Genomic DNA, 72,089 nt, shown 5'->3' on the forward strand with positions numbered 1-72,089 from the left:
GTTTATTTGTTTCACCTCTTCCACAGCAGCAGAATATTTCCCTTTGAGGACTTTTTTCATCCGGGGAAACAAAAAAAGTCACTCAGTGGGAGATTGGGTGAATAGGGAGGATGGGGCACTGGGGTTATGCCGGTTTGGGTCAAAAACTGTTGAACACTCACTCAGCGTGGTATAGGCAGGTGGGCTCTTAAATCACCCATCATGAAATGGGCAAATGTGTTGAAAGAGTCTTCATAAAAAAAAAATCACTGAAGCCAAATGCAGCCTCTCACAACAACGCCAGCTGATGCACTGATACAGATGGGTTCCAAGGACACTCACCTAGTGGGGGAAGCCTAGACTACAAGGGGCCCACCCTCTAGAAGATAATTCTGGGTTTTGGGGGATCCCCTCTCATATATGAGTATATTCTGGAGGGTCCAGAATAAGTAACCCCAAGATGTCCCTCAGTGGTATGCAAATGACTGAGATAAAGGCAACTTTACCAGCAGGCTCAAGAGAAATGTCTGCCTCTTCCCCACAAGTGCCTAGAATAATTTGAATGGTGACTTTGCTTATAATAAGCCATTATCAGAGATAAATTCTGTTGACCTCTCTATATGGCAGGGAAAACTTATTTTTACTTCCCAAAATGACCCTTTGAAGCCTCCAAGGTGCATTACCTCATCCCTAGCTCAGGATGTCTTCACACACCTCAACCCTACTTTGTAGCTCCAAACTTCTGTGAAGGATAAAGCCACTGTTATTTGCTGTCATGGTACCATTTGCCACACCGGCTCTGCATTACCTCATCCCTAGCTCAGGATGTCTTCACACACCTCAACCCTACTTTGTAGCTCCAAACTTCTGTGAAGGATAAAGCCACTGTTATTTGCTGTCATGGTACCATTTGCCACATGGCCTTGTTAAACATGACGGCCATTTCCTTCTTCTGAACTTATGTTCCCAGGACTGGAAATTACTAGAAAACAAAAACAGAATCACTAACAGGCCCTCACAGTCACAAGCAAAAGATAACACTAGAGGAAACTGAAGTTACGCCAAAGCAACCAAAACCTGTGCTGGGACATCCCTAAAAGCCCAGGTGTCACACAACAGCAACCTCCCCCCTACATTTATAATATAAGTATAATCCAATAAAAACTCAAAGCCCCTACATTTCACTGCTGGTACATTTCTCCACACCTAGTCCATTTCCACTCTTGGAAAGTGAATAAGAACTGTTCTCTCTGTGTTTTCTTTCATAGCCCATGTCGTTGACTACCCTAACATTTTGTATATGAGGTCTCTGACTCTCTCATGTATGTGGGGTTCTCAAACATATGTATATAGTATTTGGTTATATTCTCTTGCTAATCTATCTCAAGTCTATTTAATTATTACACCTGCCAGAAGAACCTTGGGGATAGAATATATATTTTTTAATTTCCCCTGCCCCGACTGGTGTAGCTCAGTGGGTTGCACATCAAGCTGAAAACAGAAAGTTCACCTGTTTGATTCCTGGGCAGGTCACATGCCTGGGATGCAGGTTTGGTTCTGGGTTGTGGTGTGTATGAGAGGCAACCAATCCATGTTTCTCTCTTGCATCGATGTTTCTCTTCCTTTCTTTCTCCCCCCTTCTCCTCTCCCCCAAATAAATCAAGTCTAACTTCCCTTGTATTTGGTCATATGTGCATAGGGAAGGAAAAATCTTTTTTTGTTTACTCTCCTAGATTCAAAAGTCTGGGGTCCATGTTTCAAACTGATTTTTTAAAAAAGAAACAGGAGAGAGGCAATTTTAATCACATACATATGAATGAGAGTACACACACACACACACACACACACACAATGTTGCCCAAAGAAACAGCCAGATGGTTGAGGCTTCTATACTACCGTAGGCTAAACAAAGTAGAAGGAGTTTTGAGTTCTGGTCAGGGGAGGTAACTTAAGGTAAGGAGAGGAAGGAAACTCATGGCAAGCAAGTGTTGTTTTGTTATACAGATGAGAATCTCTCAGGTGAGAAGTGTGGACCCTAGAAGTAAGCTCTCTTCTTATATGGAGGCTTTATATGAACATTTCCTTTAGAAATGTATATTTTCTTTACGAAAGGGGAAATTTATACTCCTTTTTTGGCAGTGAGGGGAAAATAAAGAGCTCTTCCTGTGTCTGCCAGTTCTCATTGGCGTTACGTTCAAAATAATCCATGAACCCAAGAGACTTATTTTGGGACAGCATATTCTGGTAACCTTCGCATTTGTTGTGAGACTTGATCCCCACCAAATAGCAATTCTCTGAAAGCATGTGGGGCTTGAAGAATTATCCAAAGTCCCATATGCTCTGCCCACTTTAAAAATGTTATAAAATCATATTTTAAGCAGAAATATTTATCCATTTTCCTTTTGCTTTCATTTTATTAGGTTAATGAGAGGTGAAGGGTTCTGAAATGGAAGTACTTTAAAATTCTTTCTGGATATTTGAGTCTGCTCAACTGGGTTCTCACTATTTTGACTGGCATGGAATGCCGTACAAATTCAGAGATCAAAATGATCACATCTCAGCCAATTTTCTAATTATTTGCTTGAGGCCCTAGCAAGAAGCATGGTTATCTCCTCCTTGAATTATTCAAGAACCTTGAGAGGAGTGAGGGTACCTATCTCGCTTCAGCCAAAGTGGAAATCATTCCAGCCTCCACATTCTGCCTGTACTAGAGAGTACCTGTATTAATCACACCTTTTTATTTTCTACATTTCCAGTGCATTGAAATCCTTGGGCCTTGACTCTGGAGATACTGCCCTGCCCAGGGCTAGCCTAAAGATAGAAAAGACTTGCTTGGAGTGCTCCTTTCATATGTAAACTAACCAATCCAGAGCCACACCCAGACCCTTTCTCTATCAGGCTATCACACTCAAGGCAACTATTCCCCTGCACTAACTGCCCCACGGCCAGGTACCAGGCAACTAGAGATGGCTGCTGCTATACCGCTCAGTTTGCTAACCCTGCCTCACAAATTTCTTCCCACAGAAAGCACAATAAACCCCTTTACCCTGGTCCCCACTCCCACCCCACCCCACCCAGTTCCCTTTGTGCCCTTCCTCCACTGTGGTGTGAGTACCCAATCCTATTGGGAACTGTAACTATCTTTTCATTGGCAATCATCTCCAGATTTGTTGGCTTCAACATTCCTGAATGATAATAGAATTTGTAATTTAAAACCTTTCCAAGGTCTGATGAATCCAGAAGGCTCTAGCTTCTTGCTGCTAAGGAAATTGGTGCTGAAAACAGGTTTTATAAAGTTCCAGAAGCCATGTGAGTCCCCCAATACCATGATGTCAATATGTTCCAGATCTCAACCAAGATTGCAGGAAATCCTGGGGGCAGATTCCAGCTCAGCCAAGAATGCCGAGTACCTGGGCTCCCAAGAGGGCAGATGTTCAGCACTTTCAGTTCACATATACAGGTACCTCCTGAGGGCAAGTATACCTCCTGGGGGGAGGTTGAGGTCTGGCATCAGTTACACAGAGATTCATTATCTTGTCAGGAGGCTACCTTCAGATGTACAGATAAATCCAGTGATTTATTCCACTAAGGGAGTATTTTATGGGAGTTACTGGCACTTCTTTTGCTATAAAAACAGAACCATTCTCCCCCAAATCTACCCTGATTCCACAGAGGCATTTTATAACTTAGTAGAACATCCAAATTTACGAAAGAACAGCTTGTAGGTAATAAACTTTGTCCCTTTCCCATCACCGGCCTCCCATGGCTTCATTATGCAACTATTCCCATCCCCGAAAACTCCTCTTCCCCATCTCCCACCCACAGTGGCCAAAGCTCCCAAACTGACCTCTTCTCTGCTAGTCTTCTCCAAAGCCTCCAAAAGATGCCCCAGTATGGATTCCTCCATCAGCCTCATTCTCTTTCTCCTGTTCTCTGGCCCATTTGGGCTTCTCTAAAACCTCAAGGCTTAACTTTCAGAAATGCTTAAGAACCAGTGTCAGGCCCAGCACTTGAGTTTTAGTGGCGGCTTGGGCTGCTTTTGAACTGGCCAGAGAACACAGCCAATATTTGAACAAGCATGTTTCTAAGAGAAAAACTATTTCCCAAGTTCCAAACAAATGACATATGAGGAACATCAGAATACACCACACCAGAATGCGCCACTTTGGCATGTGTATTATTTCGAGCTGAAGACAACCAGGGCCCAGGAGACTCAGAAGCAGTTTAACTGCCTACAAGAACTGAGGCCAAGGGCCTGTACCAGGGAGAGAGCTATTAACAGAAATAATATTTATAATAGAAAGATGTAGTTGCATGGCATGAAACTTTTTTAAAAAGAGATTTATTCTAGAGAAAGGAAGGAAGGAAGAGAGATAAACATCAATGTGTGGTTGCCTCTCACGGGCCCTCTACTGGGGACCTGGCCCGCAACCCAGGCATGTGCCCTGACTGGGAATCAAACCAGCGACCTTTCATGCACAGGCCAGCGCTCAATCCACTAAGCCACTCCAGCCAGGGCTGAAACTTTTATTTACCAAATATCTGCTCTTCTCATCTTCTGGTAAATTATCTTCTTCCCCTACCACCTTCTCCTTAGCTCAAGATGGTATATGAACCTAAACTGTATGACTGCCAGAGAGTCTCCACTATTTATGAGGGTCCTGTAGGTACAAATTTTTTTTTCTCCTGATAATCTGTCTTATGTCAATTTAATTGTTAGACCAGCCAAATAATGTAGAAAGAAGAAGGGAAAGGTTTTGCACCCCTATGATGGGGGACCCAAGACTTGGAAAATTTTAGTTTAGGTAATGGCTAATAAGCTTAGTAACCAATGTATGTAAAAAGCTATTGTGTCAGGAACGGAAGGTGTGACCCACCTTGCCTCCAGGAGACCATAAGCAGTTCCACCTTTGTGCCTCAGAAGGTCTCAAGCAATCAAGATGGAATCTGAGCCATTGTACTCCAGCTGGAGACGCCCACCGCCCAGGACACCCAGGACACAGGCAAAGACCACTGCCCAGGGCAGAGATGAAAAAATGCTGCAACTTTTATCTGATTCTCTTTTTCCCTGAATTCCAAACCCCTTGCCTACACTTTTCTTCTCCTTACAAAAAGGGTCAGTTTAAAATGGAATTTAAGATGGTCTGTTAGGGTACAAACCAGCTGTCTTCTCAGATCTCCGACCATCTGAATAAAGCACCTGTAAAGATTCATTCCTCAACTCTGCTTATTGGTTGTGGTAGCAACAAGAAGCATGAATGCAGCTTTTCCAAGTTTCACCTGCACCTACAAATGACCTTTCAGAATATAAAGCTATTTGCAAACTAAGCAGCCTCCAGGTAGTGGCAAATGGGGTGCAATGAAGTAAACATTGCCTTAGGAGACTAGGATTCTAGTCCCAACTCTGCCACTCAGTTCTCCATGGAGACTCAGATAACTCATCAGTACAATGGGCATACCACCTTTCATGTCTTCCTTGACAGAAACTAGGAGAATGGATCTGGTTGTCTCTGGCAGTTCTAATCACAATGTAAAATTAAAGCTGAGCCCTAAGAGGTTCATTTCCTGCTGTGAAGAATTCCTGCACTGAATCATTTATGAAAAGTTTTGGGAACCGGGTGACTTTAAGGATCTTCCTTCCTAGAATAGTTTTTTAATTCAAGGATCACAGCAGAGAGGAGAATGGGGAGTGAGGTAGGAGGGGGAGGTTGGCTGTGTGGCCGGACCCAAGGTTCACAAAGGGGCCACAGATGACCAATTTATTTCTTGCTGCCATGTTACCTTTTTCTCAGATGAAGAGCCCTATTGCACCTCAATAGTCTCAGATTACCCATCTGCCTTCTTTCCAAAGAGCAGTCATTTGTCACCTGCAGGTTTGTATTAACATAAACTTTGCAGCCGGCTTTTCGTTCTAGGGAATAAGCTGCTCTGCAGAGCTGTTTAAGGCAATTGGGCATCCTGCTTTAGAAAGGCGGAATTAATTGGTGGCAGAAAGTAAACTGGCATTCTGCTCCAAGTACTTTTGAAGTGAAATAATCTCGAATGGTTTGTAACGGGTTCATTTGCACAACTTTGATTAGTTTAAAGGTTTCGGTGAGCGTTTAAAGTCCAGGGGCCTCAGTTCAGTGCAAACGCCCTGCCTGAGGCGTCACACATCAACACAAACGTGCGTCGTCCTCCTCTGGTATTTATTACAGACATTTAGGCAGCTGTTGATGGTTCCTTTAGGGGCATCAAACTATTAAATGCCAAGTCTTACTGTCACATTTCTGTTTTCATTTTGCTAAGTACCTCTAAACAGAAACTTTCTTGATGGACTTTCATCAGCCAGTTGGCAGCAAGACAGATTTCAAAGAGAAGTTTTTTTGAACAAATCACTGGGCTCAAGTCCACTCGGTGATGAGCCTTGGCAAAGCGTGGGAGGTGGGAGAGACAGTGACACAGTGAAAGAAGAGCCTGGGATGAATAAAGCCGGGTAAATAAAGTGGTGGTCAGAAGGGGTAGGTTCAAGTCTCTAATATGTGAAGATAAGGTGATAAGATGATTTATTATTCAAACAATAAATAAATAAAAGGAGGTGATAAATGAGGTAACAGACAAACTGAGACAAATTTAGGGAAATCAGGACATATGGTGACCACAGTACTTGGCTCCTTAGCAGCTCTGTGACTGTGAAAAGTCACTTTGAGACAGGATGGTGAGAAGCTAGGAAAATTCCTTGGCTAGTAGAATAGGGCAACTGAGCATAAAGTTGAACACAACTGTAATGGGGTCCTGAGCCAGGGATCCCCAAAGTCCCCATGGCCCATTGTTGGGGGGTGAGGGAGCAGATGATACAGCAGTTAAGCTACTCTGCATATCTATGCAAAGCTGGTAGCTAGATAATAGCTGTGCCACTGCCCCTGGGCAAAAGGTGTGTACATGATTTTCAGGATGTATGGTGACTTGTGACATTGCCAGGGTTTTGTGCAGCACCTCCTAGAGAGGCAGGGAGGTGGGTCACCCTAAGTCACTAAGTCACTCGGGTCCTGACTGAAGGTGGCAGCCAAGAGAATGTAAACACTATGGGAAACTGGCAAATGTAACTCATTGTGGGAGGAGCTGCATAGGAGGTCACACAGGAAGCTCTGGGTCAGGACTTAGGCTAAGGGTGGGTGGCCATGAGGAAGGAGGGCAATGATGTAGCAGCGGTGCTGGGGAAATTCGGCCATGCTACTGGTAGTGAGATAGGAGCCACGCGAACTGTAGGAGCTGGTCTGCCAGATGAGGAATGACATAGCAGCCACATGAGAGGGAGCTATGAGCAGGCAGCTATGCAGTCTGTAGTCGGGATTCAGTCACGCAGTCTGGGCTAGTAAGGAAACAGGCATACTGCTGCTTTGGGCCATGTGGACTGGCTAGTGAAGAACGGCATGCTATTGCTCTGATCGTGCCTGTTGTAGCTGACTCAGAAGCCACTGAGGACCCTGCCTTGCAAGATGCTAACCTGTTGCCTCGCAGACCTGGACTCTACCTGGACTCTTGGGACTTGGTGCCTTTCCTGGACTCCACCACCATCCAGCACAACATGGCACATGCCTTCCTAGACTACAACAGAGAGGTGATAACAATGTATTCCAGATTCTGAAAGAGAGAGCTGCTGTGAGACTGTGTGCGCAGCCAGAGTAAGCACAGATAAGGAGATAGGGAACTTTTGGGTTTTTGCTTTATATCCTTTTGGGGAGCAAGGGAAGTACTGGGTCTCATGGGAGAACAGGGCTCTGAGCTAAAGTGCTCCCAGTCCCCCCGAGGTTGGAATATTGTAAATAAAAACCTGTTTCTTCCAATACTAATTGCTGGGTCATACACCAAGGTGCCACATGGATGGGCCCTTGTCTGCTTGGTTACACAATGGTTGAGCAATTCACAGCCAGGCATAGATGGTCACCAGGGTGGAAGACCTGGCAGGTATAACCTTTCCTCTCCTGGCCTTCCTCCCTGAAGATAGTACATAGGCTTCAGTTGTATTTGAGCTCCAGGCTCAGAAAAGCAGCAGAACCAGGTGGGCAATGCCAGTACCCACTACAATGACTAAAGACCCCCTGCCCTGCCACTGACCAATCGGTGAAGATCATGACCCTGAAAGGCTAGACCTGGAGACATGATGAATATTCTACTGAAACCCTCCCAAGACCTCCCCTAAGATTCCCACCTGTGAGAAAGAAAGAAAAGCCTCCAGACAAAGGACCCAGGACACACGTGCTCTCCCTCTGGGGAGCAGCCGGAGCCATTTCCTTTCCTCCCCCGCCACCCCACTTCTTTCTTCACAGGCACGCATCTCCTAAACTCTAAGGCAATGGGCATCTGGCAGCCTGTCCCAGGCTAATCTCCTGAACCTGTCCCCAAAGCCCCCTTTTCTATGAATACCCAGCAAGCTAAGGCAGGTCAGCCAAGGCTCTCCTGTTGCTTCCTCTATGACAGGGGTGTCAAACTCATTTTCACCAGGGGCCACATCAGCCTCAAGGTTGACTTCAAAGGGCCAAAATAATTTTAGGACTGAATAAATGTAACTACTCCTTAACTGTTAAGGAGTTGAAACTACATTTAGCCCTTTGAAGGCAACCACGAGGCTGATGTAGCCCCTGGTGAAATGAATTTGACACCCCTACTCTATGCTAAGCCTTTCCTGGTTTCATTGTCCCCAGGTTTAATTAGTGTATCCTCATAGTCACCAGGACTTGTGTTGTGAAATCTTTCCTATAAGAAGTCAAGAACCCATGGACTACATTTAGTCCTAGGCAGACCCACTCAGGGCCAGGCCCCTGTCCAATAACAACTTGACTTTTCTGAGACTATTTCTTAGCTTCACAACAGGAAAAAACAATGTCCTGTAGGACTTTCGTGCTTATTTTTATGATGGAGAAAAGAGTTTCCCCTACCCTTCTAGGCTTTTCTGGCTGCTCTACTAATTAAATTGACATGACAGATTAAAAGGAAAATAAAATTTAATTACATACATGCAGGGACCGTATAGGAATATGAGACCCACAGGCACTCAGGCCATTAAGGCTCATATGCCCTTCGGAGTTTCACTTGAGGCTTAGATGCCATTCCTTGCCATTCAAGGGGAAGGGGTAGAAGTCTGGGACTTTAAAGGGGAAGAAGTGAACAAGATGACAGAACAAATATTTGATGAACAAATGTTTACCATGCCATGCAGAGACAATGGGACACAGAAAACGTTGAATAAAGTAGGCCATAGTAAGTTTCCCCACGTCTACCACACCTAGTTCATATTCTTCATAGTTATCTTTAGTGATAGTTCTCTTCCTCCATCAAGCCCTCCATGAAACCCCTTTTACACAGTTAAGGGGGGGAAAAAGGCTCTTCCTGAATCTTTCAGGCCTCAATTGTCTTCAGTTCAAAATAATCTGAGTCTGAAATGACACATTCTAGGTATGGGGGGGTGCTCTGCCCACAGGGACCCCAGGCCACCATGGATGAGAATAAGTCTACCAAGACATGATCTGCTTGGGGAAGAAAGGTAGTGATACAGGGTGCAGACAAGGAGGGGGGGGGGCCAGAAAAGATTTGGAATGGTGTCCAGAACTCAAAGTGTACAGGAATATTGGAGGAAATATTAAGATATCCTCCCTCCCCCCCCCCCCCCCCGCCCGCCACAAGGTGTCAGTTGGGGGAAGGGACGAATGGAGCAGGGCCATTGAGAGCTGTTTTGCATAGCAACAGTTTTGCAGCTAACCTCTGGAATGGTCATTTAACATATCTATAACCTTTAACTGGTTTCATAGATATGTTAAATAGCTGTGGCCAAGTTTTGGGCCAGGGAGAAGGGAGTGGCAGCTACCCAGGCTGGAACTGAGGCGGCTTCTCTGAGAGAGAGTGCCTGTGTGAGAGGCAGGTGGCTTTAGCAGAGTGAAGACCCCGTCTTGGCCAGGTGAGGGGGAGAGCCACCCTGTTTTGAAAAGATGTAGACCCCTGTAGCCATTAGGAGGGAGAGCCAAGCGGTTTCAGCAGAGTGCAGACCCCCTCTTAGCCAGGTGAAAGGGAAAACCACGCAGCTTTGCCAGAATGGAGATCCCTGCGGCCAGGTGAAGAAGAAAGACGCGCCTTTGGTGGAGTGAAGCTTTGGTAGAAGAGGCCCACGCAGCTTTGGCGTGCTCCCTTTGGCTGAGTGGCCTGGAAAGCAGGAGAGACTTTGACTGGAACTTGGTACAAAGAACTCTTGCCAGTGAAAGGTGCCGCATGACTTTGGATTAATTGGAGATCCTGCCTGGACAGGCAGGCGACACAGCTCACGTGCCAGCGACCTGAAAAACAGACGTGTGCTCTTTTCCTGATTTACGGTACCCGGAGTTGGGACAGTGGGAGAAGGGAGCGCTGTGTGTGTGTGTGTAGGTGTATACCCTTAAAGACTTTAATATTTTAAGGAAGGCATTAGGCCTGAATAGCATTAAATAAACATTTTGTTTCCTTTTCACAAATCTCTGGCATTGAGAGATGTCTTTCCAATTGGCGGCGGACAGAAGAGCCCTATAGATATTAGTATACTGTCCTTGGGAGGGGCCTCTGTTTTCTGCAGCAGTTTTTGGCATCCCTGGGTGGGCCAAGTATTGCCCCCCCTCGGACCCTTGTTCGGTAACAGTGGCTGATCTTTCAAAGGAGAAGGGCTAGGAGCCTGTTGCTCAATGGGCTTTTACTAGGCTTAATTTGCAGAGGAATACAGGGTGTACATATAAAGCTCATCAATCATTGTCAGGCAGTAATGATCAAGCAATAGATAACATTCAAAGAACTCTGAGGGCTTATTCTAAGCCAGGGTGAGATAGCTAAAGGGCAGTAAAACTTTGGGGAACAAACTCACTTCCTGCTTGGACCCTTATCAGAAAACTGAGGACATTCTTAGCAAAACAGGTTTCACAAGATTTTACATATTCTTTCTTAGGCCTGATCCTCTAAGGAATCTGCCCTTTCCAGCACACAGCTGCACACCCCTCTGTCATTGTTTTAGGCTTAAATCAGGCAGCGGAAGTAAGGCAGCCAATAGATTAGGAGACTTTTTGCAGATGGAATGAGGACTCAGACTATGTCAAAACTGAGGGGCAAGGGTCCATCACCCCCTTTTCCTATAGCCTCCCAAGTCCTCCCCTGAGGGCCCCCTTATGATCATGACTGTCTTAAAGCTTGGGACAGTGAGACAAAGGAAGGGCTTAGGATAGAAGAAGCAACATCACAGCCACAGGAGTGAGCCAAGGTGGGGATGCTGCAACTCAGAAAGGTTAGCAAGAGGAGGGCCCTCAGAGCTCAGGAGGAAGTAAAAGGAGGCACCTGAGACAAAGAGAGGCATGCCCCGGAGTGCCCAAGGGAAAGCATGCTGGGCCATGCTGGACAATGGCTGGGCCATACATAAAAAATAGAACTTTCACCTGAGGTAGGTTAGTAAGATGCTAGGAGAATTCCTTGACAAGTGGAATGAAGAAAACTGAGACAGATAGTTAAAGGGCCTAGCAATTTACAGCCAGATAATAAATCACGAGGTCTTATTTCCCAATGACACTTAGGAGCAAATGGTTTACACATTTCAGGCCATTTGTGGTTTGGGGATTGGTCAGGCAGAACTGCCAAGGTCCCAGAGACATTCTTTGAAGGTAAAACTGACCAGAGAATAACCCTGACCCCTGTATACACTCACTTTGATACATCAGCATATTAAAGGACACACCTGGAAAGCCGATGCATACTCTATTGAGATCCTCACCTGAGACCTTCCCTAAAATTCCCACCTTTGGAAAACAGATAAAAGCCCTTAAGATAAAGGACCTATGAATGCTCTCTTGTACATGTCTGAGCTTCCCCCCCCCCCCCCCCCCCGCTTCTTTTCTCAGGTCTCTTTGCTTTTTTTCTCAACTCTAAAGGTCCCCATGAGACTTATAACCAGGGGAGCAGGAGGCAGCCGTAGCTCATCTAGGTCTAACCCCTTGAACCTGTCTCCAAAGGGCCTCTTTTTGCCTCCATATCTTGTTTCCTGAGTTCACACAGCCCAGCTGACTCCTGCCTCTGTGACTTTCTAAAGCATGGGTGTCAAACTCATTTTCACTGGGGCCACATCAGCCTCGCTGTTGCCTTCAAAGGGCTGAATGTAATTTCAGGACTGTATAAATGCAACTACTCCTTAACAGTAAAATGAGAGTTTGGGCTGCCGCTGGGTAGAAACAAGGTGCTGAGCCAGATAAAACAAGGCGGAGGCCGGATTTGGCCCGCAGGCCTTGTGTTTGCCACCTGTGCTCTAAAGGATCAAGGCAGCCTTGCCTAGGCTCGGTCCTCCTCCTGTTTCCAAAGGTCCCAGGCAGCTCCACCTAGGTACACTTCTGTTGCTATGACCTCGCATCTTCTATCTTAAGCCCTTTCTTTGTTTTACTGTCCCAGCTTTAATAAATGCAATCTCAAAATCACCTGAATTGACCACATGAAATCTTTCCTGCACGAAGTCAAGAACCCACACATTCCAGACTACCAAGGCAGCTCTCTTTTGGTCTTGGTCCCATGCTGATGACAAACCCACAACCTGCAGCAACCTCTCCAGGAAATCAAACCCATACCTATTATACATGGCCCGAGATGCCAGCCTGATGTAAGCTAGACTAGTAAGAAGCCAGTCTGCTATCTCTAGTGACAATCCAGGAAGCTAAACATAACCTCTGTAACAATCAGCCCAAAATCTCCACTACTTGATTAACAACTGAGAGCTTCTTTAATTTTTATCTATACTTTCCATTTAGGACCAATTAAAGAAAACCAAATATGCACTCCTAACCAATCACAGAAAGTTAGCCAGCCTGCAGCTTCCTCAAGCCTTCAATTAGAGCACACGAAGCTTTTTCCCCCCAACTAAAAAGCTTTCCCATTCCTCTGCCTGCCTTTGAGTCTCTGCCAAAGCACAAGTGACAAGGCTGACTTCTCAACTACAGCGAGCTCTGAGTAAATAGTGTTTGTTTTTCTTATTTGGATGGTCTTCATTTATTTCCACATCTGACATTTACATAGAAGGCCTTAGGTCATGTGATACTGAATAGGACGTTCTAAGTTTTCTTGGAATTGTCAATAAAGTTTGAAAGCTGAGAAAGATAGGTGCTAAATGAGTCAGGTTAGTAAGAAGCTAGGAAAATTCCCTGGCAAGTGAAATAGGGAAACTGAGACAAATAGTTAAACAAGTGGCCAAGCAATTAGTGGTCAACTAATAAATCACAAGATCCTATTTTCCCAAACTAAAGATACTTAGGAACAAATGGTTTACATCTCTCCACTCCAGCCAGAGAGTGAGTAGCTTAAGTCACCCAAATCAGGGACATAGATAACAGGGACCCAATTAGTGCCAGACAAACCCAAGAATGGATGAAGGCAGGTGAATAAATAACAAAAACCCCAATTAGAGCTGGACAAAACCAAGACAGAGGTGAAGCTGAGCAGAGACTTACCCAGAACCCCACTACATCCTTATTCTGATGCATCAGAATATTACAAGAACACACCTGGAAAGCTGATGAATATTCTGATTGAGAACTCCCCTAAAATTTTTGCCTGCAAAAAAAAAGATGAAAACCCTCAAGACAGAGGACCAGTCAGCATGCTTTCCCTTGGGCACTCCGGGGCATGCCTCTCTTTGTCTCAGGTGCCTCCTTTTACTTCCTCCTGAGCTCTGAGGGCCCTCCTCTTGCTAACCTTTCTGAGTTGCAGCATCCCCACCTTGGCTCACTCCTGTGGCTGTGATGTTGCTTCTTCTATCCTAAGCCCTTCCTTTGTCTCACTGTCCCAAGCTTTAATAAATATATTCTCAGAATCACCTGGACCCATGTCATGAGATCTTTCTTGCACAAAGTCAAGAACCCACACACTCCAAACCGTGCCAGGGCAGAACAGCCTTGACCCAGTCCCTTTGTGGAGACACTAAGTACATGTGTAGCCCACTACAAATGGAACCAACAGGTCCTGTCACACTATGTCATCAATCCCTACAGACTAAATCAGAGTAGAAATATTCCCAGAAGAGTAGAATTACCCTGGAGGAAGGGTGCTGAGGCTTCTCAAGCAAGGATATTTGCATTGCCTGTGATGCAAATGACTCCATAAGAACTAGCAGAACTCTCACCTTCTCACTGGTATCCTGGGTAAGCAGCTGCCTACTGGTGAGAGGCCCCCAGCCCAGAAGGAGCTGAAAGTGGTCAGAAAAGGGTATGCTGGAAGAAGTCATCTCACCTTGGGTGCACGCTCATTCAGAACAAACACTACATTTTCCATCCCCCCTTTTCCCTAGATGGGCTAAGTTCTGGTGAATGAGATGAGCAGCATATGCATACTACATAGATCCTACAGGGCCTTTTTCCCTGGAGAGGTTTTTGTTTTCCCTCTTTAATCCCTCCTCTGCCTTCTCCATTCCTAGTGGAGGCAGAAGAAGAGTGGGGAGGAGTGAGAGTAGACTGTGTCCCCTTCCAAAGTACAGGTCCCTTCCTTATACCCAAGCAGGGGAGGAGGGACAGAGAAGTGAGTTGGGTATGAAATTGAAATTTCTCATTAGACTGCTCTAGGCTAGACCAGGAAGCTTTGGGAGCTTTCAAAATATCGTTAAGAGACAGAAAATAGGTGTTCCATGGATATTAGCTGAATGACACTGAGCTATTTAGTATAACCAGATTTTCACAGGCTCCATTTTCTTAATATGAGGGTACATTTGTATGTAGTGCATAACAGTTATAGACTGGGGATGGGGGAACCCCAAACTATGGCAAACATCTACCAAAAAGGTCACCAGCATTTTGATACATCATTTTACCTTTCTTCTTTTTTCCCCCTTAATACATCATTTTAAACTTCAGTATCCTAGACTCCTGGCTTCTTCATTATTGTTGGATCCAAAGAAAGGTCATCAATTAATGACTGATGGATCAATGAATACATGATTTTAAATGAAAACTATTTTTCATTTTGTTATCAAGCAGGCAGCTTCTATCCTCAAACTTTTCCCTATATTTTTGAAAATTTAAAATATAATTTCTGTATATATGCCCAGCACAATGGAAGTTTGGAAATGGATTATAGCCTTCTAAGTATTAATAAAGTAGGAAATGAATTTGTTTTACATAATTTGGACCTGAGTTTAAAAGTAAAGGTGGTTTAAGCAATCTCTCATTTTGTGATAGGCGCTGACACCTGCTGGCTATATTTGATGTTTAATGCTTGAGAAGTTTTCACCAAGAAAAACACAAATGTTCCCAGTTCTTGGAGGCTGATGTTTGAAGGGGGAAGTGGGAGGAAATCCTGGCTCCGGAGTGTGGAAGTGGAGCCACTGGTAAACAGAGAACCAAGGAGCTGAGGCAGTATAAGAAGAAGCTAGGAAAATTCCTTGGCAAGTGGAATGGGGAAACTGAGACAGAGAGCTGAACAAACTGGCTAAGTAATTTATAGCCAGATACAAAAGGTCACCAGAGCAAAAAGCCTAGCAATGAACAAAACTGGCACAGGACCTTGTCCCCAGGGTGACCTTTCCACCCCTGGCATATCACTGACCTTTCAGTTTAGACTGCCCCTCTGACCTTTCATGCTGCTGGTCATGCAGTTTAGACACCCCTGACCTTTTCCTTGGTTGTATTTCCACTCCAGGCCCAGAAAGGCAGGGAAACAAAGCTGGTGACACCAGGCCCAGCTGCAGTAACTGATGACCCCTGCCTTGGCACTGACTAATTAGAGGAGACCAAGACCCTGAAAGGATACACATGGAAAAGGTGATGAATATTCTATTAAGATCCTTCCCTAGGATTTTCTCCAAATGCCCAGGCTTTAAAACCCTTGAGACAAAGGACTCAGTCCACACTCTCCCTCTGGGAGCCTACCAGTGCTTTTGCTTTTCCCCTCGTCTTCCCCCACAGGCCTTCATCTCCTAAACTCTAAAGGATCTCATGAGGCTTGCAACCAAGGGAGCAATGAGCAACAGCAGCTTATCCCAGGCTAACCCCCTGACCTTGTCCGCAAGACCCCCTTTTCTCTGACTTCTCAGTGAGCCAAAGCAGTCCCACTTAGTCTCTCTCCTATTGCGTCTTCTACCCTAAGCCTTTCTTATTTCACTGTCTTCCAGTTTTAACAAGTGTAATTTCAGAATCACCTGGACTCCTGTTGTGAAATCTTTCCTGCACAAGGTCAAGAACACACTCATTACAGTCCAGACTAAGGCAGACCCACTCTGGGCCCCAGTCCCCCTGTCCAGTAACAGAACCACCCTCCAAGCCACCAAACGTAAGTGCTCCTGTATTATTTTCTGGGCATGTCTATGGCACCTGATCATCAACATTATTATTGCTGACCTGTTTTGGATGCTTACTCTATGCTACCGGGCTAAGTGCTTTTTAAGTGAACAGACCCGGGAGTCAGACTACCTTGGTCCCAATACTGGCTCTGCCATTTACAAGTTCTGTGACTTTGCAAATTACTTAATCTCTCCTTGTCTCTAAAATAGAGATAACAATGTCTACCACATAGATTTCTTGTGTGGTTTTAAAGAGTTTACACATGTAAAGTGCTTAAAAAAACAAAACAAAACCTGGTACATCCTAAGTGCTGTACAAACATTAGTTGGCACTGTACTTTGTCTTTACAATAACACTCTGAAATAGTTATTTTTAAAGTTAGGAAACTGAGTTTATGAGTTGGAAATGCTTTCTGCTTCAGACAGCAAAAAACCTGACTAATAATGGCTTAAAATCTGCCCCCTACCTGGCCCCTAGCCCTCTCTCTCAGAACAAGCAGCCCAGACATAAGTGGCTACTGGCTCATGTTGCCAGGGCCAGTGTCTTGGAAATTACTAAGATCTTTCCCTCATGGTCACAAGATAACTGCTTCAGTTCTAGGCATCATGTTTGTTCAATAAGAAGAATGGAGATAGTCAAAGAAGTGGGGGCCACTGGCTTCATCTGTCCTTTTATCAGAAAAGCAGAAACCATCCCAGAAACTCCCTCCTTAACTTTTACTTATGACCCATTGGCCAGAACTGTCAGTTTGATGGGGGACTCAAGTGCTGGAAAAATTTTAGTTTCAGATAATAGCTAGTAAGCTTAGTTATCAATGTATATAAAAAACTATTGTTTCATGAACTGAATGTATGACCACCTTGATTCCAGGAGACCACAAGCAGTTCCACCTTTGTGCTTCAGGAGGACTCAAGCAATCAAGATGGAATTTGAGCCATTGTACCCCGGGGTGAGATGCCCACCGCACAGGACACAGATGAAAGAATGCTATAGCTTTTATCTGATTAACTTTTTCCCTGAATTCCAAACCCCTTACCTACACTTTTCTTCTCCTTCTAAAAAAAGTCAGTTTAAAATGGAATCTAAGATGCTCTTTTAGGGTACAAACTCACCGCCTTCTCAGATTACCAGTCAGCTAACTAAACTGCCAGGAAAAATTCAATCCCTGTCTCTGCTTATTGGGTCTGGTAGATGATAGACAGCACTAACAACAGCCTTTCCAGTTTCAACTTGGCCACTCCTGGTTGGAGAGAAGTGTGGGAAAGGGGCTTTTTAGCCTTTCTTGACTGTACAGAAGGTAGCAAGGGAGGAATTGGGAATGTGAATGAAAAAGGGGTTCTGTAATAAACTCACAAGTCCCGTGACAGAATGTAACCTACCAGGGTGATCAGATCATAAATTCCTATCCGGGCAGGTCATGGTGGGTGGTCATGTCCCAGGCATATAACATTTTAGTAAAAGGTCTATCTTAGCCTTAAGCAAACCCTACCCATTTAACATACCTTTGAAACGTCAGAGTAATCCTCTTTTTTCAGACCCTCCAGGGAGCACATAATCTTGTTAACTATCCTGTAATCCAATCCCTACCTTCTCTCTCCCACCTCCAAGTTCCTTAGTTCCCTCTTTATTGTCAAATGCATAAAAGAAGTTGCTGTTATTCTCCAGAGCATTTTAGATCTTGCTTCCTGGCAATTGTCATCAGTTTGGCTCAAAAAAGTTTTATAAAAATTCTCAGTTTGGACATTTCTTAGGATGACAGGAGTGACTGGTAAATCAGCCAGCAACCACATTTTAGAGAAGATAAATCACTTGATGAGGTCATACTGCTACCAAGTGATGGTGCCAGCATTCACATGCAGTCTGCCTGGCTTTTGGTGTCTTCAATACTGTAAACATAAGAATCGTCTAAACATGTAAGAATTTTTATGAGTTTACTTGAGCCAAATTGATGACAATTGCCAGGAAACAAAATCTAAATGGATTGAAAAACTGCTCCTGAAAATGGCAGTTTTCCACCTTATTTTGTACATTAGAATCAAAGGAGAAGATTTAAGGGGGTTACATGAAATCCACTGGTGATAGACTAGGGAGGCTAGAGAAAGCAAAGCAAAACAAATAGTGAAATACACACTTCTTTTACATTAGTGGGTTTGAGATAGTTAACAATGAGGGTTCTGTGGTCTCTTGCCCTGGTGGGAGATTGTGCCCTTCAGGGGTCTGGAAAAAGGAAATTACCCTGACATTCCAAAGTTATGTTACCCTAGATGCAAAATGACAAAAGACTGGCTCCGCTGAGGTCAAGACTGACCTTTGTCAAGGAAGATACTAGTCTAGGACATGCCTACCTGCCATAGCTCACCTTTAGTTAGGTAGTGTTAATTCCATACCATCCAACGTGGCTACTTTAGGTCTCTAGTTTTGTAAGGCCTACCATGCAGGCCTCTGCACAGGCTTGTCAAGTTAGGCCCTTTTTTGTCCACAACATCCTGTTATATTAATACTGTGCTGGATAGTCTACATTTGCCCCTTCAGCCCCACCCCTGCAAGCTTCCTTATGATTCTTTAGTTCATGGGGGGATGGGGGGAACCCTTTAGACTGAGAACTATGAAATGCATTAATAAAAAACACAAATTGGTTATTATAGCCAGTATGTTCACATGAGTTACTGACAGTTAATGTTGGATTCATGCATGATAATATTGACAAAATCTAATATTTTGATTAAGGCAAAAGTCCTCCCCTACCTTATCCCCCCCCCCAAAAGCAAGAATGATCATTATAGAAGCGGTAAGGGTCAGCAATGTTCTCTATGGCAAATACAAATCCTGTAGGTCAAACTCCAAGAATTTTCTTGCTTGGCCTGTCTGATACATTTTAAAATGTGAGTACGGGGCATTCTTACTCTGGTTTTGTGATAGGCAGTTAGATAGACAAAAGCAGAGCAAGAACAATAGGCCAGGTACAGAAGGTCACCAGGGTGGAAAGCCCTGGGTGCCTAGCAATAGGCAAAACTGAGAAAACAAGGACCTCAACCCCAAGATAGGCTTTCTTCCCCAAGCTTATTGCTGATCAGGCAGTTTAGGCCCCCAGAACGATTCATATCACTGGTTTAGATTCCTCTGGCCTTCCATGTTGCTAGTCATGTACTTCGGACCCTCCCCTGACCTTCCGCCCCCCCCCCCCCCCCGGGTGTCACTAGTCATGCCGTAGACTCCTTTGGAGGAGAAACAAAGGACAAAAGAGTGACTTTGTACAACTCCCAAGTGAGCTCTTGCTCTACCATTCCCCTAAGCATTAACCTGTAGGGAAAACATGTAGGCCTTAGTTGTGTTTCTGCTCCAGGCCCAGAATAGCATCAAAACCAGACAAGTCATGCCATGACCCTTTACCCTGGTGCTGACCAATCAGTGGAGACCATGACCCTGAAAGGACACACCTGGGAAGCTGGTGAATGTTCTACTGAGATCTCCCCCTGGGACCTCTCTAAAATGCCCACCCTTAAAAGCCCATAGGACAGAGGATCCAGCACTCTTCCTCTTGGGAGCTTGCCCAACCCAGAGCCTCTCCTATCTCCCACCTTTTCCCCTCAGGCACGTTACCGTTACCTTTTCTACTCCTAAGCTCCAAGGGCTCTTTTGCCTCTATAACTTGTTTCCTGAAGCCATTTCTTCCACAGCTCACTTCTACCTCTGTGACTTTCTAAATAAACTTCCTCTTGTAGATTAATTAATTAACTGAATAAATAAAGTCTTGGCTCTGGATTCTTTCTTAGCCAGAACTCAAGTACAGAGGTTGCTGAACCAAGATCTGATCCGACTCCACCAATCTAACACCTGGGGCCATCTCTCCACCAAGAGTCAGAAGAATTTGGCAACACTGGGCCTAGAATCCTGCCTGGTAGCAAAATAAGGCTCCCTACTCCTCATTCTCATAGAGTCTGGCCCAGAGCGTTCACACCTGCAAGGCTTGCTCTTTGGCACTTTAGGGCCATCCTTAAGGATCCATCTAATAAAATGTCAAAGAAATGATTATTTTAAATATAAGTTTAATACATAGAAGAAGTATTTTAAAGTGAATAGATTATGCCTCTGTTATGAAAAGGGAGATTAAACTTAATCAAATAAATTTATGAGGTTGGTGAAATAATTTAAATCAATATCTGAGGGCCCTGGCCAGTAACTCAGTTGGTTAGAGCAATATCCCGATATACCAAGGTTGAGGATTTGATCCCCAGTCAGGGCACATACAAGAATCAACCAATGAATGCATAAATAAATGGAACAACAAATCAATGATTCTTTCCCTCCCTCTGTCCCTTCCATTCCCTGTAAAAAAAGTCAATAAAAATAAATTAATAAACTTATTAACTAAAAGAATAAATCAATATCTGAGGGGAAAAGATCTCACTACATATTCATTGGGCATTTGTCACACTCCCCTCCTCACCCAATCCAATCCCTATTCTGTTTTTCCATAGCACTTCTCACTATTTAACATATTACATGGCATTAGTTATTCATTATATTTACTATATGTTACATAGAATTATTCATTATAGCTTAACAAACATTGTTATATTTTAAATATAATTGGTTATAATAACTTATTTGTTTATATTTTTTATAACTTATTTTTTTCATCTCTTCTACTGGAATATAAGTTTGCCAGGGGTACAACTTTTCCACCTGTTTTCTTTATATTTGTATGTCTTTTGTTCATATCACTTAGCTTATGGTAAATTTAGTTTCATTACATGTTATTTCACTTAAAGTCCCAGTTTCCAAAAACCCATCAACAACACTTAGTGAAGATTACCATATTTGGCTTTTTCAGTCTCTCAGTCAATGGAGAAGAAAGCTGGAAAACACTATTGAGTAGGTAGTTAATTAATACTATGTGCACATAATGGGCGAGCACATGATCCAGACTAGCCAATTAGTATACTCCATCCTGCCAGTCATAGAATAAGTGCGTAGATAGATGGACACGTAATCTTACATGGCTCCTTGGAAGTTAGAGATATCGTGGCTATCTCACCACGATCAGCAAGGAATCTTTTTAGTCATGGTGTCAATACAGGTAGCAGTGATAAGAGGTAAAAAGTATATTGCTGTTGATAAGAGGTAAAAAGTATATTACTGTTGACTTCACTTGAGTGCCTTGTTACTGACATGCCTAAGTCAGCTATACTTCATAGACTGGCCAGTAATGTGAACCAATAAAACTCCAGCCCCAGTGTGGTCAGACTACTTTTTAAGTAACTCCCAATGAACTACCAGTAATCATACCTTTTATAGTCTCTTTCCTTGAATTTGGGCTGGCCCTCTGCCTTACTTTGACCAATAAACCATGATGAAGATGACATTGTGCAAGGTCTGGGTTTCATTGTGAGAGATCGTAATATCTGCCTATAATTCAGTTTCTTCAGCTATGCAAAGGCTGTAATTGACATTCAGTATTTATTTAATTCTCTTCCTCTCACTGGCTTAGTTTTAAGATTAAATGAAATAATACATGTACAATTACCTAATAATGCTAATGATTCCTACTGACTCTCAGTGACCACTCTTTTCCCATGTGCCTTGCTGAAATCTAGTAACACTGCCTTCAGCTTTGCCTTGATCTTCCAGCTTTGTAAATCATAAAAAGAGAAAGGATAAGATTAACTCTTGCTGAATCACAGAGACCACTGCTTTACCAAGTGGGTAAAAAAATTCATTAAATGGATCTTTCTAGAATTTTGCAATAGATAAAGGTGTAGAAAGCCAGTGAAACTTCATTTTGTTCATGTCTGCATTTGCTTCTCATTTATTTTCATTCTCTCCCATCTCCCCTCCCACCTCCTCCTCTCCTACCATCCCCAGACAAGATAAAGTTTCTCTGACATTGATCAGTGATTAGATTGGTTCTACTTTGTCCTAAAGGAGGAATATTTCACCTTGTTTTTCCCCTCAGCTGCCTGGGCATGGAGGGAGGGAAAAGAAATCCCAGATAGGTTTGAAGTTTAAAATGCAGAGGGGACCGGAGGTACTTTTCTCCAGTAGAGCCCAGGAGGGGCGAACAGCAGGAACCCTAACTAGATTTGAAGTTCTGAGATGCGGAGGGGGATCCTGGAGGCAAGACCTCAGACTGGAAATGGTCATGGTGTCCTAGGCAAATGGGCCCAATAGATGTTCACTGGAGTCCCCTACACCAAGCTAAGCATAAGGATAGTAGATGATTCCATTGAATGCATTCAGTGAATGGCAGCATGCACCCCATGGGTTTCTTGTGGGCCTGGCATAATGTGCAACACCAGGAGTCCCATGCTCCTCAGGTAGGTACCCTGTGAGCTGAGAGAACTCAAGATCTAAGGAGACATGACTCCACTGGCACCTGTGTGGATTAACAACTAAAGACAAAGTGAGAATGAGGACTTCCTAGATCAGGGGTGTCAAACTCATTTTCACCAGGGGCCACATCAGCCTCGCAGTTGCCTTCAAAGGACTGAATGTAATTTTAGGACTGTATAAATGTAACTACTCCTTCACTGGGGACAAGTTGCTCTGCGCTGCCACCAGGTAGAAGCAAGGTGCCAGACGGGCTAAAAGAAGGCGGAAGGCCAGATTCAGTCCGTGGGCCTTGTGTTTGCCACCTGTGTCCTAGATGATGCCAGCAAACAGAAATCAGGCATTTCACTTGTCTCCCCCTGACACCCTCTCCCATATTTAGCACTAGATCCTAGAACTTTGATGCAATGCTGGGGAAGAGGGGGATCTTTGATTGACTAAGATTAAATGGCTACCACTGAAATCAGAATGGGGGCTGATAACAGATTTCATTTCATTTATAGAATGCTAAGTGCTCATATTTTGCATACCTGAGTTTGTGCATGAAACATATTTTCTGCCTGGATTTTGGTAAAATCATTTGTAGAGGTACTGGGAGTATCTGGACCTGACCACTGCAGGTATCACGCAGTTTACACGTGTGCCAGATTAGGAAGGAGATCATGGCTAGCAAAGTGTCACCCACTGGTGATCAAGCAGTTCCACAACTCCAAGATGAAGTTCCCACCACTCCACCAGGTCCTGACTTGCCAAAATAAGCCACACTTCACCACCAAGAGGCTCAACACCTTTTAGATGCAGGGACCTCCGCATCCCCAGGTCTACCCAAGTAAACTCCTTGGGGGAAACATATATATATTCTCCACCTGGGGAACATGTAAAGCAGAGTTGAAAGATGGATAAGGACTAGGAATTTATCCAATGTAGAAAGAGAGGAAGGGAGTTCCGGGCAAAGAGAAGAGTATGTGTCCTCTTGTTTCCAGAGAACTATGTAGTTCATTCTGAATAAAGTCCCATCCAAAAGGAGTTTTGTTTGTTTATATATTTTTAATGCCATTAAAGGGAAAACTCTCAAAAGCTATTGAAATTCAGTGGTTTTTGGATAGCTAAGATGTACTCTGTATGCCACACTGTCATTTCCCTCACCCAACTTTGCATAACATTGGTGACCTTTTTGAACTTCATTGTATTAGCAGAAGTCTGCTGGAGTATCTGCCCATTCTCAGTGACCCCATTCACAGAGAATTGCTCACCCATGAGTGGACTCCTGGCAACCTTGTTTGTAATAGATAATCTTTGGCAGTTATAAATTACATCAAGGGAAACAGCTGGCTCTGTTTGAACCAATCGGATTCTCCCCAGAAATGAAGTTTGGCAGCTAAGCAACAGCTGTTTATTTTCGGGGTGTAGCTGGAACTGAGGGATGCATAACCCCAGGAGCTGAGAGGCTCTTCTTCCAGTGAACAGAGAAGTGAAGAAAGAGAAGAAAGAAGTAGACGAGCAGGGAGATCTAGCATCAAGGAACCATCTGTTCATAGAGAGAAAAAGAGGGAGAGAGAGAGAGAGAGAGAGAGAGAGAGGGAGACAGAGAGAGAGACAGAGAGACAGAGAGAGAGAGAGAGAGAGAGAGAGAGATCTGAATGGGTGCCTTAGGTCCCAAAGGCAGTCCCACAGGAGATGCAGCTGTACTCCTGCCCTTGAGTTCTAAGGCACACCCTGTATATTCTCTTCACTCCCACCTGTCCTTTCTGAAGCTAGTTCAAGTGCATCCCATTACTCATTACTTGCAGGTAAGAATTCAAAGATGAGTATTGTGTGCCTTCATTTTCTGGTGGGTCAGTCAGTAGATGCATGCTCAAGCAGCAGGGTTGCAAAATCTCAAGTTAAGATTATTTCTTGGTCAAAATGCATGCCTGTGACTCAGCAGTTTTCTCCCCGGAGTCCCCGGGAAGACCTGGTAAACCTTAGTCTACTGTTGCCTTCTCCTTCCTGGTAGGTTAGGTTGGCTGCTTCAGCAGCTGTGTGCTATCTTGCTGGGGCACAACAGGTAAGTTAGCCAACCCAGGGGGTTGCAGTAGTGAATGAGATGGAGCAGGTCTCTACCTGCCTAGAGCTTCCAGCTACTGGTTGGTACAGGTAATTAAACACACAATTATAATTCTATTTAAGTGTTGTTTAGCCATGGGAAGTACAGCATGTCAGAGAGACACATGACAGGGCCTGTGTGATCCATCTTCCAGATGGAAGATGGCAGAAGAGCAATTTACCAAGAGGGAACACAATCCTGAAACAATCAAAGTCATTGATTACCTAGGGCTACTACTGTGTGCCAGACATCATTCTGTGCACTCATATGTATGAGCTCATTTAATCCTCACAAATCTATGTGATAAATACTGTTATTAGCCCCATTTTATAGATGATTCAAGTACATCATTGAGAGATTAATAACCATGTCTAAAACACAGCATTAGTAGTGGTAGAGCTGAGATTCAAACGCAGGCAGTTTGAATAATAAATGTTTAGTGACTGACTGAATAACTACGAACTGGACACAGTACAATGTTTATATGCCACCACTACCACCAACCATGTCAGCCGTTCTTATTTCTAAACTGTAAATACCTTTAGGCTTTGAAATGTGCTTCTAGTGTGACCCAATTGTATATGCAGGGTCAACGTTAAGATTAAAAAAGAGCATTTTGAGGCAATTCTGCCATGTTATCACACTCCAGTTAATAATGAATAGCAACCACATTATTATCAGCAGTGACCTCTACACATCAGGGAGCAGAAAAACAAACAGGATCATTTCAAGGTTGCACCAGCTGCCAGCTGAAATTACCCCCATTAAAGGGAACCCTGGAGGAGCGGTTGCTGGGTGACAAGAGAGGCTTGTTGACATGAAGCGCTTCTTTCCAGGGAAATCCTTCCATGTAGATTTTTACTTCCACATTTTTCAGATTGGTTTTGGGGTTTCATTAGAAAATTATTATTTGGTTATTTTATTTAACAAAATGTACCACAGCAGTTACTTGTGAAGCCATTAAAGATGAATTACCTCTAGTACAAAAGTCAAATTGCCAGTTTGGGTGGTATTTGGCTACCCTATATTTTGTAATGAATAAGAGATAAAATTTTTTTTTAAATGACATGCTTTTGTATGTTTTCCACAAACATATTTAATTAACAAAATAAGATGGTTGACTTCAGAAGTTTTTCATTTGTTTCTATCCTTTCCTCTGGCCTTCAGTTCCGTCTCCTCCTTTGTAAGCTCATATCTATACTGTCTCAGTGATTCTGCGTTCATTATCCTTCTGGAAACTTTATAATATTTAAATAAGAGATAATAGTTTGAATTGCACATATGAGCTTGCTGAGAGATGATGGCTCTATTTTCATGGAATCTCCCATCTCCCTCGATATGAACAGGGTGATAATCATTAGGGCTGCTCACAAATATCTCAGCGCTCCTGACTCTAGCATTTGGTAGGACCGCACCTCCCAACCTCCTTGAAGCTAGGCATGATCATGTGATCTACTTTGGAATATAAAATATGAGTAGAATGATGTGACTCTACTAAGAGAATATAAGGCAATAATACTAATAGTGATAGGAAAATAACATCTTAATAAAAACATAGAGAAACTGGAACACATATATTGCTGGAAGAAATGTGAAGTTGTGTAGCTGCTGTGGAAAACAGCTTGGTTGTTTCCCAGTAAACTGAACACAGAATTACCATTTGAGCCAGCAATCCTCTACCAGCTATACACTCAAAAGGATTGAAAACAGGTGTTTAAACAACACTTATACATGAATGTTCATAGCAGCTCTCTCTACTCACAATTGCCAAAGGTGGAAACACCCCAATTGGCCACCAGTTGATGAATGGATAAACTAAATGCAATATACACACTTAGTGGGGTATTATTCAGCCATGAATAGGAGTGAAGTACTGATACATACTGCAACGTAGACCAAACTTGAAAACATTACCCTAAGTGAAAGAAACCACATGCAAAAGGACACATTATTATATGATTCCACTTAAGTGAAATATTCAGAATAGGCAAATAAAGACAGCAGACTAGTGATTGCCAGGGCCTGCAGGCAGGGTAGGGGAAAGTGTAAGAAATGGAGAATGACTGACTAATGGGTACAGAATTTCCATTTTGGGTGATAAATACGTTCTGGAACTAGATAGTAGTGATGGGATGGTTTCACAACATTGTGAATATACTTAATGCCACTGATTTGGACACTTGGGTTAAAATGGTTTTTTAACCAAAAACTTTTTGGTTAAAAGTTTTATGTTATGTGTATTATACCACAATTTAAAAAATGGTATGTATACGTAGCATAATTCTCCAGGTAACCATGAGTTGACATGGAGTATCCACCTGAATAATTACAGCATGACTGAGAAATGAATTTCTAGTGTGATCATTTGTTGTGGCAACATAACCTAGCTCATCCTGACTGACAGAAACTGTTCTATTGCATTTGGTTCACCTAATCTTTTCTTTTTAAAAAAATGTTTTTATTTATTTTTAGAGAGAGGGGAAGAGGAGGAGAGAAACATCAATGTATGAGAGAAACACCTATCAGTTGCCCCTCCCACACCCCCAACCAGGGACTTGGTGCAATCCAGGTATGTGCCCTGACTGGGAATCAAACCAGTGACTCTTTGGTTCATGGGCCTGTGCTCAGATACTGAGCCACACCAGCCAGGGCAACAAATCTTTTTTTGTGACAAGCACTGCAAAGATGAAAAGCCTCAAGCAGCTTACAGACTGGCAAGCAAGATAACCAAGTTAATCAAAAGATGTTCTTCAGTGTGATGGTGCCATTAAAGAGGTATTATGAGTTTCAGAGGAAGCACAAAGGTTGGAATGGCTAATTCCACCCTGGAAATTCAAAGGTGGCTATCCAGGAAGGAAAAGCTGAAGATGCATAGAAGATGTATTGCAGTTTGCCCGCTATAGCCAGGGAGAGGTTCATTCCACATTGATGGAAGAGCTTGCTCTCTGTGCAGTAACATAGGCATGAAACAGCTGGGCATATAGCAGGAAATAGCAATCATTAGATAACAAGGTATGAGGTGATGAGTGCTGAAGATGGGACTAGAGAAGACGGCAAGTGTCTGCACTCTGAACTTAATCTTGGAGCCAGTTCTTTCTACCCTTTCCATTTGTGTCATATATGGAAAATGAAAACATGTATGGCACACTGGGGTAAAGGCTGAACTTTCTTGTGACTGGCAATATACCTGGCCCATCCTTGGCCTCCCCTGACACATTTTAATCTATTACAATACACAATTAGGATACATATTTTGGGTAATAGAGTATCATTAGAGATTTTTAAGATGGGAAATAATATGATAAGATTTGCATTAAAAAATAGGGTTTGGAAGATTAATTGGTATGAAGAATAAAATTGAAATCAGGAAGCAATGATCCAGAAAGAAACAGAAAGACCTTAAAACAGAATAGTGGGCATGGAAATAAAGAGAGTGGACAGCTTCAAGACATAATTACAAGGTAGAATTAACAAGCCTTATTGATTGATGTGGAGGATAAAGGGGGAGAGACTGCCTAAAGTAGCTCCCAGCCTGAGGAACGGGAGTGGTGCCACTGGGTTAGGAAAGAGAAGAAGCAGAGGACTGTGAAGCAGCAGTCTGTCTGGGTAGGGACCTGTTCAGCTGACGTGCCAGTGGAGGTATCTGAAAGGTAGTTAAATATGAGCTAATAGAGAGGACTGGCGTAGAGTTAAAGATACAAGGGTTATGGACAGACACCAGTGGTAGTTAAAGCACAAGGAAAGGATGAGCTGGTTGAGAGAGGATATAAGTAAGAAATGAAAAGGGCTGAGAGCATTTAAGGAGAAAAGAAGAAGAAAAGCCTGTGGGAACGACATTGGTATTTCTTTGATGCATAATAGGATCTTCTCAGTTGACTGCACAGTGAGACCCTTTGAAAAGAATGACTTTCTATCATCTCTCTAAATCTATCTAAATTATCTGTAAAGACAACTCTGGAAATTCCAGAAGATTAGTCCCCTAATATAGGCCAAGTCAGCCTTTTGTAAAAAATTAATGTTTAAACAATTATATAATCTAATTAGAAACATTTTTTTTATCCTCACCCAAAGACATGCTCATTCATTTTAGAGAAAGAGGAAGGGAGGGAGGAAGAGAGGGAGGAAAACATCAGTGTGGGAGAGAAGCACCAGTTGGTTGCCTTATGTAGGCACCCTGACGGGGGACTGAACCCATGACCAGGCATGTGCTCTGACTAGGAATTGAACCAGCAAACTTTGGCTTTGCAGGACAATACCCAACCAACTGAGCCACACCAGCCAGGGCTATATAATTTAATTTTCACAAAACCCTAGTTATAGCTCTCTGTAACATATTACTATTTCTATAGAATATTATGATTATCTAGTTAATATGTCTACCTCTTCTCAATATATTGCAAAATCCTCAAGGGTTCCCTGCTTTAGTGTTTAGCCTGGTATCTGGCACATAGCACACAGCTGATAAATATTTGTGAATTACTGTGAATTTGAGTTACAGAGTTCAATATATAGAGAGTATGATATAATCCATTTGGAACTTAGATCCAGTAGTCTCTCCAGGATTTTGCAATGGAAATATGTTAAATGGGCAAGAGACACTATAGTTATAAACATAGTGATACCCCTTATAATAGTCAGTATTGATGATGTATAATATATCCATACAATATAATGTCATACAGTGAAGGGGAATCTATCAACTACAACTACACACAGTAACAAGGGTGGATTTCAGAAATATTGAGTAAAAGAAGCCCCACACAAAAAAGATTGCATACTGTACCATTCCAGTCATATGAAGTTTAAAAACAAAACTAATGTATAGTTTTAGGAGTCTGGATAGTAATAGTTACTCTTGGAAGGACATAGAGATAGGGAGGAAGAACATTAAGTAGGGACTTACATAGAACTGGTTATGTTCTGTTTCTTGATACGAGTGTGTTCAAATTGTGATCCTTAATTCAGCTGCATGCTTTTTATTTGTGAATTTTTATGACTGTTTTATGCCAATAAAATGTCCCTCTTCAAAAATGTTTTTGGTATATGGTCCTACATGATAAGTAGTAACATTACAGAATAATCTTTACAAGAACAGTAGGAGTATGGTAATAAGCAAGTAGTTGAATCTACACTAATCCACCAATAAGAAAGGAGAGTGGAAGAAATATGTTGGTTGGGTATAGAAGCTATGAGAGACTTGATTGGTTTATTGGCTGAAGACTATGTGTCTGCACGAATCAAAACCAAAAGTGGCCTTGCCGTTTGATAAGAGCATCTCATTTTCTGAGTTTTCAGTATAACTGTCACCAATGGGATCTTAATTTCATTAGATGAAAACTCTGAAGATACAGGACTTTCACTTCAGGCTGTAATTGAGTTGCTGGTATTAACCTAGTCCCCCTGCCATAAACAAAATATAGATATATATGGGCAAAGTACTAAAAACACCTAATTATAGATGCTGAACAACATCTTTACAAGACTGTAATCTCTGAGAGAAGTGCAACAAATGTGGTATATTCTATAATTACCCTGCCTTTAGATATAAAAAGCACTAAATGCTGGCGAAGAGATGAACCCAAGCAAAGCATAACAGTCTTGCTCAGTTGAGGAAATGGAGATTTTAATTTAGTGAGACAGTAAATATTTGAATATATGTAAAAATATTTTTCCTCAGTTTTTAATCTCTTTAAAAGATAATTTACTATTTTGAACAAAATAACAAATGGATCTATGGTGAACTGTATAACTTTCTATTTCCCCTCTCCCATTCTTTAAGATATCATTGTCATAACTATCATCTGCTTTATTTTTAAATATTATAAATGTGGATACATATACAACTTTCAGGAAGAAGGAAATACTTTGGAAGAACTACACTGGCCTTAAGGCATTTGTTGTTCTATGGTAGTAATGATTAAAAATATGGGCCTGGGCCTGGCCCTGGCTGGTGGGGCTCAGTTGGTTGGAGTGTTGTCCCATAACCAAAAGGTCACATGTTCAATTCCTGGTCAGGGCACATGCGTAGGTTCCTGCTTCGACCCTCAGTCTGGGCATGTATGGGAGGCAACCAACGGATGCTTCATTCTCCCATTGATGTTTCTCTCTCTTACTTCCTCTCTAAGAGCAATGAAAAAAAAGTCATTGTGTGAGCTTTATAAAAACTAAATAAATAAAAAGAAGAATGGGGGCTTGAGTGTTAGAAAGACCAGATTAAATCTAGCTGTGCCAGTTAGTAACTACAGGTCTTTGAGCAAATTACATGACTAACCAAAACTTCAATTTCCTTACCTGTAAAGGGGGGGGGTAGTGCCTATTCACTAACATAGATATGAAGATTAAAGAAATTATCATATATCATATGTCACAACATTACTTTTCTAGCAAGAATAAGGACTTGACAAAGGTAACCATTATTATCCCAAAGTCAAACATGTTTCCATCTTGTCTAGAAACCAGTTGATCAGGAAGATATGACAGGAACAAGGAAAAGTAGGAGGTGGTAAAGGGCACTAAAATTCTTCATCTTCCAAGGCAGAATAAAACAAATATATCGTTGATAAATCATTAACTAGAGACTTAAGAGTGTGTAAGAGTATGATGGCAACCACCAGAAGGGTTCAAAACAGAAATTATTCACAGTGATTGCCTCTAAGAAGTGGGATTGGGGAAGGAAAAAAAGATTTCATTATTCATAGTATACCCTCTGTACTATTAAAATATTTATCATGTATTAAATAGTGCACAAAACTTCAGAACCTAGTCCTATAACTTAAAAAAACTATATTGAGCAAGTAGAAGGGTTAAGGAAACATCCTTGAAAATGGATAAAAATGGAAATTTCTGTCCTTACCACCACTGAAGGTCAAACTGCTGCTGCTTTAGAAGACTAGTACGGGTGCTTCTGGTCAAGGTGAAGGTAAATGCAGTGCTTGGAGCCTCCCACAACCACATCAAAACCACAATTAAACCACAGAACCACCATCATTCAGAACCACCTGAAATCTGGCTGAATGGAAGTGGAAGTCCTTCAACTAGGGAATTAAAGAAGAAGCCATATCGAAATCGGTAGGAGTGGAGACGTGGGTGTGGGTGATAAAAATCAGGAGGGATATCTCAGCTGTGGAGGTCTTCTCTGAGGAGTCAGGGGCCTCAACCCCACACCAGGCCCCCAGCCCAGGTTTCCAGTGCCAGGAAGAGAAGTCCCCAAAACTTCTAGCTGTAAAAGCCAGCAGGGATTGCAGCCAAGTGAGATAGGGCTTCTGGAGTCCTAGGTGTTCCTCTTAAAGGGCCCACACAGAGATAGAAAAATGCCAGATGATTTCACTTACATGTAGAATTAAATAAACAAACAAATGAAAGCGGAACAGAAACAGACTCATAGATACTGAGGAAATTTTGAGGGTTGCCAGATGGGATGGGGTTGGGCAAATAGGTGAAAAAAGTGAAGGGATTTCGAAGTACAAATTGGCGGTTACAGAATAGTCAAGGGGTGTAAAGTATAGCATAGGGAATATAGTCAATAATATTGTAATAATTATATATGGTGTCAGATTGGTGCTAGATTTATCAGGGTGATCACTTTGTAAGTTATATAAATGTCTAATCATGGGCTGTACACCTGAAACTTATATAATATTGCATGTCAGCTGTAATTTTTTAAAAATATATTTATAAAAAGACTAGTGCTGTTTCTGATTTGGTTGTGGTAGCCCAGAACTATGTGTGTGTATGTGTGTGTGTGTGTGTGTGTGTGTACAGATGTTTGCCTCTTAAGTGGGTAATGCTTTATGGTTTAATATTGGAATTCTCTACTCACTGCCATTTTGCTGAAGTCTTCTTCCTCTTTGAGGTCTCTTATTTTTAAAAACTGGCATTTCGCCCTTTTTGTTAGCTAGCATGAAAAGTTGGAAAAAGATCAACTTTGCTAATGGAAAAAGAGACATGGGGCAGACGGCAAGAGAGTGGAGGGAAAACAGAATGGTTCAGACAAGCAGAAGATCCAAGAAGGAACTAAAATCACGCCTGTGTTATTTGAGGGTACCTATTCACTCAGCAAATTGCCTATAAAATCTCCCTACCCTAGTGGGTCCTGGCCAAGATCCCCAGCTTTAGACAACAGAAGTGAGATGAACAGAGATCAGAGCTGTGGACACTGAAGTGTGACTGTTCTGATAGTAGATAATAGGTTGACTTCTGTTAATAGCATTATAAAAATTGCTTCTCTTCCTCGTTTTATAGCATTTTACTCCAAGAAAATTAAGATGCTACAACATATTTGTAAGCCAAAAGCAAACTACACAGCATCACTGTAATGGAGCAAGTAGTCATAGAATGTTATCATAGCAATGGCCTTAAGGTCCAAGTCAGGATGTAATGTGAAACAAACAAACAAACAAACAAAAACTGTGCTCTGAGGAGGTTCTCTCAGAAACCAGCAGGCCTGGTAACCAAGTCCTCTGGATGAATAGAGCCATCTGGGGCATGACTTTGACTTCTGACATTCCTGAGTTCCAATCCTATCTCTGCCCTACAATCAGTGTGACTGTGGCAAGGTGTTTAATATCTCTGAGCCTCAATTTTCTCCTCTGTAGAGTGAGGATAGGAGAATGTACACCTCTTTTTTTTTTCTTTTTTAACTGCAAAAACTTTGTTGTTTCCATTTGGTCCAATGAATGGGAGAAGGCTCCAGCTCGGTTAAAAGGATGCCTAGTGGTTTCAGGGAGAGCCTCAGGCAAAAGCCAAACAGCAGGGAAATGCAGAGGGGCCTCTCAAAGGCCTCTGGGCTCCAAAGGCTTAGTCATGCTTGAGGTGAGTCTTTCAAAGACATATCCACCCAGCCTGAGGGTGTTAGTCAGAAGGTCACCCACCTTCTTGATGAATTTCACCTCCTCATCCAGGAAGTCACAAAGATGAGGGTCTGTGCAGGCAGAACCCAGGTCATGCAGATCCAAAAAATCCTGATTCTGGTTCTTCTCCAAGGCCAAGGCAGCTTCCATGGCATCCTGAGAGTATAGTCCACTCATCTTGGGAAGGTGTCAGCCCATCCTACAAGAGAATGTGGACATCCTGCTGGTTTTGACATTTTAAGAAATGCTCAGCACCCTCGCACTTCTTCTTGGCCAATTCTCGGAAAAAGTGGCCCATGCCCTCCAGAGTCACACCATTGTGGTTGAAATAGAAGCCCAGAGGCAGTTAGATGTAGGAAGCCCAGCAGGTGGCAGCCACCTTGGTGGTATAATTCTGATGAATTTGGGAGCTCATGGTTGTTTGGCAATGAGAAGTTAAGGTAAAAAAACAAAAAACAAAAAACAGTGTTGGCTGGTCTCAGAGACTGAGGATGGTTGAGGTGGTTCCAAAGGTGGCGACTGGAAAAGAGGTTGGAGGTGGTTGGAGGCTGGAAGAAGGGGCATCCTTGGGTTTGTTCTGTTCAAACCCTGTTAAAGCAAGAGACAGATCCCGGGGATGGCTGAGGACACCTGTTTTTTTCCTAAAGAGTACTTACTATCTGGTGTTTTACATTATTTTCTTATTTCATTCTCACAGCTGCTAGGTTGTATTATAGACATGAAAATAGAGATTCAGAGAGAGGCTAATTCACTTTCCTGAAGTCACACAGCTGGTAAGGCAGCCAGGCAATCTGACTCCAGAGCCCTGCTTTTTAATCCTTATGCTAAGTGGCCTGAAAAACCTCACTTGACAATTAAATGAAATGATGTATTTAATAGTGCTTGGCATATTTTGAGCATCTAATAAATGGTAATTATTAAAATGTACACTGGGTAGAATCCAGATCCCAAATTATAACAAATTCAGGATTAAAGTGCGTTATATTGCACTTTTATCATCGAGGACCAAGTTTCAAGTTCAGGCACTCTCACTCCCAAAGAATCAACAGAAAGCAAGTTCCCACAGGAAGATACAGGTTCTGCAGGGTGCTCGAAATCATTTATATGGGAGCCACTTTTGGCACTATGGGAACAGATGAGGGTAGGAAAGCAAGGAATCACTGGACAAAGTCTCTACCCAACAGTGTTGCTTGCAGATTCAGCTCTATGAATTCCACACTGAGAAACTGGAGGTTGACAGAGCTGAGCAGATTTGGCCAGACCTGGGCAACCACATAAAACCCAGTGTCCTGAGTCCTAGGCCAGCGTATCAAACTAGGAGGGAACAGGAAGCTAAAGACACAGTCCACTGGGCCTGGGCTTTGCACAAAGCTAGATAATGCTAGCATCATTTTGCCTTCCTCCATCATCCCCACCCCAGTCACTGTGAGGACTGCCTGCAGCTCAGTCTCCTTTGTTCCTGTCTGCCTCTGCTAAAAACTGTAAATGGATCAGTGTAGGCAGGCAAACAACATTAGTTGAATAAGTTACATGAAAAATGGTGTTCAGATAAATATATTAGGGAACAGAATGTAAAATTGACATACATTTTCCAGAGACATAGGACTGCAAAAAAAGTTCTCATTTCTGAAAAGGGCTTAATTATCATTTCCAGAAATTAACATTCAGAGTTCGAAGTTCACACTTTTTAGCTATGAGGGGTACTTGAATGCCAACTTGCAGAAGCTTGGAACACACCATGCCTCCTGCGCTCCTATTATTTCCTTATTTTACACTTGACATCCTACCTCTGTCATTATCTGCCAGCACTGACATGAGACAGCATGGCCTGGGGGAAATACTTTGCATGTCTCAGTCTGTATAGAGACTCCAGTTTACTTCATCTTTGGATCTACCTTGCTGGTTTATTAGCTGTGTGTTGCATACTCTCAGAAGGGTTTTCCTTGGCATTTTTTAAAAAACTTTTTTTGTTATGGTAAAATATATACAATACAACACTTATTCATTTTAACCATTTAAAATTTTTTCCTTGGATTGAAAAAAAGATTTTATTTATTCACTTTTAGAGGGAGGGTAAGGGAGGGAGAAAGAGAGGGAGAGAAATATCGGTGTGTGAGAGATACATCAATCGGTTGCCTCTCACACACCCGCAACTGTGCACCTGGCCTGCAACCCAGACATGTGCCCTGACTGGGAATCAAACCGGTGACTTTTTGGCTCGCATGCAGGCAATCCACTGAACCACACCAGCCAGGGCCATTTTAAGCATTTTAAAGTAAATTTCAGTGGCATTAAGTGAATTCACCTTGCTGTACAATCATCACCACTATCCATCCACAGAACTTTTTCATCATCCCAAAGTGACACTCTGTACCCATTGAACAATAACTTCCCCATTCCCTCCTTCCTGCTAGTACCTGTCAACCACCATTGTACTTTCTGTCTCTGTGTATTATACTATTCCGGGTCCTTACACAAATGGAATTATGTAATACTTGTCCTTTTATGTTTGGTGTATTCTACTTAGACTGTTTTCAAGGTTTATCCATGTTATAGCATGTGTCAGAATTTCATTCCTTTTTCAAGGCTCAATAATATTTCATTGCATGTATAGACCACATTTTGTTTATCCATTCATCTGTTGATGGCATTTGGGTTGTTTCCACCTTTTGGCTATTGTGAATAATGTTGCACATGGGTGTGCAAATATATGTTTGAGTCCCTTCTTTCTATTCTTCTAAGAATATATCCAGAGGTGGGATTACTTTCTATTCTTCTATTCTTCTATTCTTCTAAGAATATATCCAGAGGTGGGTAATTCTATGTTTAATTTTTTTAAAGGAACTAACCCTGTCATTTCGTTGTTGCTGTTGTTATAGTTCTAGTCAGCTCTTGTCATCTCAGTTTATTTTGCCTTGCCAACATACCAACCTACATTTATGCTAATCCACCTCTCATGCTTCTTCCCTTTTTCATTCACCAAGGTTATTTAGAATTATGATCTTATGTTCCACAGTACTAATTTTCCCCAAAACACAAATGTTAGACATGACTTCTTGGAACAAACTGCCATTTTCAAAGTCATAAGTTGCATTAGCTGTAAAGGTAAGAAAATAAATTTTTTTGGGGGGGGAAGATAGTCTTTCAAATCAGTACCAAAATACAGTTTAGCTCTAGTATGAATCAGATAGACACACCAGGAAAAGAGACTTCCTGATTTACCAATGTCTCACTGTTTTATATTGATCTCAGCCTATCAACAAATACTTTCGTAGCTGGTCCCACCCTTATGGTTTTTATTATGATTGCAAGACACCCCTCAGTAATAATCACCAGGAAACTTTGAAAAAATAAAGGTTAATTATTCACAGGGCCTGGAAATTATATCTGAGGCCATACAGTGAGGTCTCAGGCAGAGAGAGCATGTGTGTGGGGGCCTAGGGTTCTGCTCTCATTGGGGTCAAGAGTGAGGGCCTAGGGTCTCTGGACTCACTCTTTATTGGTGACTTTTAAAATATGATAGCAAGATTTAAAGTACCCAGAAGCGGGGTAGGGAATTTGCCCAAATGATTTCAGCTATTTAAATCAACCAAGAGATCTAAAACAAAGGAGCTTCAGTAGGGGAGGTGGTCTGGCTGTTTATCTACTCCAGGGGCTGGCCTAGATAGCTGTCTTTGGAATAGACACATCTTTGAAGTGGATGCCTCAGCAATCAAAGTTCAATTAAGCAGTTGTCATTGAAATAAAAAAGCTGCTGTCAAGGCTTACACTACAGTCATGTAAGAGCATACCTGACACGCAAACAGTAGTACACAGCAGGAATCTAACTCTTCCCTCAGTACCTGGAGGTCTCCATTCGTCAACCCTGGAATGGTGAGGATCTTGGACTTTCATTTGTTAATGAGGCTGCTAGAACCCACCTGTCCTTCACTTTCACCTTCCTTCTTGGCATTAGAACAATGGGTGTGCCACCCCCACTGTGGTCACTGGCATCACAGTGAAAGCTGCTTGTTTCTCACTGAAGGACTGAACTTCTTCAGAAGCAGAAGAGTTTCAGTTGGAACACTGAATAATTTTGTGTACAGAAGCAATACTCTTTCACATCTTGTCAACAAATCTTGACCATTCCATCTCTTAGTTCCCTCAAAATCAATCTTTCTTCTCTGTCTCTGCTGCCTTGCTTGAGTCAGAACATCACCCAGAGCACTGCAGTGGGCTCTAAGCTGGCTTCCCCAACTCACTCCAACAGACAGGACTTCGGTCCCATCCTTCGCACTCTGGGAAAAAGCCACTTCTCACCAGCTCAATGCCACTGCTGTCAGAGCCTTGAAATAACAGTGCTCAAAGAGCTTAACTGCGCCACACCCCTGCTCGGTGGAGCCCCAACAGCCATTTCTTACTTCTAGCCTGGTCCATACTTTTCTTACCAGTTACTTTTTTATGTTTTCACGGCTCTTGTTTGTTTAGCTAAGATGGAAGAATGATATAGCTGATACCATTTATATATCAAGGTCAACAGCAGAGGGGAGAAAAGTTAAAGTGACATAAATGACAAGGCTAAAATCATCCCATCATCCTTTAGTCACCTTAGTCAACGCTGGTGTGGTACACATTTTCTTTTCTCTCTCTGTTACCTTTCGGAGGATGGTGTTGAAAGTAAACTGGTCAAGGTACTTCTCGCTCAAATCACCCTGAGTCTTTCTTCCTTCCATGTGCTGGCCATCAGCTTCACTGTTCAAAGAGGGGGATCCTTCAGACCTTCTGCACACCTAAATCTCAGAATGTAGTTTTGAAACTGCACCTGATTTCTAGATGTTTGGAGAAGCTTCTTAGTTCTTGCTTCATAATCATGACCATCCTCACCACCCCTCCCTCTAATTTCCCCACTAAAACACCACCCCACCACCACCACCAACAAAATCAATAGCATATATTTTTGTAAGCAGCCTTAAATTCTTTTAAGACAAGGCAGATATATATGTTAATCAAATTAGAATTCAGGTGATGGTTTGTCTCAGTTTGACTAGGACAGTCCCAGTTTATGCTAGCTCTGAAAAATTTTTAAAAGACCTTCCCCTTTCACTCTTAACAACAAAAGGTTCAAGTTTGGAGGATAACTTTTATGTTCATCCTAGTTAAAAATATACCTTGATATCTGGCAAAGTGCTTTCTAGATGATGTGCTTTTGCCTACACCAATGCACTTTACTTGCATAAAAACTGCAAAGTAGAAAGAGAAACATTTACCTCTATTAATTAAATGAAGTGACTAAGGCTTTAAATAGTAAAGCAGTGACTGCCCAAAGTAACATACTCAGTGATGTAATCAAGGCTAGAAAGAACCCAGGACTTCTGATTTCAAGTCCAATACTGTTTAACTGTGAACCACTTTGTGCAAATACCTGAGGAAAGGCCTTACTTCTCCTGTTTAATAAGCTCAGACCTAGAACAGTTTAGACAGGTTCATCCTTGCCCAGACACTGTCCTTTTTTTAAAAAATATGTTTATTGACTTGAAAGAAAGAGGGAGAAGGAAGCACCCATGTGAGAGAGAACTATCAATTGGTTGCCTCCTGTTCATGCCCAACTGGGGATTTGCTACTGGAAGAAACCTGGTTCTTCTCGCCAATGCCATAAAGAATTACAGAACAGCAAATGTATTAGTGTGCAAGCAGGGTTTCTTAGGGTTTTACATTGTCAAGGAAGAGAACTGGCCTTCTCAAGGTAGGAGTTGGGTGGGGTGAAAGGCGTAGGTTCAGGGTAAAGCAGGGTAAGGGCAGCAAAAGTAAGGGCAGCCAAAGGCCAGGGTGGCAAGCATGTGCATGGCTGAAGGCCAGGTGGCCAGGCAACCAGAGAGCCAAGAGCACTAAGACCTATAGTCCTTTATTCTGAGGACTTACATAGTTGGCAGGATGGGGTGAAAAAGTTACGTATTGACTGACAGGTGAAGGTGGTGCCAGCCTTGGTTGGGGGGTGGCAGTTCATACCCAAAGATGTTAATGGGCTTTTCCTTTGGGCACTATAAGCCCTTTCCAGCCTTTCAGGCCTTGGGATGAAAGCACTGTTTCAAAGGCTTTCTTTCCTAGATGATGGAAAAGATACATAGAATTTTAAGGACTATTGAGTCGGTGGGTGGGACATGTGTCCCTGCTCCTCCCTGTCTTTGTTTCCCCTCTGGCCACTCATTCTTATAACAGATGGAAGGCATAACCTAGGCATATGCTCTGATCTGGAATCAAACCCACAGCCTTTTAGTATATAGGATGCCACTCCAACCAACTTAACCACAGGGCCAGGGCTCAAACACTGTCCTTTCACATTTAAAGCAAGGAAAGAGATGAAAGAAGAATTATATAAAGAGACTATTAGTGAGTCCTGGGGGCAAATGACATATATCTTTGATTTTAACAGTGTGATGACATCAGGATATTGGAATTTTCCATTTCATCAAATTAGGATGTTTCCATTAAAAACAAAAGGGAGGGAAGGAAGAACCAATAATAAATGCCTGCTGTTACAAAGAACGTATAAGTGAGTTCTGCCCAGTCTTACACATTTTCCTAATGGTTTTGTGTTAATCCACCCCACCCCACCTCTACCCTTTTAAAATCTAAAACCAGTGAAATTCTACCCTCCTTGAAAGAGTGGCAATGAGGCAATGGGGGACAAACTCTTGATCCTTCAAAGACAAGCACAGTGCTTGGCAAGGTCTCCAGAGTATCCCAGAGGTGCTTAATATATGGCCACACAGATAAATAAAACTACACCCTTTTAATCTTCAGAAGGCCTGCCCCAAGAGGAGGCCGCAGAACCTCCCTTTCTCCAACGACAGAAAGGAGTGTAGTGTGTTTTGCAAAAAGTGACTCCAAAGCTCTGGCCAGGCTACCCAGACCACAGGTAAGAGGTGGGTGCCTTCCGGCTAGCTGAGGCCACCGTAGCTTCACCCACGGAGGCAGTGACCTCCCGCTGGTGAGCTGGAGGTGAGGGCAGGGGAGGACAAGCCCCATCCCCCGGGAGAGGGAGGAGGACCACGTGCGCGCAGGCGCACTGGCGCCGCCGGAAGAGCCTGGCCCCCGAGCCGCGGCTGCCGGCGCCAGACGCCGAGCGGCCGCGGGGAGGTCGCAGGCTGCACAATGCGGCCGGTGGACAGCGCCCGGGCTACGGAGCTGCAGGAGCCGGGTCTGCCGCTGACAGGGGACACGCCCTCGGGTGCGAGCGAGGAGCCGACAGCCACTGAGGAAGTGGAAACACCGGACCCCCACTCTGGCTGGTGCTGGCTGTGCCGACCCTCGCCTTGCAGCTCTCGCGCGAACCCTGGTGAGTGCGGGGTGTGGACCTTGGCGCGGGTCTCGCCCTTGGGGGACCTGTCGGGTGCCAGCACGGGGATCCTTGCAGCCGTGGGCCTGGACGCATTGCAGACCGCGACCACCTACTTTCCCTTGCCCGGAGCTCTGGAGAACCCTGGGGCTGTCACCTGGGGGCAGCAAAGCAGAAATCCCCAGTACCCGCCGGTGCGAAGACCGGAGAAAGTTTCTGATTGTGTTGGGAACCCTTTTTGGATTCTAAACTGTTCCTATAATTAAAGTGTTGCGGGGCAAGACCGAGGAATCAGATTGCAGTTTGGAGTTCCTGGGCTGATGTCGGAGGTTGGAGGGTCAGCGAGAAAGGCCATCCTACAGCCGGCGTGGCTGGGAGGGAGCTGACCATGAAAAGTGATCTCGGTGGTAGATGGTGTTACCCGAATTGAGTTGAGTGGGATCACTGATTCTTGACCTTTTGGGGTCAGGAGGACTTTTTTTTTTTTTTTTAGCAACTGATGCACAAGAGGACAGGCACAACCTTACATGGTTAAGGCGTTCATGGGCCTGTCCCCAAAGCCAAAGACCCCGTGTGAAAAACCCTTAATCTTACTCTGATAAAGGAGAAAAATGAGGCCCTGAGCAAAAAGGAAAAAGGACTCATTGACCTGGAAACAGTGTGGTGGTCGCTGAGCTGGTGGGGAGAGCATATAAAGGGGGCAAATGATAATGGAAAAAAATACAATAAAGATAAATTTAAAAAAAGATATGGGCAAAAAAAGTAAAGAAAGGTGAGGCTCAGGAAAGTGAGGGCTTTGGGCTTTTTTGTTTTGTTTTCCTGAAAATCTGACCTGTGTGAGTGAGACGGGGCACAGGTCTCTGTAGCACCAGCTTACTAGAAACCCAGCATAGAGCCCTTTCTACCAGCCTCACGCACATTTCTCCTTGAACTCCACCACCCACTTGGAGCAGTTTCCTGGAAGAAGAGGGTAACAGGCAGATGTCCTTTCAAGACCAAGTTACACAGCCTGCACCTCAACCTCTGAGTTGCCTCCCTTAAGTGTGACTCAGGATTTTCATGCCTCTTACCTAACTCCACGTTCTCTCCTTTATATGCACTTTCTCCAGTTTTGAGAGAGAACCCCCAGGAAGATGATTCTTGCTCCATTTTTGCCCTAAATGCTAACAGAAATTATCAGAATTCTAACAATTTATGCATGGGCTAGAGCCTCTAGAGCAGGGATTGCCTTAAGCTGGGTCGACCAGATGTGCAGCTCCTGAAGAGGTCAGTTTTTCACCATGTCACTCTATGACTAAATGTCGTTCTGGTGGAATGCTGAGTTAGTCTTTGCAAGCATGTTTTCCCTGTTTGTGAACTGAGGAAGAATACTGCTCACTCAGGAAGCACATGGCAAAAAGACAAACCAATGTAAGTGATTGCACTTAAGAATCTTGGGGGCCTTAAAACCATAAAGAAAGTTTCCAACAATAAGACGTAGTAATAGTTACTCAAAAGTAAACAGAAAATATCCCCAAAACAGGATTGCTACAGAAACACTTGAAAACACAGTTCTGTTGTCATTGAACTTTGTTACAGTATAATTTTAGCTTCTTGAATCAACTGGTTATCTCAGCAAAGCTCGTTTTCAAGTTCAGGTTGAAACTGTTCACCATTTTTTATACATCTACATCTACCCTGAGACAGCTGAGGGACAGCGTGGGTCTTAGACTGAATCCAGGAGTTGTCATCTTAGGTCTGTGCTTCATATCTCTCTGGAGGGAATGAGTTCTTTAGTGTGGCAGTGATTGTCAAACCAGTAGAGCTTTTAACAGTTTGCAGAGATCCTGTTTCAGTGGGTCTAGGATAGGGCTTGGAATAAAGTTTTAAAAGTTACTAGTTCTGATTACCAAACAGAGTTGCAAATCACCAGTTTAAAGAAGAGATTAGAGAAACTGAGCAACTTTTCTGTTTTCTTCTCAGGAAATTGCACTATGGCCAATTAGTTTGAAATATTTAGTTACTAAATTATTAGAAATACTCATAGTGGGATATGGACGTGGAAGATTATTACATAAGCAAATCCCTCTGGATTACGGTGCTGTCTTGCTTATCCACTGACAGAGAGGATTGAAATTATTATTCAGTAAGACTGAGGTTTTTCTGTGCAGAACCAGTTCTCACCTTCATTAACAGATATTCAAATTTAGGTAGGCCTTACAACAACTGTCCTGTCCCACTCAGGAAGCGTAGGCCTTAAGTGCAAGAAAATACGTGACTGTATGTGTTTTAAGGAAAAGAAAATCAGAGCAAAAGGTGCGAAATTAAGTTCCCAAAGAGTTAAATTAGCATGTTAAAATATTCCTGGAAAAAAATTCAAAAGTTTAGGTTGGAGAAGAAGATCCTTGAAATACAGACCAGAGTGATGTTTTCTGTTCTCAATCTTCTCATTCTGTTCTGTTTGAGGGTGTAGGGTTGGGTGTCTTTTAAGAAAAACTATTTTATTTGGACCTGAATTCTGAAATTCCAGAAGCTAAATTCTAAGGCTGACCACAGTCAAACATGTATTTTGTGGTGCTTAACTTAGAAGTCTTCTAATGCTTTCTTCTCATGGGCTGAGGGCTGTATGCAGTTTGTTTTTGCAATATCTGAGCACATAATTACAGAACAGAATGTGGAGGATTCTGGCACTTAAAACTTATAACCTGTAACATGGCAACTGCCAACTCAAAGTCATTCTCTTCAGTGTGCACCTAGAACAGAAAGAGGTAGAAAGTCTCTGGCCAGAATGGTATCTTTTACTACAAAGGTCAGGCTATAGAATGTCACCAGAAAGACTGCATCACCACACTTTGGTCCCAATCTGTAAAGTTTCACATGTAGGGAAAGGTATCTAGCTAACACTAGTTATTGAAATACATCACCTGGTGTTGAGGGAATGGCATTTAAAAACATACACACATCAGTATGCCATATTGTTCTGTAGCCCAATTGCACACTGTGAATTCCTACATAGGAATGACGATCCTGGTTTTACTACAAATTGCACATGCCCACACATCCTGTAGCTCTGTTGCACTCTTAGCTTATGAGAGCCAGTAGTGTTTACTTCTTATTCTCTCCTTTTTTGTGTGTGTTAGTTAAAAAATATATACGTATTCTTCAGTGTCTGGCTTTTCAGGGAGTTCCCTGCTTACACTACTCCATTTTGCTCTCCCCTGAATGCCAGGAGGTGCAACCAAAAGCTGGTTCTAATCCTGTCTTAGGCAACGAAGCAGAGGAAGTGGGTAAATAAAAGTTTAATGCTCATACAGACTGTCATTAGTAGATTGGACACTAGATGGCCTGGAGAAAGCAGCAGATTCCTGGTTTAGATCAAGCCTGGAAGTTGGTATTAATTAGATGGCAATCCTAATTTAAAAATGAGTACTTTGGGGTCGGAAGGGGAATTAATCCAGCCCCTGCCCTCATGGAGTGTATACTCTAAATGGAAGATAAGTTAAAAACCAGGAAAAGTTAAATGAAGATTTGACTAATGGTTCAAAATAACAACACAGAGTGCCTTTCTACATCATGCTCTTGCCAGTGGCTTTACACTCTGCATCTTTCCATGAAATTCTCTCATATTCTTTCATTTGGCAAATACTTATTCAGGGTCTTCCATGTGCCAGGCATGAACAAGACAGCTGAGGTCCCAGCCCTGGGTGAGTTCACAGGCTTATGCGGGAAGTCAGATAATCAACAAGTAGCCATAGACCACAGGTATAAACTGTTTTCCAGAAAAGAATACTCCTTCATAAAGCCCAGTTTCCCAGTGAAATGATATAAAATATAATTCGGAAGCATTTTTCTCTAGCTTCCTTGACAGGCATTTCCTAAGGATAACACTTACTGGCTTGGCAAGCATTTTACTTCTTTTTGACTGATAGATGAGGGATGATCAGTAAGCCAAAGGAAATCCATTTTATAGGGTCAAACTACATTTTTAAAAAGTTTACTTATTTTTAAAAAATATTTTACTCATTTATTTTTAAAGACAGGGGAAGGGAGGGAGAAAGAGAGGGAGAGAAACATCAGTGGGTTGCCCCAACCCAGGACCTGATCTGCAACCCATGCATGTGCCCCGACTGGGAATCGAACCTGTGACCTTTTGGTTTGAGGGACAATACCCAACCCACTGAGCCATACCAGTCAGGGGAAAGCAGGTTTAAACTGTTTCCTTTGTGTATGGTTCTTCATCTTGGTGGGAAAAATGTTTCCAATCCAAAAAATGGATATGCTTAGGAGGTAATATTTATAGTTTGTTAGCCATAAACACTGTCCCATTTTTCTCAATTTCTAAGTGAAAATGGTAAAACATACAGTTGGAAGCAAGGACTAACCAGAATTTAATCTTTTTCAGAAGCCAAGAAGAAAGCACCCTGTCCTGGACTTGGCTTGTTTTACACATTATTGTCTGCCTTCCTTTTCTCAGTGGGCTCTTTATTTGTTAAAAAAGTGCAAGACCTCCATGCTGTAGAAATTAGTGCATTCCGATGTGTGTTCCAAATGTTAGTCGTTATCCCTTGCTTAATATACAGAAAGTAAGTATTTCTTAACTGCAAAGTAGACGATATTAATAAATGGTTGTAAATCTTTTGACCTGCTCAAACTATTCACTCTATAGTATCTGCTCTATCCCTCTCATAGATTTACTAGTCCTTACACCCTTTGGCTCTGATTAATGAGAAGTCATAAGGATACCACCTAAAGAAGATGCTCATAAGCACAAACCACATGCCCAAAAATGGGGGAGAAAGAGATTCAGTTATTCTCCACCCCTTATTTTGAGAACAAAACTTTCCTTGTATAATTCTACCCATTTTGTGCCACTCTCCCTTCTTTGCTTTGGTATAACTAGTATTTGGAAGAAAAAAGTCAACAAGAGGAAGTGGTAGTGTCTCCTAGTGTCAGAGGTTACTTTAAGTAGAACAGGTTGCTCTGCTACCAGGGCAGACTGAAGGCTACAGTAATACTACTTAGGTCTTACCCCAGGATGATGTGGGAAAGGGGAAAGGTAATCTTGAGGAGGGCCTTTTTAACTACTTTCATTTCAGTGTCCTCATCTGTAAATTGGAGGGAATGATATTCTTTGTCCTCTATTCTGCCTTGTGGTTGCAAGGATCAAATGAAATTTGTTGTAGATCAGAGCACTTTGTATAGAATGTGACAATATGTGAAGACTATCTATTTCCCATCCTCTCTGATCTCTCCTCACCAAACCCCTCTTTCCCTTTCTTATGGAACCCCTCCACATACATTCTCCTCATACTGTTATAATCTCTACACTGTTGAACCCTGGGAGAAGAGACCAGTTGGGTTCCTCCTGGCTGCCTGGTTCTTTTTCTCTTTGGGCAAAGATGTTTAAATCCCAAAGTAAATGCTTCAGTTTCTTGCCACCAAAGTGTCCTTATATCTGTAACACTGTATATTCACTTAGAATTTTCACTGTGCATACTGACAATATTGTGAAAAAGGTGAAAATCTGCTAAGATCAATATTGTCAGAAATTCCTGTGTAAATGTGGACAAGTCACAATATCTTAGAAAATAATGGTAAGACTTCAGATGTCTCAGTGTGGCAGTAGACCACTGATGCGAACACAGTCATCGTCCCCACTTTGGAAGGCACTAGGTTTAAGAGAGAGGACGGAGAGGGAGAGAGAAACATTGGTTTGTTGTCCCACTTATTTATGCGTTCATTGGTTGCTTCTTGTGTATGCCCTGACCAGAGACTCTACCATCTTGGCATAGGGGGACGACGCCATAGCCAACTGAGCTTCCTGGCCAGGGCTAGGAGAATTTTCCTAAATCTTTGGTGCTAATCTGGTTTGACCCATTTTATGTTTCACTATCATGGAAGTCTGCTAGCTTCTCAGAGTATGGACCAAAGGTGACTACACTTTTGTTTCTAACTCCAGAGACCCAGGGTCTCCATCCTGGGCCTAAATGCTGCCCTAAAGATGCCCAGCCCTGGCACAGATCAGCAGGTTGCACCCAGTTAGGAACTTACACAGTACCCTGTTTAGTAAATATTTAATTCAAAAAGCTTGCAGTAGCTTTTTATCTGAATGCCACAGGTTCTTTTTCAGTGTGTTTTAACTCTTTTCCTAATGAGAACAATGAGAAGTTGTCTCATTCAATGGCAAAAATAGAATGTAGCATTGCTTCAGCTTTTATAAAACAACTCAAGACTTGGAATGCACACTGTCCAGGCCCAAGTATTCTTTTATGGGGAAGCTAAATCTTGAAATTGTATCTCTCATAAAAATAACACATTTTCATGTATTTATATACTTAGAAAATTTGGGGAAAATAAATATAAAGAAGGAAAATTACCTATACTAGAATCAGATCTAACCACAATGAACATTTTAGTATATTTTTCCTTTGTCTTTTTGCAAGTACCTGTGTGTGTGTGTGTGTGTGTGTGTGTGTACATACACACACACATATATATACACACACACAGAAAAATATCTAACAAATTATACTATTTATGTAGTTCTCTTGCATTATATTTGCTTATACTGTGAACACTTTAATGGCATTAGCTATACTTAGAAAACATCTTTTAAAGGTATATAATTGTGGACATTATCATATTTAATTAGCTATTCTCTTATTTTTTGATAGTTAAAACTTCTAAAGTACTACTTTATTAAGGCTGTAATTTAAAAACAAGTACCAAGTTTGTTTAATATACATTCCTTCATTTGAATTTACAGAACTGGGTTCATAGGCCCAAAAGATCAACGAATCTTCCTCGTTCTCAGAGGAGTCCTCGGTTCTATCGCCATGATCCTTATATACTACGCCTACCAGACAACGTCCCTCGCGGATGCCACGGTTATCTCTTTTAGCTGTCCAGTGTTTACGTCTATATTTGCTTGCATACTTCTCAAGGAAAAATATGGCCTTTGGGATGTTCTCTTCACCTCATTCACCATCGTTGGAGTGATCCTTATCGTGAGGCCACCGTTTTTGTTCGGTCCCAACACTGAGGTGGTGGATAAGAACTATTCAGAGCACCTGAAGGGCACGTTTGCATCAGTTGGACATGCCGTGTTTGCTGCCATGAGTATAGTTATCATCAGAAAAATGGGGAAGTCTGTGGACTACTTTTTGAGCATTTGGTATTATATAATTTTTGGCCTCGTGGAGACCATCATTGTCCTCTTTATATTAGGAGAGTGGAGTCTGCCATACTGTGGGCTGGACAGGCTCTTTCTCATACTAATTGGGCTGTTTGGTTTGGGCGGTCAGGTGTTTCTCACCAAAGCTGTTCAAATAGAAAAAGCAGGATTAGTAGCACTAATGAGGACTATGGATGTAGTTTTTGCTTTTATTTTTCAGATTATTTTCCTTAACGATGTACCAACGTGGTGGACGGTGGGTGGAGCGCTCTGTGTAGTAGCCAGTACTGCTGGAGCAGCGCTTCGTAAATGGTGCCAGAGTTCCCAGTGAAGCATACTTACTGAAGTGTGTATTTTTTTACAAGTACACTGTCACCCAGTTCAAACATAGCACACACCTGGAAAATCCACATTTACTTCATTGATTATGTTTAATAAATTTTATAGCTAAAGTACCATTTTTAAATATGGTTATGTCTTCACTTAATGAAGCATGACCCATTGGTTTGGTTTAGTGATTTTTTGTTTTTATTTGTTTTTTGTTGGGGTGGTATTGGTAAGAGGACAGTTCATTAGTTAAAGAAACACTGCAAAAATTTTTATGGCTCTAAAGTGTGTTTTTGATAATGATGGAATATAGGTGGGGAGGAAATCTTAGATGCTCTTTTAGCAGTGTAGAAGCTAAGAAACTTACTGGTAATAATGCTGCTATGATTAATATTAGATTGAAAATTCATTTGAAATATAATTCCATTTAGGAGGCCAAAGCTGAAACTTGGAATAGGTGCCTACTTAATGGTGTTAATAATACAAATTAATTGGCCTTATTTTCAAGGCTTTTATAAATGATTACCATTCTTTTGGCCCATTTTGTGCCTTTTCATTTCAGAATTTTTACATGTAAACTTTTAAAGTCTTTAAGTCACCAAATTTGACTAATAGTTTCTCTTTCAGTGGCATTAGCAACTATACTATCATTCTACAATTTTAATTTTCTGCTGTTGTTTTTTTTTTTTGAAACAGAACTAAGGGTTTTTTTTTTTTTAATTGTAAGAGAGAACTCTTGGTGTGGCCAATGTGTACATTTCTATTCTAAAGTGTTTCCCCCTCACTAAAGATGTGATTTTTTTCTATAAATTCCCTTTGAATTTATAGAGTGATGCCAAATAAAATTTTCTCAGGATTTTATTAGATTGAACCATTTGAAATTGTCAAGATTTTACCTTTTTAAAAAAACTATAGTTTCTTATGGTTCACCCTAATAGATACCTCCCTTTCCCTCTAAGCCAAATACTTAGAGGGCTTTGGAATATATATTTTTAAAATAACTTTTTAAAGTACAGTAATACTATTAAACTTATTTTTATAATTTTTCCCTTATGGAACTATATGTAATAATTCTTAATGTTATATGTTAAATGTAAAAACCCGTGCATTCCATGGTTGGTTGACTTTTGTGGTTTCTTGAATAGAGAAAAAAACCATTGTTAAATTCTAGTGTATCAGTATATTAAATGTCAGTTCTGCACCATGATATTAACATCATGAATTCAAACAACAAATTTTATATCTGGAACTTCATCAGGCCAATACTCTGCAGTTAAAAAGAGAATTGAATATTTAGGAATGCCTGGGAATTTAATCAGGAATGGAGAATACATGCAGATGATTTTTTGTCACAATGAACCCTTTGTTGGTGAAGCTATGATGATCTACAGCTCTTTGCTAGAACTAGCATCTATAATTATCTTTAGCCTTCAAATTTGAACAATTATTATAGGTTATTTCTCACCCTTTCATCATAATTTTTCCAAAGTAAGAAGGAACCTGCCTTCTGAGGTTTATGTCTCAGTAAGAAAGGATCTTTAATAGTTCGAAGAGGGAATTTTGGGCTTATTGATGGTCCCAAATGCTTCTCACCTGAAAAATCCTAAATGAATTCTAGTTAGGGGAGTCACACTATCATAACTTTAGACTAATTCACAATATTGGAGTTTAGAGTTGCAAAAGCATCATTTTCAACCATCATAAGTAATAATAGAACCAGAGCATTTAGAGCTCAAGCATTAGTAATCCTTGTAGGAGCCACACTACATAGATAGGGATGCCCGGGAGGGCACCTGCCCAAGATGGGTTTTCATGACCTTCTCCTCCCCCTTGGTTCCATGACGGAGTATGGAAAGTAAACTCCTGCTTGACCTACCTAAGGTGAATTAACTCTCAGGGCACCCTCTCCCAGTTCTTTACCTTGCACAATAAAAGAACCTTTGGGGCCTTGAAAGTTAAAATCCCTTTGAGCCTATAAACTAGAGATGTTTTATTTACACAGTATGGTTTAAATACTTGAATGTCATGATATATGACCAAGGTTGGAGAAGATGTTTCTTCTTCCAACTTTTATGGAGTGTGATTCTTAAACACTTTTATAATGTCCAAGGTATACACAAGGATATGTATTGTAACAATTATGGGTGTGTATTTTTTGCAAAGATTGTAGTTTCTTTATCTTGAAAAAAGAAATATTTTCATAAATTGTTTTTATTTTATAAATACTAATAAAATAATATGAAAGAAAGCTATATTTTGGGTTTTATGATTACAGCAAATGTGCTAGCTAATATAACTTTTTTCCTTTTTCATTCATATGCTTCAAAATGTATGTTATAGAACAGACTGACCTCTAGCCATTCAGCTGTGATATAATCTCAAGTGTCAAATTGTTTATCTGTCCTTCTGTCACATTAAATCCAATATTTTTAAAATAAACACTTTAATCTCAGTAAGGACTTCATTGTTCCAGACCCCCAGAACTTGGAGCAACTTTGAACTCTGTACTTTTGTTTCCACAGCTAATTTGTTACTGAATCATTGAGTCTCTTATTGTGATATGGATTCATTCTTGGTCATTTTCACTGGTACCATCTTAGTCTAAAAGTTGTCACTTCACAACTGAATTATCACAACCATATCTAATTGGGTTACCCATTTCTAGACTCTTCTTTCCACTCAGATCCTTGTCACACTGCCATACTAATCTTACTAAAAATTCTCCTTTCATTGCTACTCTGGTTCTCATGAAACCACAACAATGCCTTATTATACACCACATCACATCCTAATTATTTATTTGGCCCATTTCCATGACGTGGACACTGGCCCACAGCATCCACAGTGTTATGGATGAGACATAACAATTAGATACTCACATGGACTACCAAGTCCTGTGGAGGAAATGGGACGGTGGGACTTCTCTCTCTAGGGGAGAACAAGCCTCAAACAACCTTGGCCACCCTCTCAAGAGGAGAGCACCATGATCCTAGCCTGGACAGGCTTTTATTGGATACAGGTAAAGGTCATTAATCATTATCAGGCAGTAAGGATTAAACAGATAACAAAGAACTCTGAGCCTATTTTGAGTCAGGGTCAGATAGCTAAATGGCCATAAAACTTTGGGGAACAAACTCACTTCCTGCTTGGACCCTTATCATTGAATTGAGAACATTCTACACAGCAGGTTTTGCAGGATATTACATATTCTTTATTAGGCCTGATCACCCTAAAGAACCTGCCCTTTCCAGCATAGGGCTGCACCCACCACTGGCATTGTTTCTGGCTTAAGTCAGGCAGGGGAAGTAAGGCAGCCAAGAGATTAGGAGACTTCTTGCGGACAGAATGAGGACTCAGGCTATGTCAAAGCTGAGGGGGAAGGGTTCATCACCCCCTCTTCCATAGACCCCAAGTCCTTCCCTGGAAGCTCCCCATGATCATGCCTGTCTTAGGTCATCGCTCCTTTGAGGAATCACCCATCATTGGCTAACGGATCAAGCATTGGAGGCCAGGCAGGGTGAAGTAAAAGGAGCAGTGGCAGTGTCCCTGACAGGGTGACAAGCTTGGTCTCCTTAGTGGCTTATGGTCTGAAGGTTGCTCACTCAGCCTTAGCAATGGTGGTGGGTGGGGGGGGTGTTATAGCTCCCAAAACCAGGTAAGGCAGTTCCAAGCATTTCCGCTTTTCCAACTTGATTTCCCATGTCCCACAAACTTGATACTTGGACAAATCTTCCCACACACTCTATTTGCCAAGCGATTCCTTCCTCTGTTTCTCCTTCTTTCTCCTCTAAAGCCTCCTAGACTCCAATAGCTTAGCTTGAGCCTTTGCTTCTTCCACTATCTTCAGGGTCTTCTACCTACACTAGTGTACCTTGGAAGAGTGAGTAAAGCACTGGATTAGAAGTCTGATGATCTGAGTGTGGTTTTATCACTGTCCAGCTGGGCAAGTCACTTAGTATCCCTGCACTGTTTTTACTTGTTTGCTTCACTTGCTAGATGGAGTAATATTACTTGCTCAGCCCATGTTTCAGATAAGTGCTACAGGAAAGACTTGTAGACCAGAAAGGAGGGCAGAAACACTAAGTATTGAACTGTGGTTAATATGTAGAGTTGAATATTCACTCTCCTTCCCTTCAACATGATGCCTATGGCAGTGTCCTTACTCCTGAGTAGTCTCACCAGGAACTGGAGGAACGGTCTTCTGGATTAAAAACCTCATTTGGCTAGCTCCTGCTAACAGCTCTCATTTCATGGCTGATCTGCTCACGTAGGGCTGCCAAGGGTCACTAGCCTTTTTATCTTATGCATAGGTGTTGCCGCCTTTCCCATTCTGGCTTTAGCTGTGGTCCTCTGTATCACATTTAGCTCTGGCTAGGGTCATGAGCCAGATTCTCTTTGTATTTCTCATGTTCTATTCTCTGTACTCAGCATAGCTCTTTTAGCCTCTCATCTATTCACCCAATAAACATAATTAGTCTCTTGAAGGTAATCTATGGGATGAGTTGGATGTCCTGGGTAACATGTTGGCCTCTGATTTAGGTGTATGGTGTCATGGTCAGTATTGGGCATTAGAATTTTTTTATTGTAAGCTGGGCACATGAAACCTAGACATTACCCCAAGCACACTATAAGACCCCTTTGGTAATTACATTAAATCTACTACAGCTACTATAGTCACTTAGAATTCTGCAACATACTTTATTAAAGTATATCTGTGATCCACAAAGAAATACCCATCCAAGTTTTAGCCTCACTTTGAACACTAGGTTTGGAGTTGGACTTTAAAACCCAGTTCACTTAAAGCTCTTCAACATTGGCACTGCCCATAATGTCCTGGGAATAGGGGATGGGGCCTTACAACAGCAGGGTAAGGAGCAGTTATATGTGGTGTCAAGACGGGGCAGGAAGTGTTTAGCAGAGAAGTACAATCCATGTTAATAGTATAGGAAATATAGAAGCCAAAGAAGTTATACGTACAACCCATGGACATGAACTAAGGAGTGGGAATGCAGTTGGGAAAGGCAGTACAGGGTGGAGGGGGATAAAGGGGAAAAACAGGACAACTGTAATAGCACAATCAATAAACTATTTATTTATTTATTTATTTATTTAAAGATTTAATTTATCTTTAGAGGGGAAGAGAAGGAGAGAGGGAGAGAAATATCAATGTATGGTTGCCTCTCATGCGTTCCCTGCCAGGAACTGGCCTGCAACCCAGGCATATGCCCTGCCTGGGAATTGAACCGTGATCCTTTGGTATGCAGGCCTGTGCTCATGCCACTGAACTACACCAGCCAGGGCCAATAAACTATATTTTAAAAAATAAAATGCTAAAGGTTAAAGATAGAGAATCTTAAAAGCAGCAAGAGAAAAGGAGGGTGTTACTTTCAAAGGGGTACCTATAAGAGTGTCAGCTGATTTCCCAAAAGAATCTTTGTAGGCTAGAAGGGACTGGCAAGGAGTATTCAAAGTGATGAAAAGCAAGGACCTACAATCTAGGTTACCCTATCCAGCAAAGCTATCATTTAGATTGAAGGACAGATAAAGTGCTTCCCAGAAAAGGTAAAACTAAAGGAGTTTATCATCATCATCAAGCTATTATTACATGAAACGTTAAAGAGACTTATTTAAGAAAAAGAAGATCAAAACAATGGATGTTAAAAAGGCTTAAAAATTAAAAAGGCAACAAATTCACAATGATCAACAACCAAATCTGAAAAAACAAAACAACAAAAACTAAGCAAACCACCAGAACAGAAACAGAATCATAGGTATGGAGATCATTTGGAGGGTTATCAGCTGGGAGGGGGAAGGGGAAGAATGGGGGGAAAGGTGCAGCAATTAAAAAGCATAATTGGCAGGTACAAAATAGATAGGAGGTGTTAAGAATAATATAGGAAATGGAAAAACTAAAGAACGTACATGCTTGACCCATGGACATGAACTAAGGAGGGATTGCAGGAGGGAAGAGGGGTACTGGGCAGAAGGGGGCAAAGGGGGAAAAATTGGGACAACTGTAGAAGATAATCAGTAAAATATACTTAAAAATTGTCTCTGTTACTTCCTTTATAAGTGTTTTGGTTCCTTTGTATATGATTTTAGAAGAGTCTGAAGACTTCGATGTTCTGTAGATGAGTATGTGCTTTGGTACAACTTTCATCAAGGACAATTTAGCAACATCTCTCAACTCACAAATGCACATACCTTTTCACCCAGAAATTCTATTTTAGGAATTTATGTTATAACTTGCTTATTGAGGAATGACACGCACAAGATTATCTATTACAGCATTACTTGTAAGGGCAAAAAATAAATATAATAAACAAGCCTGAATGCTCTTCAGTAGGGTACTGGTTAAATAAGTAATAGTAGGTAGATAAAGTAAAATGTAATGCAATTAAAAATAAATTAAGGAAACAAGGGAGCTGTCCTTGTATGAGTGTGGAATAATCTTATAAGATTGTTAAGTGAGCCTTGACTGGTATAGCTTATTTGGTTGGGCATCATTTCACAAAACAAAAGGTCACCAGTTTGATTCTTGGTCCTCAGGGCACATGCCTGGGTTGCAAGCCCCATCCCCAGTCAGGGGTGTGTGAGAGGCAACCAATGAATGTTTCTCTCACACATCAATGTTTCTCCTTTTCTCTTTCTTCCTCCTTCCCTTCCCATCTCTTTAAAAATGAATAAATAAATAATCTTTTAAAAATAAAAAATGATTATATAAAAGAGGTTAAATAAAACATTCCAGGAGGATACCCAAGAAACCGTTATGTTAGCATCGGTTGCCTTTAGGGAGAAGAATTTGGCGGTTGAAGGGTGAGAGGGAGGCTTCATTGGATCCTCTTTTATATCTTTTGAATTTTGAACCATGTGGATATAAAACTTAGTCAAAAATAAAATTAAAAACTGTTGGAACAAAACACAGAGATGACTTGATAGAAAGGAGAGGGTAAAATGCAGAGATATACATACACATATACGTACTTACATACATACATAGAGAAATGTCTACTTCTTTAATGTGGCTCACTGTTACTGACTTCCTTTTGCTTTCTTCTCTTTTCCTCATCCAGTCTACAAATCAGACTTAAATTCCCATATGCTCCAGGACTGAAAAAAAAAAAAAGAAAGAAGAAACAAACAAACAAAAACCAGAAACAAAATGGGATGCTGAATTTCAGCTTTTAAATAGAAAAAAAGATCCCAGAAAGCATTGCTCAGCCCTAAGCCAAATATCTTCCTTTACACAGCATCATTTTTTTTTACTTGAAAAGGAAACAAGAAAATGTCATTAATTATGTATGTCCCATTCCTTGCCAACTCTGGGAGATGGGTCAACTGGGAAAATGAAGTTCAAAAAGGCCAAATGGGGTCACCCACCTGGTAAATTCCAGCGCCCTCACTAGTAAATGATGAAGCGGGGCCACTGTCCTTGGTCTGCCTGACCCCAAAGACCTTGATTTTTCCAATACCCTATGTCCCCTCCCTACCTAGGGTAGAATGCAGGACAGGGAGTCATTGTGGGCTTTGTCTCTGTGGTGAAAGGATTGTTTCTTGACTTTGGGATTTGGAGGTATGCATGTTCTCCTCCTATCTCCTTCCACTGTTTAAGAAGAGCTGTACATGAAAGAAAGGAGGTGATGACAACACTGCATTACACATGGACTACAGCAGATACTACAAGAACCTCGAAATGAGATAGCCTTCTGAGGCCTCAAATGAGGGAGGAATGCAATGATGCCTAAGTATACAGAATTGTATTTTGGGCTAGCCACTTTCAGCCATTACTTTCCTACAGGTACTAATAACATTTCTGAGGATATAATGTACCAATTAGAAGAAGAGTTGGCCAGCCTCAGAAACAGGACAGGAGGGTGGCTATGGCCGTCATGTTCCCATTGTAAAGATGAGGTGCACCACAATGGTTAGTACCCAGCTTTTCTCCCCAAAGTGCCCCTAATAGCTGAGAAGAGTCTGTAGGCATAGTTACAATAGCAACAATAATCACTACTGTTTTGAAGTGTTTTTAAAAAATTTTAAATTGTTGTTCAAGTACAGTTTTCTGCCTTTTCCCCCATCCCAGCCTACCCCCCCTAGCCCTCCCTACTTCCCTCCCATTTCCACACCCCTCCTTGTTATTGTCCATGTGTCCTTCATACTTGTTCCTGCAAACCCTTACCCCTTTCCCCTGAAATTCCCTCCCCTCTCCCCTCTGGTCACTGTCAACCTGTTCTCAATTTCAGTGTCTTTTAACCACTACCCTTGATGGTATCCTTCATGTGTCAGCTACTGTCCTAACTGCTTTATGTGCTCTGGCTCACTGAGTCTTGAAACTCTTTGAGGAACCATCTTTTTTGTCTTCATTTCATTGTCAGTGGGGTAGAGTCTTGAATGAGATAAGTGACTTAAAAAATTTTTTTTGATTGATTTTTGAGAGAGAGAGAAACAACAATTTGTTGTTCCAGTTACTTATGCATTCACTGGTTGCTTCTCCTATGTGCCCTGAGCAGAGATAAAATCTGCAACCTCTGTGTATCAGGATGATGCTCTAACCAACTGAGCTACATGCCCAGGGCCAGGAGTCAAGTGACTTAGCTAATAAGTGGGAAAGCCTGGGTCTTAAAATGCTGGTTTTTCAAACTAGAAGCTTATGCTTTTCACATTGCTACTGTACAGCTCACCCTAAACCAGAAGCTACCAATCACCAACTCAAAACTTCTTTTAGGATTCATGCTGTTTTTTAAAATTAATGAAATTTTTGCATTCTAATTAATAACAAATATGTATGTTTTAGTGTAAAGATATTATTTTAAATAAACTATTCAGTTATTTAATTTTTTATTCCCCAAATCTTTCATTTCCCTTGAAAAATATGTCAAGTTTACCCTGAGTTTTCGGTATCCTTGGCCCCTACAATAGCCCAAGGGGCTCTTGAACTCCATTTTAAGAAACATGACCCAGCCCTGACTGGTGTGATTCAGTTGGTTGGGCATCATCCCACAAAGTGAAAGGCTGCTGTTTGGATTCCTAGTCAGGGCACATGCCTGGGTTGGGGGTTTGTTCCTGACTTGGGGTGCATATGGGAGACAACCGATCAATGTGTCTCTCACATTGAGGTTTCTCTCCCTTTAGCTATAAATAAATAAATCTTTTGAAAAAGGAAACAGGACCCAAAAATTAGGCAGTCAAGTCCTCGTGCTACTGAACCACTACAATTATAAATCAACCCCATATTTGTTGTATATGCATGTTATGAAGTATTTATGTGATTATAATTTGGCTTCTCATATACTTTAATTGCAGAAGAGAATGAAGTAAAAGATTGAGCACCTGGTTTCCTAAACTGTTATATGTCTCATTGTATATTAATAAAGTTGGCATTGTTTCACATAGCAGTCTCCATGTACTTGATGATTGTGACTCTTTCCAGAGAGAGACATTGTAAAATAATACTCCTGAGTCACTCCGGGTAATTATGCTAATTGCTGTAACAAATAACCCCCAAATCTCAGAGATGTGCCAATAAAATTTTATGTATTAATTACATCACAGGCTGATATAAGTCATAACCTCTCCGTGGTCTCCCCTTGAAGAGCTGATTTAGTCTTCCAGGCTCCTCTCATCTTATAACCCTGACTTCTCAAACACAGGGCCTCCAAGCCTGAAGCAGATTTTCTGTCCACACAGGCTTGGAGAACATCACTTCCACCTGCATCCCACTGACTTAACTGAAATAGAGAGAAAGTTAGGAAATAAGGTTTTCTTTTGTGTCCAGAAAGAGAAGATAACAGAATTTTGTGAACACAAAGAATTGTCTCTGCCACAACTCTCTCCCTTTGGAGAGCCACCCAACCCTAATCCCCACAGTTCTTGTGGATCTGGCAATACAGAATCCCAGTCCTATGGCCTAAGGAGTAGGTAGATCCATGACCTGAGCTAAACAAAGTCAAGTTTCTCTATCTTGGTCATTTGACTATTGAGCAAAGTTGCCAAAGCAAAAGACATATAGTGGAACTGTAGGGTGGCAATGCCCAGTGAGGAGAGCTGGCTGCAGAATCTTGTGGTTTCACTGGGTCCTGTCCCTCCTAACACCCAGTTGTTCAGCTCTTTTGTCAAATCTGTGAGCTCATCACTATCATTCCAATTAATTCTCTATTTATGATTAATTTTCTGTTGCTTGCACCACAATACCTTCATCAATACCCAATAATTGCTACCCAACCAAATTCTCATTCCCTCATGACTCAGTCCTGAACTGTAATAATTTCACAGAGGCAAAGCGTCCACATGAGGATATGATGGGGGTGTCTGACCAATCTTTTCCAGGTGACACTTCCCTATCTCATTACCTGCTTTCTTTGATCTTCTATGCACGTGAAAAAAGCAATTAATAGTACAAAGCAGATATTTAAGACACAATAAATGGTAAAGACAACATGACATCATCCTTAGCAGGGATTCAAGTGGGGAATAGAATCCTATCCAGCAGCTATCGCTAAAGAAAACTCCCAGATAACAATTTGTCAATCTTTTCTACTTCCTAGAAAAAAATCATGATTCTATAATAGTGCAGTCCAATTGAAATGTAATGCAAGCTATGTGTGTGTTATAGACTGAATGTTTGTGTCCCCCTAATATTTATATGTCAAAGCCCTAACCTCTAGTATAATAGTGTTAAGAGGTGGAGCCTTTAGGAGGTAATTAGCTTTATAAGAAATCATGAAGATGGGGCCCACATTACGGACTTAGGGTCCTTATAAGAAGAGGAAGAGACCAGAGCCCTCTCTCTCTCCATGCAAAGATACAGCAAGAAGGTAGCTATTTGCAAGTCAGGAGGAGGGTCTTCACCAGGAACCAATTCTGCCAGCACCTTGATATTGGACTTTCTGGATTCTGCAACAATAAGAAATAGTTATCTGTTTTTTAAGCCACTCAGTCCATGGTATTTTGTAACCGCAGCCTGAGCTGACAAAGACAACATATAATTTTGAATTTTCTGGTGACCTTATTAAATAATGTAAAAATACATAGGTTAAATTAATTTTAATAACATTTTATCAAACCTAATATATTCAAAATATTTTTTCAAAATGTAATCAATATAAAAATTATTAGTAAGATATTATACATTCTTTTTATCATACTAAGTCTTCAAAATCTGGTGTATATTTTACAGTGACATGCACAAGATTGTAGCACATCTCATCTGAGAATTGCCGCATTTCAGATGCTCAATGGCCACATATAGCTAGTGGCTACCATGCTTGACAGCCCAATTCTATAAAGTGTTGGCAGGAAAAGAGGGGTTATAATAACCACCATTTCTTGAGCCCCACTACCTGCCAGGACATGTCAAAGCTCCTTACACACTTCTCTCATTTGATCCTTGGAATAACCTTATGAGGTTGATTTTATTTTCCTTATTTTAAAGATAAGGAAGATAAGACTTACAGTGTTAAAGAGACTTGTGTAACATTACATAGTGAGCAAAGGGCAGAAGATAGAGCAGTTCACACATACCAGTCCCACGAGTCTCTAATCCAAAGCACTTTCTAATTGACCTCGTGCTTCCCATTTACAGATAGGAGATTAATTGCTCTGTACTTTACCCCAAAGGTCGTGAAATAGGGAAGAACCTAAACAAAGCTCAGAGGAGCAGCACTAATATCACCAGTAAGGTTGCAACCAAAGCTGATAGGGGACTCAAGACTTGGAAAATTTTAGTTATTTAGCTATTAGTTTAAGTAATCGCTAGTAAGCTCAGTAAGCAATGCATGTAAAAGGTATTGTTCCAGGAACTGAAGGTGTGACCCACCCTGACTCCAGGAGACCGTAAGCAGTTCCACCTTTGTGCCTCAGGAAGATTGCAAGCAATCAAGATGATATCTGAGTCACTGTACTCCAGGGTGAGACCATCAGCCACCAGGAGAATGCTACAGATTTTTAAATCCAATTAACTTTTCCCTCAATTCCAAATCCTTTACCTACAATTTGTTCTCTTTATAAAAAGGGCCATTTTAGAATGGAATTTAAGATGGTCCATTAGGGTATAAGCCCTCAGTCTTTTCAGATCGCCAGCCATCTGAATAATGCACCCACAAAGATCCAATCCCTGTCTCTGCTTATTGGGTTCCAGATGTGACAGGCAGCATAAATGCTGGTTTTCTTTTCCAATTTCAAAGCTACTATGCAAATTAGGGTAGCAGCCAACAAGGTGCTAAGAAATTTCCCCAGTCAATAAGATTCTGTATGAAGCAATGGAGAGTGGATTAATAAGATGAAAACAAAAGGAAAGCAACACTAACTGGAAAGACGTGAGTCTGAACATTAACAAACAGCAGAGTTGGTGATATAAAAGTCATATCATGGCAGATATACATGCAATTTCAATAAGCAAGTAAGTGGGTGCTACCAGTCATATCTGTAAGGTTGCCCTTAGGAGGAGAAACTGGAAACTGGATCCAGGTCAGGGGTTACTTAGATTGACTACGGGAACAAAGGGAAGCAAGTCATAGGAAGAGCAAAGGCCACAATGGAGAAAAGAGGAGTGTGCAACCATCCACAGTGGGTATGACAGAACATCCTGTTCTGGTGTGCTCCACAAAGGCTACCAGAGCAGACATGGCTGCTTATATGGACTAAGTCAGGACTAACTCCCACAGCTAGAGTCCATATAAACAGCCCTCGATGAAATGAGAACATCATACTATATTTACTAAATGCTTACATTATGCCTTTTCTATATTTATAGTTTAAATACCTTTTATTTATAAAATGATGGTTATAATAGATAGCCATTGTTTGCATGACTTTACTTTTTTCTAATGTCCTCACTTGGCATATGTAAACATTGACAATTTATATTACTCTTCCACTTTTATTATTTAAAAAAACTTTGATGGTATATAAAATATAAAACCACTGCTTAATATTCTATTTTTCTCATATATATACTAGATTTTGCTTCTCTTTGGTGTATTTCAACTACTTCCTCTATCCTAGCTCCCTGCCTTCAATAAATAAATATGCTAAAATTTTTTCCAATGAAACCATTAAATGAAACTCTTGTTAAACTCTCTTCTCTTCCTCTCTAGGCAAACCAGAGCACCCGGTTCTTCTTTAACTACTATTCTTTCCTCAATTCCTCCAACTATTTTAAACCTATTTTTTACACTGGAAATTGAATATTAAACACTTGTGCAATAGTTTCTCCACCAAAATAAAGATTGATTAAAATGTATTATTCAATTTTAATGTTTTCCCTTATAGTTGAATTGCTGGTTAAACAATGTTGTGATCCCTAGCTGGGTAGCTCAGGTGGTTAGAGTGTCATTCCAATATGCCACGGTTGTGGGTTTGATCCCAGGTCAGGCTACGTGCAAGAATCACCCAATGAATGAATAAATGGGCGGAACAAAAAAATCAATGTTTGTCTTTCTCAAATCAATAAAACAATTGAAATAATTAATTAAACGATAATGTGAGAGGGCAGTTGAAGATGGCAGCAGAGGAATATCCTGAACTCATGTCCTTCCATGGACACAAAAAATTTACAAGTACATATGGAATATTTTTCTTCAAAAAAGGCCTGAAAACTGGATGAACAGCACCTCTATAGCAAAGGTTAAAAGGAACTCACTGAGATGGGTAGGAGAGGTAGAACCATGGTCTTGCTAAAAACCCTCCCCCAGCCATAGTGACCCGCAATCAGGAGGGACCTCACAAATATAAGACGTTTCTCTGGGGAAGTAGGGTTTGTGCCCCACATCAGGCAGCCCTGAAAATCCATGGGGACTATATCTAAGAGAACCACAGAACTATAGGTAACGCAGAACTTTCACTTAAAGGGTTTACATGCAGACTCACTTATCCCTCCACACAGTACAAAAGAAACAGTTTGAAAATTCCTACACCATGAGTGAAGGAGACCCACTTGCTAATCTTAAAACATCTGCCAGAGATGCAAGAACCTCCTGGGGATCTCTCCAATAATGAAGGCAGTGGTAGGCACCACTTTCATTCTATCTTGCCAGTGCTGATAGTGGAGAGCACCACTCTGGCACTTACTATTTAATCTGCTAGCGATGGTGGACATGCTCCACCCACCCCCATGTCCCAGCCACATCTCAGTCAGGTGAATGCCCCATTCCCTCACCCATGCTGTAGCCATGGCCCCACCACAGCCAGCAGGCATGAGCAATCCACACAGCGGATGCCTCTAGAGCATATGGCTCTGCTGGTTAGAGGGGGAATTACACTTCTGAGCCCCACAGGACATTTCCTACAAAATACCACTCCTATAGGACCAGAAGAGATCAGCTGTCTCACCTAGTACAGAGAGACAAACATAGAGTCAAATAAAATGAGAAAAAAAATGTTCCAAATGAAAGAATACGAAAAAATCTCACAAAAAGACCTTAATGAAATGGAGATAATCTTTCTGATAAAGAGTTTAACATAATGTTCATAGAGATGCTCACTGAACTCAGGAGAAGAGTGGATGAAGTTGACAGTGATATTTTCACTAAAGAGACAGAAAATATAAGAAAGTACCAAACAGAAGTCACAGAGACAAAGAGTAGAATAGCTGAACTGAAAAAAAAAAAATCCACCACTAGCAGGGTTCAACAGTAGACTGAATGAAAGAGAAGGAAAAATATCAGTGAGCTGAAAGACATAGCAATGGAGCTCATCCTTAAGGGATCTATGAGACAATGTCAAGAATAACTTTTGCATTATAGGGTTCCCAAAAGGAGAAGAGAGAAAAAAGGGGACAGGAAAATTATTTGAAGAAATAATGGCTGAAAACTTTCCTAATTGGGGGAAGGAAAAAAACATCCAGGCCCAAGAAGCCCAGAGAGTCTCAAATAAGATGAACCCAAAGAAACTCACACCAAAACACATTATAATTAAAATGTTAAAAGTTAATGGTAAAAGAGAATCCTAAAAGCAGCAGGGGGAAAACCACATGTTGAACATAAGAGAAGCCCCTTAAGGCTCAGTAGATCTTTCAGCAGAAACTTTGCAGGCCAGGAGGGAATGGCATAACATATTCAATGTGGGGAAAGGAAAATAATAGCTAACCAACAATCGTCTACTTGGAAAGGTTATTATTCAGAATTGAAACAGACATAAAGAGTTTTCTAGATAAGCAAAAGTTAAAGGAGCTCATTGCCAGTTCAGTAAGGAGTAAATCAGCCTTACAAGAAATGTTTAAAAGGCTTCTTTAAACTGAAAATAAATTAATAACACTAATTAATAACAAGAAAAGGTAGGAAAGTAAAATCTCACTAGAAAAGGTATATATAAATATAATAAAGGTGGTAGACTAATCATTTATAAAGCCAATATGGTAAAAAACCCACAAAAGTAGTAAAGTTACAACTACAATAACTAGTTAAATACATAATATAAAAATATGTAAAATGTGATCAAAAACATAAAATGCATGGGGAGTAAAAATGTAGAGTTTTGGAAAATGTCCAAACTTAAGTAGCTATCAACTTAAAATAGACTCATATACATAGGATGTTATATGTGGACATCATGGCAACCACAAAGGAAGCTCTTAGGTAAATACACAAAAGCAAATGAAAAAGGAAGGTGAACATAACATTAAAGAAACCCATCAACCACAAGAAAAGAGAGAAGGAGAAAAAGAAAGCAACGGAGAGGAACTACAAAAACAATCAGAAAACAATTAACAAATGGCAGTAAGTACATACCTACCAATAATTACTTTAAATGTAAATAGACTAAATTCTCCAATCAAAAGACACAGAATGGCTGAGTGGATTAAAAAATAGGAATCATATATATATTGCCTACTAAAGACCCACTTCAGAAATAAGGACACACAGAGACTGAAAGTGAAGGGATGGAGATAGTTATTCCATGCAAATGAAATGGTGTAGCAGTGCTCATATTAAACAAGATAGACTTTAAGACTGCAGCCCTGGCTCGTGTGGCTCAGTGGACTGAGCACTGGCCTGCTAAGCAAAAGATCATGGTTCGATTCCCAGTCAGGGCACATGCCTGGGTTGCAGGCTGGTTCCTAGCGGAGGACACACAGGAGGCAACCATACATTGATATTTCTCTCCCTCTCTCCTTCCCTTCTCCTCTAGGGATAAATAAATAAAATCTTTATTTAAAAAAAGAATAAGAACAAATGAAGCCCAAAGTCAATAGAAGGAAGGGAATAATAAAGATCAGAATGAAAATAGTAAAATAGAGACTAGAAAAAAGAGAAAAGATCAAAGAGTCTGAGATGAGATTCTTTAAACAGATAGACAAAATTGGCAAACCCTTAGTAACTCTCACCAGGAAAAAAAGAGGGTACAAATAAATAAAATTAGAAATAAAAGAGATGTTATAACTTATGCCACAGAAATGCAAAAGTTCATAAGAAACTATTAATACTGAACAATTATACACCAACAAATTGAACAACCTAGAAAAAATTAATAAATTTGTAGAAACATAAAATTCTAAAATTGAATTATGAAAAAAAAAGAAAAAGAAAATCTGAATAGACTGATTACTAACAGGGAGATTGAATCAGTAATGAAAAACTTCCAACAAACATAAATCCAGACCCAGATGGCTTCACTGGTGAATTCTACCGAACATTCAAAGATTTCATACCTATTCTCCTCATACTGTTCCAAAAAAATTGAAGAGGAAGGAACCCTGCTAAACTCATTTTATGAGGCCAGCATTACTCTGATGTCAAAACCAGATAAAGACACCACGAAAAAAAATTACAGACCAATATCCCTGATGAACATAGGTGCAAAAATCCTCAGCAAAATATTAGCAAACTGAATCAAACAATACATTAAAAGGATCATACACTCAAGTGCGATTTATTCCAGCAAGGAAGAGAGGGTGCAACAACCTCCAATCAATCATTGTGATACACCATATCACCAAAATGAAAGAAAAAAATCATATCATAATCTCAATAGATGCAGAAAAATACTTGACAAAATTCAACAACTATTTTGAATTGAAAGAGAAAAAACAAATACTGCATAATTTTATTTATGTGGAATCTAACAACAAAACAGACGAAACAAAACAAAATTCAGACTTATAGACACAGAGAACAGACTGGCAGTTGCCAGAGGACGGGGGAGGCAAAATGAATAAAAGGGATCAACAGGGACCGACTTCCAGTTATCACACAGATAAGTCACGGGGATGTAATACACAGTCAATAATATTATGTTTGTATGGAAGAAATCTTTGTATGGTGACAAATGGGAACTAGAATTATTGTGGTGATCATTTCATAAAATTTACAAATGTCAAATCACTATGTTGTACACATAAAACTAATGTAATATTGTCAATTATACTTTAATGCAAATTTAAAAATTAGAAAAATAAAACAGCATCAAATTCTTCCTATTTAATTACCTTGCAATGGCCCAGTATTTTAGCTAAATAGTCCTTTGTCAGATACTGTGGGAACTTAGCCAAATTTATATGCTTACAACATAAAACCCCCCCAAAACAACCATGTCCCAACCAGCTTGTAAACATGCTTTGTTTTCCTTTTATCTTTTTGTTTTGACATAATTTCAGAATTACAGAAACATCGCAAGAATTGTACCAATAATTCCTACTATCTTTCACCCAGATTCCACAGGAGAAAACAAACCGATACACATATGTAATCTGAAGAGAGAGAAGTTTGTTTGAAGGGACTGGCTCATCCGACTGTGGGGGCTGCAGAGTCTGAAATGCGTAGGGCAGGCTGAAAATTCAAGTAAGAGTTGATGTTGTCGTCTTGGGTCTGAATTTCACAGGGCTGAAGGATAAAAACTCAGGCAGACTTTCTATATTTCAGTCTTGAGGAAAATTCCTTCTTCTTTGGGAAACCTATGTATTGCTCTTAAAGTTGACTGCATGAGGCCCATCCACATTATGGAGTATATTCAGGTTTATTTGAAGTCAACTGATTAAAATACCTATACACCAACATCTGGACAGGTATTTGACCAAATAACTAGGCATCATAGCCTAGCCAAATTGACACATAAAATGAACCATTCTCAAGCCCTAAAATCCTGCAGTGTATATTTCCTTCAAAAGGATATCCTAATAACCACAGGGTAGTTTGAAAAAATGGAAAATTGATATCAGTACAACACTGTTACCTAATATATTCACCTTATTTAGATCTCGCCATTTTTTTCAATAGCAAAAAAAAATTTTTAACTAAAAATAAATCTGGACAGTCCCAAAATTAACAATAAAAATATTTAAAAATCAGAAACTGCTACAAAAAAGTAGTTTTTATAAAAAGAATTGTTTGTTTGTTTATCTCACTGAGGAAATCAAAAGTTAGCAATTCTCTGATGGACCTCATTCATTTTCAAAAATTTGATCTTCAGAATCCCAAAGTCTGGTAATTGGCTAGAGATTCCATCCTTCTTCATATGCTCCAGGAAATTGTTTTTCTAATTCCTGAATCCTCTGTTTCTGCTGGCCCCTTTTCTTCTATATATGAATATGTTCCAGACTCTTTAAGGCGAACAAAAGTAAACACATCCTTCTCTAATTCCAATCATTCTCTTTTGCTTTATCTTAGTTCTCTCCATCAAACTTAGACTTCTAGAAAGAATCACCCACAGCTGTCTCATTTTTCTCCCTTCCCATTCAACATCTTAATTATAGAAGACACCAACCAAATCCATCCTCCTTCCTTTTCCCCTTGCTTGGAACCCCCTGTTCTGTTTAGTTGCTCAAGGAAGGTGATCCAACCAACCCAGCCTTAGGAGAGAGGCTCAAGTGGGAGTGAATTATAATTACCATGATAATTCTAATCCCCTTGCCAGCGACTGATGTGGAAAGGGGCAGAGAAATCAAGTCTGGTTAATGAAAACCAGAACCAATTCTGGTTAATGAGAGGGATAAGTCTATGGAGAACACCTCTGGGAAAGATTTTCTTGGTCTCACAGTGAGGCTTCTGATAAGAACCTTCTCTGCTTTGTAATAAGGAGGTGCTTGGAGCTACTGCAGCCTTGTATAAACATGAAGCCACCTAGCCAAATAAGTGACTGACAAAACTCAGTGGCACTACAAGAGGTAGTTCACATTTTGCAAGCTAAAAACCAAAAACGGACAATCATACAACCATTTCTCCCTCCTGAATTCAAGGTAATAATAAATCCATTACTTAAAAACATTAAAAAAATTCTAATCATTTACTAATAATACAAAAGCATTGTTCCTTATTTCCTCCTCTTTTTTATTCCCTTTTTGCAGAGAGTATTTAAATTATGTGTATAAAATGATCTATTGATGGATACCTTAGGAACTTAACCATTGGACATGGCTTTACATATGAGAAAATTCCAAGGTGGCACACAAATTAACTTTTTATAATAATTCATTTGTGGAATGAATTGGAATGCCCTGGAATCTGTCAGTTAATGGCAATGCTATGTTAGTTATGGCTCCTAGATTTTCAATCCAATATGAATTATTTCAGTGCAATATTTTTCCAAGGTTATGTGCACTTTCATATGTACAGTCCTTTCAAAAGGCTGCCTGGCAGCTTGGTTTATGTTTTTTTTTTTTTAGCAAAGATAGCAGTAGTATTTCAAACAGAAAACCTTTTAAGATTAAGAAATAATTTACAGGAGAGTGGCTTAGTAGTTCTCATTATCAAAGAATGTTGATTGGATGTCTGCCTGGACCACACTTTAAGGAAAGAAGAATTGTCAAAATGCCTTCACATCTATAAACTCAGGATCCACTTGGTTTAGGGCTCAATTTTACCAGTAGATGTCGCTGTGGTTGGACATTATTTTAAAAAACACAAGAGGTGACCTCATTATTAAAGGATATCGGAGGGCAAAGCAAACAATTTCTCCTGTATCTAAACACATACTCTTTTATTTAAGAAAATACAATAAACATGTAATAAATGTTTGCTGAGTGAGTTAATGAACAAGCAATACATATTAATTTTTCTGCCTTGAAATCTTTGTGACTGAATTATGTTCTGATAAGAATGTCAGAAGAAAAGCTTTAGAATTTGCAAAATAAAAGTGATCTCTAAGATATGAACAGATAAGTTTAAAAGAAAACAACCTGGCTAGAGTGCATTCATGAGAAAAGGCATGACAATTCAAGCAATTTGATTTCAAAGACATTAAATGTACCCACCCATCAGCGTGGAGTTAGGTCCTACTAGAAACAGAGGCAGATATGGCACCACGAGTTACATGGGAAAGTGAAGCAGAGGTCATTTGTTCTGACCTCTATCTGTCAAATGGGGAAGGGGCGGATTTCCTGGGTACCAGAGACAGACAAGTTCTAAAATCTAGGAGAAAGAGCCAAGAAACAATTCCTAAATATCTCTCCTTCAACAACCACTTTCCTTTTTCTTTTTTTAATTTGAGGCTCACCTGTAGACAACATAAAGAGATTAGGAAAACAGTTTACAGAGCTGGTAAATTATTCAGAGGTTTGATACTTATTATATATGACAATATGTGTTACATCCATTTTCAGCACTAGCTGATTTACTCCTATTAAAAGCTCTATGAAGCAGGAATTTTTATCATCTTCATGTTAAGAAATAAAGTATCTAAAAATATCAGGGTGGGGCTCTGAGAAGTTCAACATCTTGTCCAAGATCATCTAGTCAATGAACAGCAGAGCCAGATTCAAACCTAGCCCTGTGCGAAGCACTCTGCTGTGCCCTTTCTTAGTTCATTTTCCCAAGGCAACAGGATCTAGGCTGGGTCTGACTGCAGACTAAAATCTGAAGTCCATGTTATTTAGCTAAAAATACTTTTCCCCTTTCAGTTAAAAATATTAATTATGAACTGTGTTTTTGAACCAGGTGCTCTGCTTTGTGCTAAGAGCACGGAGAATATAATGGCAAAATAGCTGAATTAGTTTAGGGGAACTTATAATTGAGCAGGAATAGAGATGAGAGTGTTTGGCGATGAGGAGGAACTTGAATGGGGAAGTTCATCCAGCCTCTGTCTTCACAGCCTAGGAGGATTCGGAGAAGTGGAGAAGATGTGGAGCAGCTGCTTTGAAGAATGTGCTAGGTTAAACAATGTCTGAAGAAGCGAGCGCTATTCAGGATCCTTCTTTCCACTCCTTAAATCAATTGAGCTTATTTTCTTAGATTTTTCCAAAATAAAATTCACCTCTGGCTAGAGCTCAAGCTTGAAGAATTCCAGTACAGAATTTAGAATTGTGTCTTGAAAATTTTTCAGCACTGAAAAACTTTTATTATGAAAATAGATAATTAATAACACTACATGAAGGAAAAGAAGACTGGAATACTTGACTGTCAGTGTTGATTATCTATTTAACTTGACATTTAATATCTTAATGTCATCTTGCTTTTGAAATAAGGAAAACAACCAAGTAAGGAATGTTTTCAAACCCACAAGTTATAATGAGACAACCTATTCAGAGATATTTGTGTTTGTATTGTTAAGGCATATGAGTTTATTACTTTAATGGTGGATTTTAAACAATGCAATCTGTCTTCTTTGTGTTTCTTTCTTTCTTTTCTTTTTTTTTTAACTTTGTATTTATTTTTAGAGAGACATGATGGGAGGGAGAAAGAGAGGGAGAGAAACACTGATTTGGTACCTCTCATACGTGCCCTAACTGGGGATCGAACCAGCAACCCAGGCATGTACACTGACTGGGAATCCAAGTGGCAACTTTTACTTTGTGAGACAATACTCAACCAACTGAGCCACACAGGTTGGGGCTGTTTTTCTTCATATATGTGTAGATTATTTTCTGGCTCTACCAGTATGGTTTCACTTTTGCCTCCATTCCACTTGAGATATTTTGTTCAATAGCTCATTGCATATTATGTTTAGAAGTCCTCTCTGAGAAATTCCACCTGGCTTCTGGTGAGGTAGGTAAATCTGGTTGAGTGACAATCATTAAGGTAATTTCTTCAGACTCATATCTTTCCCAGTGCACTTTGTTTCAGAGCAGGTAGAAAATCTTGCTCTAGAGAAATCATAGAATAAATATCTCTAAATTAAGAGTATGATAACCAAGTACACAGTAAATATCAATTTCCAGAGTGGCCTTCAAAAACTGTATAAATATATTATTAATGCTCCAAATAAGAGGGGAAACTCCCCAAACAGAAAACACAAATGGCTAATATGTATATTTTAACACTCAACTTTTCTAAATATAAATTTTAAAAAGTACATCAACAGAGCAATGAGCTCTTTTCACTTCAAGGTTATTTTTTAAAATATTAAAATAAATCTTTAACTGATTTTTAAAGACCACCCAGTTTGAAACACATACATAATCTGACACTTGGAGTGAGGATGCAGCCACAAGGCGGAAGCTCAGTTTCAGAGAGTATCCTCTCCCTGACGGGCATCATCCACAGTTTCTAGGACCTCAGGTCACCTGGTTCTTTCCTGGTTGCAGATGCACTGAAAACCAGGTGTGAGGAAGCAGGGTTTGAACTATCCTCCCATTGGCTCTGTGGCCTTGATTTTTCTTGGACCAAACTTTCCTCCTGGGTCAAATAAAGTGATTAAAGTAAATTAATGAAGGGTCCTTAATCTGGGCCTGGAACTCTCCAGAAATTCTAGTGAAAATTCAACTCTCTAAGTACTTTTCTGGGTTAAGGTGCATAACTTCAAACCAGATTATTTAAAGGAGAGGTCACCCAACAATGCTGACTTCTAAACTCCTCCCCCTCCAGCATTTGATTATTAGTGTGAGTGAAGATTTAAGTCAAAGTAGGAAATTAAGTATTACATTCTTTGTTCTGGTTTTACAAATATAGTCAATTAAAAGAAGAATTCTTTAGTCTCATCTTCATTCAACCCTCGTTCAGATTTAAGAATATTAAAGGCAAGCTCCCAGAACACAGCAAATAACCACATCTCACTTCCAGCCAAGATGGAGGCATAGTAATATACACTTTTCCTCCTCATACAACCAAAAGAAATTTAAAAATAAAAAATAACCAGAACGGCCAGAAAATCAAACTGTATGGAAGTCCGACGACCAATAAGCTAAAGAAGAAATATTCATTCAGACTGGTAGGAGGAGCAGAGACGGCAGCTGGGTTGGAGAAGATGTGTGACAAGGAGGCAGCTGGAGGACCAGGAAGGCAAGGCGGTGGCTGGTGGACCCAGTGGTTCCACATTTGTGTGCAGATAAACCAGGAGGAACAATGTGGGAGCAAGACAGACCTCATGACCGAGTCTTCCAGCATGGGAAAATAAGCCTCAAAACCTCTAACTGTACAGGCCTGTGGGGTTGTGGTAGTAGGAAAAACTCCTGGCCTCACAGGAGAGTTCTCTGGAGAGACCCACAGGGTCCTAGAATGTACACAAACCCACTCTCCTGGGAATCACCACCAGAAGGGTCCAATTTGCTTGTGGGTACTGAGGGAAGTGACTGAAAACCATTCAGGAGCCAAGCAAATGGCATTGTTCCCTCTCTGACCCCTTCCCCACAGATAGCACCACAACTCAGAGAAGTGGGTTGGCCCTCCCTGCTGTGAATACTTAAGGCTCTGACCCTTATAATGTAATAGGAGCCCCAAGACAAAGAAATATGGCTAAAATGAAAGAATAGATCAAAACTCCAGAAAAAGAACTCAGCAATGAAGGGACAGTCAACCTATCAGATGCAGAGGTCAAAACACTGGTAATTAGAATGTTCACAGAAATGGTTGAGTATGGTCGCAAAATAATGAAAAAAGTGAAGGCTATGCAAAGT

The 72,089-nt window shown here is 41.0% G+C and overlaps 1 protein-coding gene across 1 annotated transcript; it reads left to right on the plus strand.

The window, feature by feature from the left end:
- Positions 1-40,596: 40,596 nt before the first annotated feature.
- On the plus strand, positions 40,597-48,615 carry SLC35G1 (solute carrier family 35 member G1). Its single transcript, XM_037047395.1, has 3 exons — positions 40,597-40,851; positions 45,233-45,413; positions 47,597-48,615. Exons 1-3 carry the CDS (start codon positions 40,668-40,670, stop codon positions 48,333-48,335), a joined length of 1,104 nt encoding a protein of 367 aa, XP_036903290.1. The 5' UTR covers positions 40,597-40,667; the 3' UTR covers positions 48,336-48,615.
- The last annotated feature ends 23,474 nt before the right edge of the window (positions 48,616-72,089 follow it).

Source organism: Sturnira hondurensis, unplaced genomic scaffold (assembly GCF_014824575.4).
Source record: "Sturnira hondurensis isolate 20B ecotype Veracruz unplaced genomic scaffold, ASM1482457v3 Scaffold0005563, whole genome shotgun sequence".
NCBI lineage: Eukaryota > Metazoa > Chordata > Mammalia > Chiroptera > Phyllostomidae > Sturnira > Sturnira hondurensis.

Excerpts from the sequence above, each read along its gene's own strand:
- SLC35G1 (XM_037047395.1), top strand. The coding sequence starts at position 40,668 with ATGCGGCCGGTGGACAGCGCCCGGGCTACGGAGCTGCAGGAGCCGGGT. Across the intron at positions 40,852-45,232 it reads CAGCTCTCGCGCGAACCCTG|AAGCCAAGAAGAAAGCACCC; the intron begins GTGAGTGCGGGG and ends AATCTTTTTCAG. Across the intron at positions 45,414-47,596 it reads CCTTGCTTAATATACAGAAA|AACTGGGTTCATAGGCCCAA; the intron begins GTAAGTATTTCT and ends TTGAATTTACAG.